The following is a 72,089-nucleotide window of genomic DNA, read 5'->3' as shown; positions in this document are numbered from 1 at the left end:
AAATTATAGTTTATCAGTGAAAAGATTCAAAAATATAAAAAAGTTCAGTGTAATAAATGAAATCTCTTCCCTGCTCCCATTCCCATCCTGGTTCTCAGGGATAATTATTTTCAAGGTTCATGTATGCCCTTCAGGACTTCTATGCATATACGTGTGAAAAGTATTATGTAATTCTTGAAGAAAATTTAAGTCATCCGCATTTTCTTTCTGAAGAATAATCACTATTAAATTCTGATTTGGGGGCACCTGGGTAGCTCAGTTCGTTAATCATCTGCCTTTGGCTCAAGTTGTGATCCCGGGGTCCTGGAATCCAGCCCCACATCAGGCTCCCTGCTCATTGGGGTGTCTGCTTCTCCCTCTCCCTCTGCTCCTTCCCACTGCTTGTGTTTTCTCTTGCTCTCAACTAAATAAATAAAAAATCTTCAAAAAATTCTGATGTGTACACTTTTAGCCTGTGTGCTGTACACAAGCCCACACATACAGACATTTTAAAACTTTTTGAAACATAAGCTCATAAAGAACTTTAAGGAGTAGGGTGCCTGGGTGGCTCAGTGGGTTAAAGCCTCTGCTTTCAGCTCAGGTCATGATCCCAGGGTCCTGGGATTGAGCCCCACATCGGGCTCTCTGACCTGCTTCCTTGTCTCTCTCCCTGCCTGCCTCTCTTGCCTACTTGTAATCTCTGATTGTCAAATAAATAAATAAAATCTTAAAAAAAAAAAAGAATTTTAAGGATTGTTGTAGCCTGGTGTCCTCATTTTAGACCTCAAAGAATTCTTGTAACTGGATATAAGAGCTAGCTAGCACTACAGATTGCTCCCATTCATTGGAATTTAGCTTTTGACTTGAGTTGCTAGAAAGGGTGGAAAGCAGCATCACCTGATACATTGCATTCAGCAGTGTTTTTAGATCAGAGAAACTGATTTTGTATGATTCATCTTGGTTGAAACTCAATTTTGGTGTCTGCCTCCCTCCCGACCTCCCTCAAGCAGTTCTTTCATTCAGAATAGCATTTAACAAAAAGCATAACTCAGAAGAAGAAAATGGAAGAGTTGCTTCAGTAAACATAAAAAGCTTATCCTCTGTTTGAAGCTAGGACCTGGAAAGTTGCAATTCTTTCTATCGAAATGAGTTGTTGTTACCAGACTATTGACTTCCGACCTTACTTTCTTGGTATTTTCTCAGCCCTAGATAGGAACATTACACATGGTAAATATTGAATTGTCATTTGAAGTATTCAAGGGTGTTTTAAAACTTTACAACATTGTGGATGTTCTTACTTTTGGAGAATTTATGCTGAATCATGGCAAACACACTAAAATGCATTCACATTAAATAGATTTTTTAGCTATTTTAGCTATTTATTGTAGCTATTTTTTTTGCTGAGTATTTTAAAAAATAATTTTGAGTTTTCTAAGTATAAGTTATTTTGCTCTGAGTCATACTTTAAAAATTTCTCATGTATTTTTTGTATTCTTAAGAAAGCTCACTGCAATGACAGTATTCAAGGTGTGAAGTAGTCCTAGAGTTATAATGTTTTTACTTCTAAGTTTCGGAAGACTCTTTCCTGTTCTCATGAGCAAGAGTTTAACGAGGTTAGAATGATTAGAATCACATTAGAACACACAGAATAATCTGTTGTTCAGGTCTTCCTCCCAGAGATTCTGATTCATTTGATGTAGGACGGTGCCAGGTACCAGGATTTTTTTGAAGCTCCCCAGACTCAGACTCAGGAGATTCTAACATGTAGTCAGGATTGAGAACCCCCGGTTTAACATTAATAAATACTTGAATATATTAATTAGTAAACAAAATTTTTAAATAAAAATAAAATATATTAAGTATTATTATTGATAATATAATATAAGAATATAATAACAATACATTAAATATTATATATGAATATATAATACATATACATAAGATAGTATAAATAACATATAACTATATCATTATAATATATAAGATAAATACAAATATATATTAAATATAAATAAAAATAAAGATAAATTCTCTAACACAAAACACGAACAATATAGCCAATTCATGGGGAATACTTTCAAAAAGTCTAAAATTCTGGTGCTTGCATTGATATGTCATGATTACCTTGCCATTAAAAAGGAAATTAATAATTTCATGAGTGAATTGAGATTGCTGGCTACTTGTACTCAAGGAACAGGCGTCTGGCACTACAGCAGAATTTGGAGTACAGAACATGGTGCAAGACCTCATGGTGTTGACATCTCAGGAAGCCTCTGTCATTGTCACATGCTGGAAGAAGTTCTGTGTTGCCAAATGTGGCTGCGGAAGATCTTTTCAATGCACATAGTCAAGATCTGTCTTTAGAAGGTAATGACTCATTGAATACAGGAGACTGGGTTGTATCATCTCTTGAGGCCCCCACAGTTCTATGAATTTCATCTCACAGGATGAACAGCTCTAAGGAGCCAACCAACACACTGTCCCGTAAGAATTATTGTCAGGAATAACTCCAAATATGACCCAGCATTAGTTCCTCGTGGGTTTATTGTCTTACGATCATGAGCTGAAAGACGTGAAGCATTTGATATTGGACATCAGATCAGGAAGAAGAAATTGAGGTCCAGAGGATAGTTTTGGGTGAAGATAGGAGATTGAATGATCCTCAAATACATCATCCCAGGAGCCTTGTCAAAACTTGGATGGTTGTTTTAATATAAGAACAAACTAGCATGGGGCACGTGGGTGGCTCAGTGGGTTAAGCCTCTGCCTTCAGCTCAGGTCATGATCTCAGAGCTGAAAGACAAGAAGTAGCTTCATGACTATTTTACCAGGAGGTATATTTTATTAAGCGATGAGCCAGCATTAAGAGTCTTCTTTCAAGTGTAACTTTGGATTCATTCTGCCCTGGCAAGGTCCTGGCTCTACCACAAGCTATATGACATTGGGCAAGTTACTTAACCTCTCTGAGCCTTAGTTTCTACATCTATGAAATAAAGACAACAATAGTACCTACCTTGTAGGTTGTTGGTGAGGATTAAAGGAGTCAACCCATGTAAAGTGCTTACAACAGGACCTGACATATGGTAATCCAATAAATGTTAGTTATTGCTATAATAATACCATTGGATGAAAGGGAAGTATTTCACAGGAAGAAGGAAAAGTCATGTCTTTAATTAATTAGAAGATTAGAGAAAATAATTATGAAAACTGTACAAAGCCTGCCCTCTATCCCCAATATTTTGGGGAAGACAGACACACATAATCCAAATAAATCTGATGTAAAGCAGAGTATCATATATGCCACAACAGATACTGAATGATGGGTTTTTGGAGTATGAGGAACATTGTGGTCATTGGTTGGTTGTCTCCTTAACAACCATCTCTCCTTGCTTTCAAGGGGCATCTGGGTGACTCAGTTGGTTAAGCATCTGACTCTTGATACAGGTGCAGGTCTTGATCTCAGACCCGCTGTTGGGCTCCAAACTGGGTGTGGAGCATACTTAAAAAAAAAATACTCCAGATTTTTCTTTGAAAAATAATCCCTTCCTCATTTCAATGATATGTTTTTGATGTTATCAACCCCACTCTGAATTGCAGGGATGGATTCTGATTGATCTAAGCCTATTGGCATCCTTCTTGCCTGCTAAATGTTTAAGTCCCCCCCTCCCCCAAATCCGTATGTTGAAATTCTTACTTCCAAAGTTGATGGTATTGGTAGGTGGCGCCTCTGGGAGGTTTATTAGTTCATGAGGGTGGAGTTCTCATGAATGGGATTGTGTTTTTATAAAAAAGACCACAGAGGACCCTCTCAACCTCTTGCACCATGTGAGGACAGAGCAGGAAGATGGCTTTCTATGAAGCAGGAAGTGGGCCCTCACTAGACACCAAACCTGCTGGCAACTTGATCTCAAACTTCCCTGACTCCAGAACTGGAAAAAGTAAGTTTCTGTTGATTATGAGTCACCCAGTCTATGGTTTCTTGTTATAATAACCTGAATGGGCTAAGACACTGTCCCTGTAATTGGTGCAGGGATGTAGGCAAATAAGATACAAAAAGTTTTTCCTGAAGACAAAGAGTCTTCTTCAATATTTCTCAAGTTCTTCCAGCAAAGAATTTTCTCTTTCTGTGGACAGTATATTATGAGGATGTACAACCATTTTTTTTTCAACTATGAAGAGATCCTGAGAGCAGAATTGAGAAGATCACAGAAAAATGGCAGGATGACACACCGAGACTCTCGACAAAACTACCTGAAGCCAGTCTATAACTTAAAGCAACATGATCCTTTACATTAAGCCAGCTCAAGTTGACTTTTCTGTTGCTTAAAACCCAAGAAATCCTGACTGTTGTAGTCAGGGAGACAGTAATTCACGTGGGCAGGGCAGGAAAGGCAGGAAGGGCAGGGATGGAAGAAACTTCCTGGAGCCTAGTTTTGAAGAGATGTTAGCCTCCTACAGGCAGATAGTAGAATAAAGTACATCCCAAGCAAAGACAACACCTTGAGCATAAGAAGCCTGGAGACAAGAAAATATGAGGCATTTTCTGGAAGAGGTCAGTGGACCCTGTCTGGCTGGACTATACAGTATGTATATGGTACATTGAAAGGTAACCTAGAAAAACAGGAAGCTGGCAAAGAATGAAGCCTTTGAACACCAGGCTTAGGATTTGGGGCTTTATGCTGTGTGTAAATGCCAACTGTCAGAGATAAAAGACAGCTGAACCTTGTGTTTTAGAAAGATAACTCTGGCAGCAGAGTGATGGATGGATTGGAATATTCCAGGGCAAAGGCAAAATGGTCATGAATCAAGGCAGTTTGATGAACAAAAATAAGGAGTGGATTAATCTAAGAGATGGAAAGAATGTAGACCAGATTGGATTTGGGTGGAAAGGAAAAGGCAAGGGAATGCCATGCCTATAAAGTATGGAGTATAGTGTCTAGAAGGACTCTGCCCTTGAGAATGCTGGAGGAGGCAGTGTGGGAGTGAAGTGATGAAGAGCTCAGTTTTTGGACATTTCAAATGTAAGACATCAATGGAACATACACACAGTGATGTGTAGGAAGGGTTGGAGATTAGAGTCTGGAGCTCCTGCAGGAAATCAGAGCTGGAAAGCACATTTTTGTAAGTGATTCCCACAAAGAGAATAATTAATGTCATGAAGGGAAATGAGTTCCCTGAGAAAGTTGTAGAAAAGCGCATAGGATGATGACCAAAGATGGATGTGGAGATTCCCTATGTTTAGAGTTGAACAAGGGAGCTCAAGGCTCTGAAAGCTGGAGATGGCTGGAGATACAGGTGTGTGCGGTATTATGAACATCAAACAAAGGCAGAGCTTCAAAAGGGGATGGACAGCAGGATGGATATTGTAGAGATGCTGAGCAGAGTCAAGACTGAGAAGAAGCTATTGTCCTTGAAGAGAGAAGGTGAAGGACAGCCTCTGCTCTTTCAAGAACCTCCATGACGAAGGAAAGGTAAAAGTCACAGACCTTAAGGGAAAAGCAAGGTCAGGATTTCTTAGGATAAGGAAATGTAAGTGTTTCTGTACACAATCCAAAGACCATTCTAACGTCTAATATTTTCGATGTGTTGCTTTGTTACTAGACTCATTTTCTCCACATCTGGAACTTCTATTTATATTATGTGGTCAGATGCATGAAATGACTCCCTTATGGCCTTTCATGTGCCTATAACCAGCCTGACCAATTTTTGGATGATTATCAGTTAGATCTGAAGTTGTATTTTTTATACTATTTAAAAATTTCCCTCTGTGTGGAGTTTCCCTTGGTGAGTAGTTTCATTTGGTGGGTTTTCTTTTCTCTCTCTTTTTAAAAAATGTGTACCAAGGTAGTGAAGTATTAGAAGTGAATGTTCAAAAATACTGCTCAGAGAGAGAGTTTTTATTTGTGCCTCAAGGGACTACTCACCAATGTTTTGGAAACTCTGAAGACTATATTTACGTACAAAGAACATAAAACTTTTCTGCTGTCATTGACTAGCTCTTAGTGCTGGTGAAGCAACGTTACTGGGAACACTCTTTATTCTGTAAAAATGTGAACAGCACTGAAATCTTGTGCAACTAACCTGGAAGTGTATGTATTTTTCCTGTGAAGGATGAGTGACTTGTAACTATTCCCTGGGAAACAAAGGCTTTTAAAAAAAATGCATTATTCAGTTCTTGACAAATTTTGATAAGCTTTTAAAAGGGGAGATGGTCTTAATTCACTGGAAAATGGTTACAATCTGCAAAAGACACCGACGCGAAATTCAAGTCACACATTTCTTGTATAGCACATGCAAATCTAATAAATGTTTTTTTCCTTTTTCTTCATTACTTAAGATAAAAAACAAAACTCCAATTGCCCCTGCTTAAGAAATTAAGAACTTTTTCATTCTGCTTGTGTCTATGTTGCCATTGCACAGTTTTCTTTATTTCAACAAGTCACTCTCTGTAAAGATAACTGTGAGGATACCCAAGAGACATGTGATTCTGGGGGAAAAAGGTGAAGGAGAAATAAAGACCAGCAGAAAGGAAAACGACAAAAATCATTTGAAATTCATCAATGTATTGAGAGGTGAGTATGCACGAATGTTAGGCACTAAGGATACAAAATGAATTTGAGCTAATATCTGCTTTTGAGGGCGAATCATTCACATAAATGTATGACTATATTATATATATTATGTATCACATATCATGTAAGTGCTGTGTGTATATAAGAAAAGGAAAGCAAATTCCTAGCTCTGTGAATAACGTAATAATTCATATTAATTTGTCTAGAATAAAGTATAAATTCAGTATAGCTCTGGATATATTTATTAAATCTATGGCTATTACTTAAATGTGAATTTAAGAATGATCATGTAAGATATGTGATACATAGCTAGCGTATATAATTTGCACCCCATGGTATCTTTGACAATAGCTCTATTTAATTAGACATGTCCCCATAAGTCTATAGCATAGAAGATACATTTTACTAAATAAGCATAATCATTATGCATTTTTCAATTCTTTTTTTTTTTAAGATTTTATTTATTTATTTAACAGACAGATCACAAGTAGGCAGAGAGGCAGGCAGAGATAGAAGGGAGGAAGCAGGCTCCCTGCTGAGCAGAGAGCCCCATGCGGGGCTCGATCCCAGGACGCTGGGATCATGACCTGAGCCGAAGGCAGCGGCTTTAACCCACTGAGCCACCCAGGCGCCCCGCATTTTTCAATTCTTATTAAAACTTAAAACCATCCTTTTAGACTCAACTACTTGCTCAGGTAAGACTTAACCCCTGATTATTTCTTCTGAGAAGATTTCAAATGAAGAAGACTTGGAACAAAAAACTAAAACATACCACTTGGGAAGGACATTTGACCTGAGTATTGGAAGTTGACTAAAATTTTTCCAGGAGACCAAAGGACAAAAAATAAATAAATAAATAAAAATCCATGATGGAAAAGAAATGTCCCGAGTCCCAAATGCACAAATAATTATGTGTATAGTACAAACTACCTTCCTTTAGAGGAAAAGATCAGTGGGACAGAGGTTGGAAGGAATGTGAGGATCCAGCCAGGGTGGGATTCCTACTGTGGGTGAAGGGGAGATCTTATTACCTGCCTTTCATTCTTTTTTTTTCCCTGTGTAGAACATATCTTTCTTTTTTATTATTATCTTATTTTATTTAAATTCAATTACTTATCGTTAGTTTCAGACATAGAGTTCATATTCATCATTTGCATATAACACCCAGTGCTCATTACATCACATGCCCTCCTTAATGCCCATCACCCAGTTACTCCATTCCCCCACCCACCTCTCCTCCAGTAACCCTCAGTTTGTTTCCTCTTTCTTGGTCATTTGTCCCAGAGTGATTCTCCTAAGTCACCCTTGGCCTTCTATCTGCTTGGGAAAATAGAAGTGATCATCATAGAGAGGCTGAGGAAGTCAGTGGCATTGACTGACTCAGTCTCATCCCTTGAAAGAGACCAACCCTCAATAAGAAACTATCTCTATGTGCTTGGAGGGGTCTCTCTTGGGTGTTTAATACCTCTCTGTCTTTCAATTCTGGCTCTACCTCTTGTTGTGGGATTTTAGAAAAGTTAAACCTAAACCTCACCCCCACAACCCCCTCCGTTGCCACAAGCCACTATGAGTATCTTCTACATTGGGTTATTGTAAACGTTAAAAGAAGATAATCCAAGGAAACTACCTGGCACATAGTAAGTGCTCCCCAAATCTCCTCCACCTCCTCCTTCTCTAAAAAAGTAAAGAGTGTCTTGGCTTCTATTATGTCATTAATTAACAGTGAGAAAACTATGCATCTGTTGTTTGCAAACAGATAAAGCACTTTTTGGGCAAGACTTTTAGGAAGGCAAAGGAATACTACTGAAGTTAAAAATAAATAATTTCTTGTCTTTACTTCTCTTCTCTACTAAGAATTGCTAATAATGCTTGCTGCCCTCATGGGAAGTTGTAAGGATAAAGGAAGGGATGAAGTGAAGTATTCAGCACAGTGCCTGCCCAAAGGAGGTACGTGATGAATGTTGGCTACTTTTATTATTTTCTAACATCCTTCTCTTGTGCTGTGTGAATTTTCAGTTGATTATTTAAATTCCCTGCTCGCTTTCCACATTAAAAAATGGTTTTATTTATATGTATGTGAGCTATAACAAGAAACTGAATGGGATAGTTTGGAGAGGGCACATAGACATAATTATTTAAAGTAACTGGGATTTTTCCTTTGTGGGTGACAAGTAATTAGATTCTGTTTCATCCGTTTCACAAAAAGGAATTTGTTTTATATTTATTAGAATGTTAGAGTTTAGGAAGAAAACCAACCACTAATAGAAACATGCAAGTCAAACCTGGCTTTGCTGGGACATAGCCTTTTTTCCCCTTGAATATACACATATATTTTGAGTTTAAGTTAAAAAAATAAATCACACAGACAGTGAAATAAATGTGCGTGTGGAAGGAAGGTGAATGAGAGATGAAGGGTGTGCTCATAATCTCCCATGACATGATAGTCATGAGTACAGATGTGCTATGAAATCAAGCCAACATCTGGCAAGTCATAAGCTCTTGTAAGTTACAACATAAACAAATATTGGAAACAAATTAAAAGAAGTAAACATGGGAAAGTGTTATGCAAATAGGTAATCAACAAATGGCAGTATTTGAAAATGTAACAGACACTAGAAGAGAGAGTTGATCTTTATATTTTTTATTTATAAAAGAAACACTTTCTTTTTTTGATGAAGTGGTATAGAACTATATGAAATAAAAAGTGCAAATTCTCATCCATCTGCCTCTTTGTCTCAACCATTTCCCAGAGGTAATGTCAAGATAGTGACTGTGGAAAAGTTAGTGATGGTATACTAGATCAGGCATCATTTGGGGTATAGTTACATTAAATTTTTTTAGCACGGAAAATTTTAAACATGTAATAGTAGAGAGAAATGAAATGAAATGAAATGAGCCCATATATACTCAGCATCCAGTCCACAATTATTAAATTTTTGCTAGTCTTCGTTTTTACTTTTTAACATATGAAGTCCAAAATGTTTATAGTGATGGAGCCAAATTTGGCATCATGGAGTATAATTTATGTAGTGTGCTTTGGTGATATGAACAATGGATATTCTGTGTGCACGAAACCCAAAGAAGTAGCTAGAATGTAGGGCACTCTGTGACTGAGTTAAAGTTGCCCTAGATGGAGCTATGTGATGACAGCTCATTTCTGTTCATATTGCCTTGATTTTCACCATTATAACTGTAGTCTCTATTATAGTGCCTAGCACATAGTAGGTGCTCAAAACCCGCTATTGAATGAGTGAGCCTTGTTTGCAGTGTAGATCTCTGTAGCACAAAGGCAGCCACACACTGTATGTAGCATGACTGATCTTCATAGAATGCTTCCCCATGTATTAGATGCTTACTATGTACTAAGAGCCTGTGCTCACCAGCTGTGGGGTCCTATTCTAAGTGACTAACGTGAAAGAATTCATTTAATTCTTACAAAAAACCCTATGAAGCAGGTACTATTATCATCTTTTGTGTCTCATACGTATGCAACCAGTAAATGGGTCAGGATAGCATGGATAGTAAGGGGGTAGATCTGAGGGTTAAGCCCAGTTAGTGTGGTCCCAGAGTCTGCGGCACTCTTTGCTGCTTCACCCCCATCTCTGGAACACTGAACACACTTGGGCACTTTGATAGGCCGTGGCTGTACCTGTACTGCAGGATTAAGTCATGAAATCACTTCAATGGTGCCAGATAATGGGAGGGTGTTGCCCATAGACCAGGCATTTTCCAAAAAAACAGACTTTGTCATTTTTCATGAACATAAGGCACTTCTAAGTACTGTGTGGGAGGGAATGTGGTAGACTGATTTCATTGAGACCCTGCCAAATTCTGGTCTTGTGGCCATCAAAGACGCATCATTTCCTCCAAGACTTCTAAAGGGGGCTATTACCATGGGCCTGCAAATTCTGGTTTGCATTCGGAGGCGACACTATCTTCCTAAGTGAGACCTGGAAGAGGAAGTGTCATGAATTGTAAATAAGCCTGAGAGAAAAGAATTGTTTGGAGATGGAAATGGAGTAAAATGGCCTTTTCCAAGCCAGGTTCCAACCCCCTTCCCCGTGTCCAGCTTTGCCAGAGCCTGTCCTGTTTTATTTGCTAAGTTTACTCGCAGGAAGAGAGGAATTTCTTTAAGGAGATCTGTGCCTCTTACCAATAAATATCTCCTGGATCAAATATTAGTACATCTCTACTGGGAAACATCATGCCACTATTAAAAAGAATAAGATGGAACCTTACGGGTTGATGTAGAATGATCTTCAAGTTATATTATATTATATTTTTTAAAAAAGATTTTATTTATTTATTTAAGAGAGAGAGAGAGAGGGAGAGAATGAGCAGGGAGTGGAACAGAGGGAGAGGGAGAAGTAGGCTCCCCTTGGGATCACGACCTGAGCCAAAGGCAGATGCTTAATGAACTGAGCCACCCAGACATCCCTCAAGTTATATTTTAAGGTAAAAAAAGCCAACACACAATACTTATACCCAGGCCACCCTTGGTGATCTTAAACATAGAAGAAAAGCAACACTTCACACTGGGTATTTCAGGAAGGAGGGTTCGGCCTGGATGCAGAAATAATAATTCTATCTCTTCATCTCCCTGAAGGATGGTCCTTTAAGACAGAGAGATCTGCAAGATCCCTATTTAAAGAAGTTAGGGGAATTTGGTGTCATTCTCTAGGTGGGGAGAAATGGAGAGAAAAGAAGGGGGAGAAAAAGCGTCGAAAGGACCTGAATTCTCCAAACAGCTCCACGAGGAGTCTACACATGCAGAGAGATAGCTGTGAGGTTTGGTACGGAGTGTTCTGTGTGCCCGGGGTCTGATCCATGAGCATTTGCTTCTTTGCATCTCCAGTGAAGCCGGCCTCTTTTGCCTCAGCCTGAGGGTATCTTGTCTGGGAGCTCTGTTCTGAAAAGGGGCCTGGTCAAAAGCCCAGGAAGAGTCAAGTAGGGGCTCCTTGTCAGGTACCAAGGTGGACAAAAGCCCCTTGTCGATGACAGAGCCTCACTCGGATGGGTGGCTCTCACAGTGCGGGTATGCCAGAGCCCTGGGTGCCTAAAGCTCCCTGCTGTAGGTTTTTGGTGAAAGTCCGGTAAAGGGTCTCAAATTTAAGTGCCTTTGGGGGCTAGGCTGGTAACCTAAAAACATTTGAAGATGCTAGGTATAAGGGGAAATAGGAGGGACTTTGGAGAACTTAGCATGTGTATATTCTGACTAAAGACATTCAGAGTCAGACTTTTAAACTATAGTTTTTTTCCAGCCAAGCAAACCAGGCTGCAGTCACCGCCGGTTTGCGATCCTGCACTCTCCTGGGCTCAGTATCTGCTTTTCCCTGTCGCTTCAACCTGCTGCTCATCCACGGTCTGTCCCCCCAGCCACTTCAGGAACGCGCGTGCGCCGAAGACGGTCGCAAATTTCGGTGCTCCTGAAGGCTCCGTGTCCCTCGACTGCGCTGGCAGCGCCGTCCCCCGCTTCGATATCACCGAGCTCCCACCCGCCTCTCGGAGGGCCCCAGCCTCCTGAAGCTTGGAGTGTCTCGGAAGCCCTTACGGGTTACATGTCACCTCTACCCGAAATGGAGTGGGTGCGCCTGGGACGTTTCGGGGCCACATGCAGTCCCAGGCCAGCGGGGAGACCGGGAGACCTAATCCGCCCGGGAAGCCGCGGGTCCCGGCCCGGTACCCGGCTGAGAGGCGGGGCCGGCGGCCGAGGGGAACCCCGCCCCGGCCCCGCCCCTCACAGTCCCGCCCACGAGCTCTAGAGTTTCGGCTTCCAGCTCTCGCACAGCACTGAGTCCCGGGACCCCGGGAGAGCTGGCGGTGGGTGGTTGTGTTTCTTCGGCCCGCGCAGAGCATCACTTGCGCGCTGCCGACAGCCCGGAGCGGTCGCGCGGCGGGGATTTCCTCTCCTCCCGGCCCCCGCAGACGCTCCTGCAAGCCGTGACCGCCGCCAGGGCACCCTCCCCTTTGCGCCCACAGTCCTGCACTACGGCGCTCGTTCCACCTCCGCGCCTTCCTCGCGGGGCAGGCCCAGGGAGAAAGAACCGGCGCCCGGGTCCTGGGCACTGCGCCCGGCACGAGGTGCGGGATGGAGAGCAAGGCGCTGCTGGCCATCGCCCTGTGGCTCTGCGTGGAGACCGGGGCTGCCTCAGTGGGTAAGGAGCCCACTCCCTAGCACGAAGGCGGAAAGGTCGGGTGCGGACGGAGAGATGGGGGGATGCGGAGAGGTCCTGGAGGCCGGATCTTACTCGGAATCAGAGAGCTGGAAAGATGAAAAGTGACTTGACACTTTGTGGTTTTTTTTTTTTTTTTCATTTACCAATGAGGAAACTGAGGCTCTTTGATTGGCTTAAGATTATCCAGAGATTTGGTGGTCTCCCGAGCCCGGTCCCTTCCCTCCCACCCCCACACCCCCCGACTCTGGTCTCCGACACGGCCTCGGCTGGAGCGAGTGCTGCGGGGCCGACACACCCTCAGGCTCTCGAGAGGCGGGGGTGGGAAGGCAGGCGCCCTGGGTTGGCAGGCAGGAGGTGTCCCCGCAGGCGGGAACCGGCCGTGGAACTTTGTCCCGCTGGTTGCACGGTCCCAGCCGGGGCGCGGGGAAGGACGCCTTGCAGGGAGCGCAAGCCGGGTTGCTCGGATCGCAAGCATCGTGCACTCAGCTCTGCTTCTGCAGGAGTCGAGCGGACCCCGGTGTGCTGTTCCCTTCTGGTCGGAACCCACAAACACACCCACCGTATGAGGTGCAGTTCAGGGACACTTTTTTCCCTTCTTTGGTGCAAGACGCTACTCCCCTTGCAGAGAGAAGGTGAAATTAGGCTCCGAGCCGGGGTTGTGACAGCCTCCCCAAGTGTCTCCACTTTCAAAGCTTTGGTCCTTGGGATAAGCGCATGGTCAGAAGTTCACGTTCTGAAGACTTACCCTGCGGGACTAGGAAGCTAGATTTAGCTCCACTCCGCGCTTTCCTTGCCACGTATATTTCAGACTCCTTCAGGACCAGGAACACACATGCTCTTGATGCAATCAATGTCTGCCTTTCTCTCTTCGCTTTGCTCGCCCGACGCCCCCTTCTCATAGCTCTTTTCCGTTGCCACAGTTTGCTGATTTCCAGATTTCCACTCTTTGGAGGGTAAGGAAGGGGAGAAGGTGGAGGGGAAAACAAGTCAAATAATTCAGAGAGAAATTCCTTATATTGAAAGGAAAGAATCACGTCTTAAAAAAAAAAAAGACACTCGTATACAGTAACAAGATCATCTGTCTATAGTTATTAAATTTTCTTAATAATGACTTAGTTCATCAGGGCCAGCTCCACCAGGGACGCTCATTTGTCCCTGACAAGACCTCTCTCTTCCCCTTTATGGTCTGGAACATGTGGTTGTTCTGTATCCCACAAAGAAGTGAGTTGCTTCTAAGCCTGGGGTGTTTCATAGCGCAGCATTAGTAACTGTAATCGGGTTGTCCTGAATATAATGATGAGGTTGCCCTTTTGGAGTGTGTGACTTGCTTAATTGGATTGGGCTGTAATTGGTGCCATCAAATTCTAGAGACAGAGGCACTGTTGTTTTTCCTTCCTGTCTTTGAGCTGGAAGGGTAATAATGCACAAATTAATTAATTGTGGTTAGGGAATTTGAACATAGAAGGGCTTTTTATTGAGTAGCAGCATATGTGCTTCTTATAGTTATTTCTTTAGAATTTTCCGAAGAGTAGAACTTAAACTTGCCGATGAAAATGAATGAAGCTTAATGGAGCAAAACAAAATTGAATGTTGGTCAGTCTACAGATAGGAATTTGAAGTTATCATTACTGATAAAGCCTTGTTGAAAAGATTTTTGTTGTATACATGTCTCTACAATAGTATGGTACTGTCTTAGCTTCCTATGAATGGAGAGCATATCTTTAATTAACTTTTTGAACATAAGAACATGTGTCCAGAGTATGAGATAATCTATGATAATCATTTATGAGAGTTCTTCAAGAACCTCTTATTTTGGTGGTAGAATGAACATGGCTTATTTAGAACTTTTTTTTTTTTAACTACCATTTTTTTTTTCTCACGTAAGTGTGCCCGAATAATTAAGTTCCTTCTCATTTGGATCATTGTACACATTGTGTTAAGTTACTGTTTTCAGTGTGTTTCTTAACCTCGTGTTTCCCAGACAGGTTTGATACTTGTACTCATCCAAGTGAGTCGTTTTCATTTTCCTTTTTTTAAAGCGAGACTACATCATTAAAAGTCTTTTCTAGTGCTTTTAAATACTTCACTATATTGTTATCTACTTTGGGTGCAGTTATTTCCTCCCATATTGAAAAGCGCTGTGCTAAGTAACTGAACATGATAAGCCAGGTCAATAGCTGTCCAAGAGTGTCCCATGACTGTGGGTGATCGAGTCATCGGAAATATTTGTGAAAATGCAGATCTGTAGGGCTAGGGATATCTTACACATCCTAAAGTTTAAGAAGTACTAGCCCAAACACAAATCAGTACCAATACAAATTCGTTTCTGAGATTTATTGATATAACTTGATTTTTAGGTTTTTTTCTTTAAAAGAAAACCTATGATATTGACCAACAAATCTACAGTTGTGTCAGCAACCTACTTTGCGCATCTGGGTGAGTGTGTAGGAATAGGTGTGAGCAGTTGTTCACTTTTCCTGCAGCTGTTCACATTGAGGTCCGCAGATTCAATATATGGGATATTTGCACTGGATATTTGCTTACTCTCTTTACTCATACTTTCTCATATTTGCTAATACTGTCTTATTTACCCACCAAGATCAGTGCCAGTTTAAGCCTTGAGAGTCAGTGGTTCTTTTTAAAAATGTTTTTATTTACTTATTTTTAAAATTCTAGTGCAATTGACATACAGTGTTCTATGAGTTTCGGGTCTACAATATAGTGATTCATTGGTTCTATACATTAGTCAGTGCTCATCACGATACGTGTGCTCTTAATCTGCATCCCCCATATCACCCATCCCCTTACCCACCTCCCCTCCGGTAACCATCAGCTTGTTCTCTATATTTAAGAGTCTGTTTTTTATTTGTTTGTTTTGTTTCTTAAATTCCACAAATGAGCGAAATCTTCAGTATTTGTCTTTCCCTGACTTACGTACTTTGTTTAGAATAATACTCTCCAACTCCATCTGCATAGTTGCAAAATGGTGAAGTTACATTCTTTTTTATGGCTGAGTAATATCCCATGACATCTACATCTTTCTTATCTACTCATCTACTGATGGACAGACACTAGGTTACTTCCATATCTTGGCTAGTGCAAATAATGCTACAATAAACACAGGGGTGCATGTATCTTTCTGAATTAGTGTTTCCATTTTCTTTGGATAGAGAGTCATTTGTTCTTAGTTGATGTGAGTTAATGATCATATGAAGCCTGCGTGCTTACCCAGCACCCATCACTTTTTAAGGTGCTGTTTTGGAGATCTTGTTATTAAGGCCCTAGCATAGCAGTTTTTCTTTCTCTGATAGATTTTCATCATTTACTAGCTCTTCTCTTGTAGTTCACAAAGAACTCTGTTTTCTTGCTGGGGAGTGATCCATGGTGAGGAATCTGTCCTGTGGTATTTTTAGGTAAAGACAGCTTCTTGTATCCTAAGCTTGGTATCAGGAAGAGCTTAGAGCTTTGATTAATATCTTGAGATTCCCCAATTTTAATTCGTTAGTATTACACTTTTTTAGTTCCATTCTCTAAGGAAAAGTGTATTAATAGGTGTATCATATGGACACTGGCAAATGTCCCTCCCCCACCCCAGTTCCTCTCACCTAGTTTTAATGTATAGTTTTCCAACTGTGGCAGTTCAGTTACCAGAGGAAGTGCACTAGAAAATTGATAAAGGAAAATGAGACAATGTCATGGGCCCTCCTCCCCCCTTCAGGGTACATAGATGAACTGTATAGAAATCTCTCTTAGTGGTATTCCTTAATCAGCAATTTAGTCAACTGTGTGCATCCTATGCTTTATAAGAAATGTCAGTGGGTCCTTTCCCAAGGGAGTGAGATCATCAGATGAAGGTTCATTTGGTTTCAATGTCCTATATCCTTTTGTAAGACCTTGAAGTTGGCAATGCAGGAAAACAGGAACTCCACCCTAGCTCCATGAATTGCAGAACTTTTGTGTTGGTTTATGACCATCTGCCCATTCTTCCTGTTATGACACAGTTTGTGAACTTTTACTGGGAATGGTGAAAAGTAAATTCACAGTTTTACACAATGAATTGCTGAAGAGGCCTTTTAGAGTATAGAGTGTGCATTGTTTATGGAAGGTGTTTCCTATTGGGTCTGACTCAGTGGCAACCATATTCATTTATTTAATTTGTTTCTAGGTTTGCCTAGTGTTTCCCCTGATCCACCCAGACTCAACATACAGAAAGACATACTTACAATTATGGCTAATACAACTCTTCAGATTACTTGCAGGTAAGGATTCATTTTACATTCAGATTTCCTATATGAAGTAACTCCTTGTTTATTGAGGGAAAAATAATCTACATAAGCAGAATTGTAGTAGAGTTATAGAAATTGTAAGTAGTGAGGTTTTTAATAAATGATTTAATAATGAAAAATGAGAAAGCTCTTCTCTCAGAAATTTTGTATGATTTTTCTGGAATTGTTTTCCTGCTCCTCTCTGCCCCCCCCCCAGAGTAAATAGTAGACATTTGATAAATATTGAATAAATAAGTGAAATTGAGGATTTTCCCTCTTACCCTTAAGGGATAGAGTTGAAGGAGTTTGGGGCCATGTTTGTTATATTCAGAATGGCTCTTGGACATTTGTTTAGCCCTTGCTGGGAATTTTACTTTATGATGAAATTATGACTGTAGTAGCAGTTTGATATTCCGCCATTAATATTAGTGAGTGCATGTTCTGCACAGGTAATGGACTTCATGCTTCAGCTTGATGTTCTGGAATTTTGCTAGCAAGATTTGCTAGCAAGAAGTCGTGCTATTGATTTTTTGCTAACTGGGGAAGCCAAGTTCTTTGAAAGGGAGAAGCATTTAGATTTTGTGTCATAGCCCCAACCCCCAAAGGAAAGGTAGAAGACTTGGGGGTTTAATGCAGTAACCTGGAGACTTCTCAGGAACCTCTCAGTGTGTCTTTGGCAGAGATGTGGGGAGGTGATATTGCCCTCTGATAACAGAGCCAGGGGTCCACAGAGAACTTTGGTCAGCTTACTGCCATTGCTTACACTTGATGAACACCAGTGGTCAACATGACACAGATCTATTTCAGACTGTAGACTGCAAAGGATACTCTCATCCCCTTATCAAGGGTAGGTAACCCATATCCAGCCCTTAGGAAAAGACATAGTAATTGTGCTATTTCTCCAGCTTTGCTATCTGAAGACACATTTCTTAGTGGATTTTCCTCTTACCCATCTTCAATAACAGAGGGTATTTAAAATCCCCAAAGATCCCATGCTTCTTTTTAAAACTCATTCAAAAGAATTTTTTAGGTCCTGGAAAAGCCATGGAGTGTGTTCAGGTAACTTTGCTTATGTAGCTGCAACTTTGTGGAAAGTTCAGATTCTTTGAAGGAAGTATCAATGATGTTGTGCTTTTTTTTTTTTTTTTTTTGATGTGGACTCTCTTTCTTAGGGCTTTGCAGGGAAATGCTGCACTGAAAGTAATCTTTGTTTGAATGCAGTCTGTATAAGGTTCTGTGAGGCTCTGAAACAATTGCACCCTCTTCCTTCTGAACCTCACTTCTTATTTTCCTGCCTGCCACTGTTTCCTGACTCCTCTGGCTTCCTTGACATTCCCCGGATCCTCCAGATACTCCTGTCCCAAGGCCCTTACATTTTCTCTTCCCTCTGCCTGGAATACTGTTCTTCCCTGTGTTTATATGGCTTCATCAAGCCCCCTCCCGCCAGAACTCGTTACTCCTTGCATAGTCTATATTTTCTCCACAGTACTTATCACCACCTTACACTTTACTTACACCATAAATTTTACTAAAAAAATTCAGCTCCTTTGAGGTTTACTTACTATTTCATGGCCCGTTTCTTTTAACTAGACTGAAGTTCCATAAAGGCATTGGGTTTTGTCTGATTTGTTCCTTGTTGTGTCCCCGGACTTTAACAACACTTGGCACATAGCTCCTGCTTAAGAAATATTTGTTGAGTGAATAAGTTAATTAATAGAAAACTCAGGAATTCTTATAAGTGGTGTCCGAAGCTGAGTTTATGGCTTTTTGTCATTTGCCCATTCAGTCTGTCATTGGTAGAAGGCTGTGAATCTATCTGTTGAGTTTATATAAGTTTGAGAAACAAACCTTCCGTTTTCTTAGAAACAGCCTCATAGTGTGGCATTACCCATGATTACTTCCCTGGAATTAATTTTTCAGTGGCGAGAGGGACTTGGACTGGCTCTGGCCCAACAATCAGAGTGGTTCTGAGAAAAGAGTGGCAGTGACTGAGTGCAAGGACAGCTCCTTCTGTAAGATGCTCACAATCCCAAAAGTGATTGGAAATGATACTGGAGCCTACAAGTGCTTCTACCGGGACACTGACAAGGCCTCAACCATTTATGTCCATGTTCAAGGTAAGCAGTTACATCAAATTCATTTCCCAAGCTGATTTACCAGGTATAAAACACCACAGGCAGAGAAGAATCGAGGACAATGGCGTGTGACAAAAGGCTCGCTCCAAAGGCTGTTTGCCAACAGGAATACACAAATTTCTTTTCTCTCAAGGTTTCCTCTGAGAATCAGATTCATTGCTTTGTTCTGGAACTTGGGCCCATTATATCTCTTGCCCAGTTAGTGTGGTGTTCTGCTCTTTGTTTCTAAGGGAAATCTGTGTTCACAATTGGCTACGGGGATTTATAAAAAGCCTTCCGAGGTTTGAGAAAAAGAACCTGAAATCCTTGAAAAGGGGGGTTCAGGGGTGCGTTACGGAGAGGTTTCTGTGGAGAGATAGGTTATCTACAACAGGGTAGGAGATTTTCTCAAGAATGCGTAGGGAAACAGCCAAGGGCTCTGGAGCTTTTATGTACATGAGAACTTTTCTTTTCCGACTTACACTTTGTGAAAAACAATTTCCATCCTCTTGTGCAAATGAAGATACTACCTCAAAGGGCTTTTTGAGGACAGTGTTTCTTTCCTTTGCTTGTGTGGTCTGAGCTATTGGATGATATACAACACATTTCTAGAGTTTGCAATTTGGGATTGACACCATGGAGGTCAATTTAACATCCATGTAGAATAAAACACAATGTTACATGTATTTAGTATGTACAATATAAATTATTTTTCTTTAGTGTTTCAAAAATCTTATACTATGTTAATTTTCATGAGGAAACGCGACCTGACTGATGATAGTTATAATTCTGTCATACAGTTTTGGGGAATGTTAGTGTTACTAACATTAGTACTAATTGACAATAATTAGTACTAATTAGTTAGTACTTTGCTTGGGTATACTAAATATTTTTCTTTTCAGTGAAAATGAGCTGTTTAGACATTTTATTTACACATTTGTATAATTTTTTTGCATCCCAGAGGATTTGAGGCAGGTGAAGATGGCTTAGACTTTTTTCCAGAAGCATCTTTTATAGAACAGGGAATTTCATTAGAATTGGGAAACGCACTTGGATATCTCCATTTACACATCGATAGTGCAATATGGCCAGTGCCATGGGAAAATGGAGACTACGTCAAAATAACGTATGTCATTCCTGGACTGCACAATATTTGAGAATTTTTTTTTTGCCCAGGGTGAGCACAGTCCAAGATAGAATTCTGTGCCCTCCTCCTTCCTCTGCAGACTTCGAAAGAGACAAGGCTCAGATCTTCGAGAATTTCTGGCTCCTTTTGATCTGGCAGTCTTGGGAGATCAGGCTTTCTCAGAAGATTGCAAGGATTTCCTGCTTTTAGCCTGTCTGGAAATACTACAAGATGAACCTCTCCCATCGTATCTCGTTATTTCCTTCTCCCCAAGTCAGGAAACCTGAAGACATGTGAAAATTCATTTCACGAGTTACAGTAAATATTTCATTTTGAGAGGATGGGTGGTTGTTTGGGTTTCTTTTGTTTATTTCCTTTTTTTGGAATACTGAAATAGAACTGATTTACTGAATAGCTTTAGTCTTACGTAAGGGGTTAACTTAGCTTCCAAGGACTTGTTCTGTAAGCAAGCTTGGTAATATTTCATAGTATGTGGATAAAAGTAGGTAATATTCAGAAGTAGCAATCCCTGGCACTGTTTATTTATGCATTGCCTGTCTTTGGGTATACCATTAAATTCTGCTTCCTGTCTAAGCCTCATGTTCTAGGAGATGAGCTGTCCAAGATTTTTGTCCTGAGGTTTAACAATGAGAAAGAAAGCACTGAAGTATTCCTTATGGACGGCCCTTTAATGTCCCTTCTGGTCCCTACCTTGCTTCCTTAGTCTTCTGACCCCATTCCCTCCAGCAATGGATGGGGCCAGGAAGTGGGTCTTGGCCTCATAAGATAATGGCTATGGCATGTGGTGGGCTGGATTGGCTGCCTTTCTGTGCTTTCCAGCTGGGAAGGAAATCAAACTTCTGCTGTTGCAGGGAATTAGCTGCCTTTCTCCCTTTGGTTTAATTAACTCTTTCTTTACTTTGACCAGACATACTGAAGAGCTCTGGAAATGCTCGATCAGGTGTGTTGGGCATAGCAGTCTGAATCATTATCTCTGTGAGATTTCAAGTACGATTTCACAGTACAGCGACTCTGTCTCTGGGGAATGGACTATTTTTCCAGAGGTGTATTCACATGTAGAACAATGTTTGAATGACATTAAAATCTCTTTTGTTTTTTTCTCACTTTTTGCCATGGGTTTTTTTTTTTTTTTTTTTTTTTAGTTTTTATCGTTGAAGATTTAATGGTTGCTGAATTTTAAACTGAACTCAAAACCACGGATCGTTATTTTATAAAGAATCTCATACCTAGTGCTCACAATCTTAAAATACCCACATCATTTTTTTTTCTTGAATAATTGAATCAAAAAGTTATTTTCTGCTTATTTTAAAGATCCTTTGGAATCCATTGCTTTATTTTCATGGCCCTTGGACATTATTTGCTTAAAAAGAGAATATGCTTTTTTTTTAAGCATCAATAAAATTCAGTAGGTAAAGTACAGATTTAACTTCAAAATTATTTTAAAATTTAAAAAATTACTTTAAATTAACATACTTGAAAAATATTTAGTGTCTATGAAGAATGTATATGTGTATATGAAAATGTATATGAAAAATGAAGTACGCTCCTTCATTTTGAAAAAAATTATAATGAAAAATGAAGTATGCTCCTTCATTTTGAAAAAAATTATAATGATCCATCTGTTTCAATGTGGAACCTATAAAATATATTCTACTTGTTGATGATCTTAATGAAAGGAGTCAATTTCATTCTAGGAGTTTCTTTCAGATTTTCACACACACACAAACACACATACACACACACCCCCTTTCCGCAGCATATCTTTGGAGCCAGAGATCTACCAGCGGACCAGTCTGTGGATTCCTTTGCCTGCTGTGAAATGTCATTCTCAATCATTTGCTTCTCTGGTTAGAGTTTATGAACTGGAAGCACAATCAACTTTTCGGTAAATGCCATTAACTAAGGGAATTAATTTTTCTTCCAGATTACAGATCTCCATTTATTGCTTCTGTTAGTGACCAACATGAAGTTGTTTACATCACTGAGAAGAAAAACAAAACTGTGGTGATTCCATGTCTTGGGTCCATCTCCAACCTCAATGTATCACTTTGTGCAGTAAGTTACATCTTTTTCAGTCATTTCTCATGTTTTCATAAGGTTAAGCTGGGTAGCCTATATGTAATATATTATCAGCCGTATGTTTTAAAGATCCTCTGGGAAGGGTCAAAAGGATAATAAAACCAGTTTATATTCTTTAGGGATGAATTCTTTAGTGATCATTTTACATGATTTTCACTTTTGGATAGGGCTCTATTCAATATTTGATATTTCTTTTCTACCCAGAGGTATCCAGAAAAGAGGTTTGTTCCTGATGGTAACAGAATTTCCTGGGACAGTAAGAAAGGCTTTACTATCCCCAGCTACATGATCAGCTATGCTGGCATGGTCTTCTGTGAAGCGAAAATTAATGATGAAAGTTACCAGTCCATTATGTACATAGTTGTGGTTGTAGGTAAGTGGACAGTTTCTTTCTGTATCGTTAAATCAGACATTAAAGACTAGCTTCCTATATTAAGATCCTGGAGATTAAGGTATTGGGTGAAGGACAAAGGATATTGAAAAATACATTAATTCAAGATCTAGTGTGGGGCAATCCATTACATCTACTCTTCTCTACTAAATAAACCTATGCACAATTGAGTTTTTCTATTTTCTTGCCAAAAGCAAGGATGGAAAAGAGTGTTATTATTGGAGCATATTTTATGGAAAATTCAATGTTAAGAACATTGCTTGGCATCAGTTCTTTTAATTATACCTATTTTATGGAAAGCTCTATAATTTACTAAGGATGGCTTTGTTGGCTATTGAGTATTCACAAATACTGCTTTTCTAGCCACTGAGCTACATCTTGGAGATGTAGTTTTGCTTTGTAAGTCTCTGTAGTTTTGCTTTGTAAGTCTCCGTAGGCCATTTTGCTGGGGGGTACCAAGTATTGGTGAGGCCCTCAGGGAAAAAAGATGTGGCACATTTTGAAGTTGCATCACTTTTGAAAAAATACATGCTAAGTTATAGATTTGTTTTCTCTTTCTCTGTGTTTTCAATTTCCTTGCTCCAGGGTATAAGATTTATGATGTGGTTGTCAGCCCCCCTCTTGAAGTTGAGCTGTCTGTTGGAGAGAGGCTTGTCTTAAACTGTACAGCAAGGACTGAACTAAATGTGGGGATTGATTTCAACTGGGAATACCCTTCTTCAAAGGTAACACTAATAATTCAAAGCCAGGCCTCTCAATACTTTGATAATAAGCCGCGATGGAGTTGGCTTGATAGATAGGGACCTCTCTGGCCAGATAAAATGTAAGGCCCTTAACTCTCTCTCTCTCTCTCTCTCTCTCTCTGTCTGTCTCTCACACACACACACACACACACACACACACACACACACACACAGTTTAAAAGAACTGAAGAACATATAGCATCCATGGAAAACGAATGCAACGCCAAGAACTTGGTCCCACTCTGCTACCATCAGGCTGTGAAGATGAATTTTCTCTAGGTTACATCTTTTCAGGTTGCATTATTTCTCTGTGGTCCAAAGTCTTTGTTCTATTTTCCCTCTAAGGGAATTTGTCTTCGAGAGAGGGCATAAAACCCACTTCTCCTTAAGCAGTGGTCATATTTGCTTGTGTTTCTGCAGTACATATCCATCTCGTCTTTAAAAACCTTAATTCAGTTGGTCCCATTTATTTCTCCTGAAACCAAATATATTGGTTGTCTAGATGTTATGAAATGTTCTGAGGTCCCTTATTTTTGGCATGAATAGTGTTCTCCAAGGGCCAAGGCTTAATCTTGTGGGTATCTAAAAGCTACCAGGTAATATTGTGCTGGACTTTGAAAGTTCAGTGAACTCTTTTTCAGCATCGGCATAAAAAAGTTGTCATCCGGGACCTAAAAACCCAGTCCGGGAGTGAGATGAAGAAATTTTTGAGCACCTTGACTATAGATGGTGTAACCCGGAGTGACCAAGGGCAGTATATCTGTGAAGCTTCCAGTGGGATGATGACCGTGAAAAGCAACACGTCAGTCAGGGTCCACGGTAAGCTAAGATCTCCTTTGGAGTTACGCAGTACCTTGAAAAGTGAGATAATTTAAATAAATTTAGGTCGGCTAGTGATTCCTATTTTGTTCATTCAGAAGACATTTTTGAGCTCCTGCTAGGGAGACCGTATGACCTAGAGGCCAAAAGCACAATTTCGGTTCAAATCCCAAGTTTAATAATGAGGTGAGCTGGTACAGTAAGCATTACTAAGTTTTACTTGTGATTGTTGTTGATGCTACGATTAGTAGTATAATAAGCAAAGTATTATGATCTAAGATAGTTTTTAAATTTTCATTTTATGACAAGGCTGAGAGGCCTGTGTTTATTCATGGGCTTTGTAATTGGGGAGGCCTGGATTTAATTACTGTCTTTGGGGCTTTGAACAAATAACCTAATTTCTCATTTATTCTCTTCCACTTATAATAATGTCACATAATAACACATAAATGTCTCAGTTTAGGTGATAATTCATGTGGCCCCCAACTTATAGGCCTCGGTAAAGATTTTGGATTTTATAATATGGGAATTCATAGAAGGGTTTGAGCAGAGACATGCTCTGGGTTTATGTTTTTGTAGGATTACTATGTATTTTTTGAGAAATACTTTAGGGAAGTAAGGGCAGAAGTAGGGACACCAGTGGGGGGCTAGTTGCAGGCATCCAGGTGAGAGATGGCAAGTGGCTTAGGGAAATGATCTGATTCTGGATATATTTTTGAAGATAGAGCCAGCTGGATCTGCCTTTTGACTCAGTGGCTGTGGGGGGTGGGGGAAGAGAAAAAGAATAGAAGATGATTTCAATTAGTGTGAGCTAGTGAGTGAATGGTGGTTTTATTTACTGAGATAGGGAAGACTGACAGGAAAGTAAGATTTGGAGAAACAGTGTTAGGTCTGTTTATTTGGACATGCCCACTAAGCACCCAAATAGAGATATTTAATATATACACCTTGAACCCAGAGAAGTCAGAGGAAGAAATACAAGTTTAGTAGTAATGTGGATGGCACTTTATGGCTGAGCCTGGAGGAAGGTGTAGCTAAAGAGAAGTGGCTGAGGACTGAGTCCTGGGACATGTGGCGGGAAGGGATAGGGTACCATGGGAATAGAGAAGGAGCTTCCTAAGGTCCCTGGAGGACTTGGAGAAGGCTTCCCAGAGGAGCAAACTCTTGAACTGAAACTTGAGCAGTCAGTAGGCTTGCACTGTGCACCTGGAGAGAGAGGAAAGCAAATGCAGAGGCCAGTTGTGTGGGAGAAGCCGGACGGCGACCAAGGAAAGGAAGTGTGGGGAAATCCCTGCCCCGTGGCAACTCAGACTCCCCAGATCTTTGACTCTTCACTCGACATGAAAAACTAAAGCAATGACCATTTATAATAAGTTGACATTTATGAGAATAATTATTTGTATTTTCTTCCAGAAAAACCTTTTATTGCTTTTGATAGTAGCATGGAATCTTTGGTGGAAGCCACAGTGGGAGACCGTGTTAAAGTCCCTGTGAAGTACCTTGCTTACCCTACCCCCGAAATAAAATGGTAAGTATTGCAGATAAATGCAAAGCGTTGTTCCCCCTGAAAGCAAACCCTTAAATTAAACTAATTCCTGGGAATTTTTTTCCTCCAAGGTATAAAAATGGAAAACCCATTGAGTCCAATCACACAATAAAAGGGGAGAAGGAACTGGTTATTACGGAAGTGAGTGAAAAAGATACAGGAAATTACACTGTCATCCTCACAAACCCCATGTCAAAGGAGAGACAGAGCCACATGGTATCTCTGGTTGTGAATGGTGAGTTTACTCAGTTTTCCTTTTCTGCCCAAAATTAATTATAAATAGTACGATTATATCTTCTAAAACAGCCAGGCCACCTTTCCTTTGTCACCTGTCACTTCATTCCCATCATGAATAGGCTCCTATTTTTAAAAATGACCTAGAGCAGTGGAGTTGAAATGGGGTGTAGGGCAGTGCGCTCTGGATATGTTTGCCTAAGAGGCCGTGTAAATGGACTGTTTGGTGTCAAGTGCGGTATTCACATAGATGATAGACTTGATGGCTATATGCTGTGAAATAAGAATGCCTACAGGGACAGTTGTTGTACTACATTTGATCTTATCTCATGAAACTGTCTCATGAAATTGCACCTGGCATGCAAATGTGCAAGAGTCTTTTTGAATTTTGTGGGAAGCTGCTAGTATGATGCAAAGACAGGTTCCAACTCAGAAGGCTTTTGCAGGTTGACATCGTTGGCTTCTTGGAACTTAATTTTTTTTTTCTTAAACAGGAGTCTAAGATCTATCTGACTCTGAGGCTATAAAGGGAAGATACTAAGTTTTCTATTTAAGGATGACTTGAACATTGTTTTTCCAAACTGAAAGTGTTCTGGGTGGGGAATAAAACAGTATCCTGGTCAAGTAAGTGTAGGAGATATTAAGTCAATGTACAACAGGTGTCTTTATAGCAGGACTTATCAGGACCTTTATTTAAATGTGTTCATGTATATTGCCATTCTCCAGGGAAAGAGACGTAGAGTATGGAGGGTTTGACAAAGATATTTGACCAGAGCATCCCCCTCCCACCCTGGAAATCCGTTAATCTCTTGCCCCAAACACAGTTTGGGACATGCTTTTCTGTTAGAATTCTTTGTTCTCCATATCGGCATGGCATATGAAAACTTCAGGATCTTCTTTTGTAAATTAAAGTGTTTCCCTATATATCCTGCCACCACTCTGTATGTCTGCTGAGCTTTGCTTCATTTCTTTTCTGGGACATCAGCTCCAGGGAGTATTTTAAAGGGAACAGGCTCCAGAAATGTCACTCAGAAGCCACTCAGGAGTAAGACACTGGGGACTGGAGAGAAGCTGGAAAGCTAACGAGTAGGGTAGAGAGAAGAAGATGAACACAAAATAAAGTTGTAAAAATGGGCATTGTATATAACCCCATCTCAAGAATTCATGAAGTCACTAAACATTTGATTCACCCTAGCATTTACCCTGCTATATAAGATAAACATAAAAAGTCAAAATTTGAGAGTATAATTTGAGGCTTTAAAGTTGATAGCGATGGGGGAATAGTTTTGCATTAATGACTTTGGAACCAAAAAAAAGAAAAAAAAAAGGAAAGAGAGAATAAAAGTGAGAAAGAGGGAGGGGGGAAGGGGGAGGGAAGGAGGGAAGGAAGTGGAAGAAGGGGAGGGAGAAGGAGAGAAGCAGGTTCCCTTGGGCAAGTCATTTAATGTTTCTGTTTCGTTTTTCTCCTTTTTGATTAAGTGAATTAATCTATGCAGCGCACTGGTAACAATGGCTAGCACTTCACGAACGTTATTTGCTGTGCTAGTCACCATGAGTTTCTCTCTTTCTGATCTTTTGCGATTGGGAGCACAAGGAGAGTCATCCCCATCACGCAGCCTGAGAAAAACTGAGGCAGAGGGTGGACGGTACTTGCACACAGTCCTCCACTTACGAGGAAGGTGGTTGTCACTAGAAGTCATATCTCCCATGTCGCAGTCTAGATGCTCTTTGAAAAAGAGACAGGGGGTGAAATCATATGCTTATAGAAACATAGGCTTCAGTTCATGAAAACTTCCACTTCCTGTTCCTCAAAGTGGATTGACAATTAAAACGTGGCTTCCCCCGTGTCCAGTCCCACCGCAGATCGGTGAGAAGTCCCTGATCTCTCTGGTGGATTCTTACCAGTACGGCACCACACAAATGCTGACGTGCACGGTCTACTCCGTCCCACCGCCGCATCACATTCGCTGGTATTGGCAGCTGGAGGAGTGCGCCTACAAGCCCGCGTGAGTAGCCCCCGTCCTCTTTTTTCCTGCTCTTGTGCATTTCTTGCAGCTACGCTGTGGTATAATGCCATTCCACCCCGAGAAGGCCCTTCCTAAGAAAGTTATGCCCCGAGTTACACTTTTACTCTCCTTCCGTCTTTCTCCATGTCTTACATTTTAGGACGTGTCTTTCCTTGGGGTGTCCCACCTTGAGATCAGCTCGCTTTCTCTTCCTAGCTTAGCCCTGGTGTGCAGACCCCTCCGAATGCAGGCTCTTTGCTCACGTTGCCAGTTGCTAATCTTTGGTGTTTTTCCTTATACCAGTCAACTGGTGGGTACCGCTCTCTCTCCTTCTTATCTGGGAGAAGGTCCATCTCAGAGGAAGAGCTGATGGATCTGAGGGAGCTGCAGACCTGGCTGCAGCCTTTGGATTCTCAGGCCCGGCTTATCAGGTCCTCACACAAGTCCCGACATCCTTAGGAAGACAAAACAACAAGCCACCCACCACCACCCCGAGCAGTTCACTTCCTGTTGTTGTTTTTGAGATGGCCACTACTAGTTTCTTCCTCAGACGCTGACCGTTTCCTACACAAAGGCCACAGTCCCAGGGAGATTACTTTAAGAAGCCCAGTGACTTCTTAGTTTCCTTGTCTTGCTTTGAACTAAATTAACTTGAATTGTCTTGTCGATTCAATTTATGAATGGAGGTTTGTTCCCAGAATAGCTGTTTCCCTCCTGTATCCTGGAAGAATCTACCTAGAACCTCTTCCTTCTTTGCTGAGGCCTATTTTTAATTGGCGCCAAATTGTGTAATGCGGTAGGGTGCGCTGAAAGTTACTTCTAAGAACATAATAACCAACCTCAGACTCCTTTCCTTGCTGTGGATTTGAACTAAAGAAAAATTAAGTCATAATAAGACCTGTTATTTCTTCCTTATAGCCACGCTGTCTTAATGACAAGCCCACATACTTGTAAAGGATGGAGAAATGTGGATGACTTCCAGGGGGGAAATAAAATTGAAGTCAACAAAAATCAATTTGCCATAATTGAAGGAAAAAACAAAGTGAGTTTGAAGTTCTTTAATTTGAAAGTCTCTCTGTCTTTCTTTTCTGGAAGGAGAGAAGGATGGCATGGAAGCACGAGGTCAATCTTATGTGAGGGATACCGGAGATTGATAGTCACATTAATTGTACGATAAAATACTAACATATTAAGTTAGTTTGAAAAGACCACTGACTTTTAGAAGTGCCATCGACTTAATAATATCTTACCAGGGGATGGTAAAACACGTGTGCCGTTAAATCTGTATGTCTGTCGTAAGGTGATTCTGATTTTACAAATACGGAAGTGAGAAAATGCATACAGTGTTAAAACACTTTATTTCCTTTTCGTTTTCCAACGTCTGTTTTGTGTAATGCATGAACCACACAAGTGTACTTATAATTGTGTGGATTTGAGAGAGGTCAGTGCAGTCGTATGAATGGAGTACGCAGGTCTCACTGGTTGAATTTTAGTCTGAATTCATGTGCATAAACACAGCCTCCATTGTTTATGGCCTGGATTTTCCTTTTTTATTTTTAAATAGACTGTAAGTACCCTTGTTATCCAAGCGGCAAATGTGTCAGCTTTGTACAAATGTGAAGCCATCAACAAAGTTGGGCGAGGAGAGAGGGTGATCTCCTTCCATGTGACCAGTAAGTACCACGCTGTGTGTGGGGTGGGGGGGTGTTGGGTCTCTCACCAGCTGGGCGCTAAGCTCTCTGATACTCTGTGGTCCTTGCCATTCCTGAGTGGCAGGGTGTTACAGGAGAGGACTTGGACTGATTCTGGCTGCTTTCGTTCGTAAATGAAGACTCCTCCGCTAGCTCTTGGGCTCATGTGAAGTCAGTGCAACTGACACTCCCATTCCCTCAGGGGAGAGAATGGTTTCACATTGTTTTTAGCCACAAGTCCTACATCATAATTATGTCTCCACCATCCAAGTGTAACACAGCACTTGGCTTCTTGGGGTTCCTTCAGGGGGGCTTGGTGCTGAACAGTTGACAGCATTGAGTTTTCTGGAGGGAATTATAATGGCATAGGGACAGTTTCCTCCCAATGCTGCTGATTCTGCCTGTTCATCTTAGTTTTATGGATAAGCTTTAGCTGACTGGACTAGGTGAAAGAGTTCAGTCTGAGCTAATTTGTTTTCATAAATACAGCTTTAATGTCATTGAGTGTGATTTGTCAATGAGGAACTAATTTTTTAAGTTCCATGTTATAATTATCTGCTTTGAATATGTTTCGGATTTTTTTGTCAACCTCAAAAACTGTGTTTAGAGCTCAAAGTGGAGATTTGATGTGTATCTGTGGACTGCATCTTGGTAAAATAATACATTTTGGGGCCAGCACTGTCTAGTTTGATTATTTCCTTGTATTACATTGCCTGGGATTGCTAGAGCTTCACTTTTCTTGATGCTTTATAGCAGTCTGAAGACAACAAGGAGAGAATCGTGTGTTGCCCAAATTAAATCATCATTTTCTAACCATGGGTTTTATATTTCAGGGGGCCCTACAGTTACTTTGCAACCTCACGCCCAGCCAACTGAGCAGGAGAGTGTGTCTTTGAGCTGCTCTGCAGACAGAACTATGTTTGAGGACCTCACGTGGTATAAGATTAGCTCACAGGCTCTGCCAAGCCATGCGGGAGAGTTGCCCACACCTGTTTGCAAGAACTTGGATGCTCTTTGGAAAATGAATGCCACCAAGTTCTCTAATGGCACACGTGACATTTTGATCATGAAGCTCCAGAATGCATCCTTGCAGGACCAAGGAGACTATGTGTGCTTTGCCCAGGACAGGAAGACCAAGAAAAGACATTGCGTGGTCCGACAGCTCACAGTATTAGGTAGGGAGGCAATTCGGGGTCATCAAAGACAGTTGGAATGCCTTCAATGTAGTGCTCTCAGGGACTATAAGAAGATTACTGTCCTATAGGAGCTTCTGAAGTAGACTGGTGCACACTTACCTATTCACTGAAGGTTCTTGAGGCAGAAAGAGGCGGATAGTGGTGAAATGATGTACTAAAGAGAGAAAATAACATGTTTCTTTCCAGCTCTGATGATAGGATTTCACTACTGTCTACAAGGGATTAGCTTAAACTGGGAAAATTCCTGCTTCACTCTGGACATTCGTATATTTCAGTAGACACATATTCATGGAATGCCTACTGTGAGCTAAGAAGTTTTCAGAAGTTCACAGTGGTGAGTAGGTAGACGAGGTGAGAACGTAGGCAACCACTGGGCAGTCGTGGCACACTGAGGTCTCTGTGTCCATGAGGACAGGAATTGTTTTCTGTCTTACTCCTTGCTGTAGCTCACATCATAGAACATAGTGACACATACTAGGTGCTCAGTAAGGTGTCTGCCACATGAAGAGTATGATTATGGGGTTGTTTAGGACATGTGAGAGTCCATGGGAGTGCTGTTACATTCACTGCCTGTCCCTCTGGGTCATCCTATGTAGTCCAGCATAGAGATCTAGGGGATGATCATTTTAATGAGCAGGGAGCTTTGTAAATTCCCCAGGGAGCCACTCTCCACACCTCATCTAACCTGTGTCTTGCACAAAAGCTATGTAGTCATGCCTCTGTCTCTGGGGAAATCGGACAAATTTAGGAAGATCACTTTGGGTCCACTCTCTCCATTTTCTCCTCTCTTTAGTGTGCCTTCCCAGGAGACATGTGTTGTCTGATTTTACTCGTAAGAAGGGAAACAAACTGCCCAAGTGAATGAATCTATACCAAGGTTTTAGAGGAATAGTATCTTCCTCAGAGGGCTTGGCATATTTTAAGAGGCATCTTCAGACAGACTGTAGGATAGTGTTTGCTAGTGTTAAGACTCAGATGTTAAAAGAAGGAAAATTTTGGAGTGAAGTCATTCCCAGGGCCCTTCTTATCATATCACATATATGACCATGTGTTTTCTGTTCACCTTGGTGACCAGTGTGGTCTCAAAGTAATAGAAGAATTCAGAGAGAGACGCGAAGGAAGACATGCCCGGGAAATTAGTGCTCACATTGAACTGGTGTGCTTCTCTAATGACTCCCAAGTTATTTTCCTAAAATTATTCTTAGAATAGACTAGAGCCCAGGACATTTGCTTAAACCCCAATGTGGTTCACCACTGGGGTAATCTCATTTTGTTAAATGTTAAAGTGGATCCTTTCAGCAAGATTCCTTTTGATTGCTTTAGACAAGATATTTCTATAAACCTTTGATGGAAGGGCAAATCTCAAGTTTTGCTGTACATTGAAAGAAATACCCATGGGCTTAATTTTCTTGAAACCTTTGACTTTCTTTAGGGATGGTTGTCTTGCTCATTTGTGTTTTAGTGGAAATGGCACTGGACTAGTCCTTTAGGTTTGCCAGATTCTATTATTAGTTCAAACACTTATTTAGTTACAGGGACTTGGACAAGTTGTTTACCCCCTGAACCGCAGTTTTTTTTTCATCTGTGAAATACGATTAATATTCTTGTCCATTCTAAGATTGATAGGGAGCAACAGAAATAGTATAAGTGAGTTTTGTAAAAAGTGCCAAATAAATATAAGGCATTCTTTGTTGAATTACACTGAAGTTTCACACTTTCCAAGAGAAACATGGTGGAATTCAGGGGTGTCACTGGCTAGAACTTTCATGGGAGGGAAAGTTTCTCCTTGGGGAAGCTGTGTCTAATTAGAGGGAAAAAACCATAAAAGTGACAACCTTTATTTTGTGATGTGACAACCAGTTAGAATCACTAATAGGAATGTTCAAAGGGAGGTAGTGATCCTATCTCAACCATCCTGACTTGTTCCGTTTCACTTTACTCAGTGACCAATGGTACTGTCATCAACTTCTGTGTATTTGCAGTTTAGTAAATCAACAGCCTACTGTTTATGAAGTTTACACTGTTTATTAGTTTACCATTTCAAAAGTTATAACTAAACATGTGATTTTGTGTGTGTGTGCATAGAGCGTGTGGCACCCATGATCACTGGAAACCTGGAGAATCAGACTACAAGCATTGGTGAAACCATCGAAGTTTCATGCACCACGTCTGGGAATCCCCCTCCACAAGTTACATGGTTTAAAGATAATGAGACACTTGTAGAAGACTCAGGTGAATAAAATATGTCTGTCTCTCACTGGTTGCAGAATTCTCCTGGAGACATGCCCTAAACCCCATATTATGTCTTGATTTGTTTTAGATAGTTAAAAAAAAAAAAAAGCAAATTAGTGTCCATTGTCTGGCTCATTTTCTAGACTCCGAATTAAAGTATTTAGAGCCTTGTTGAATTCTCAGGGAAGCCGGGGGTGATGAGTCAACAATGTATCCTATACCACTCCTTGGAATTAGACACTAGTCCAAGGAAAGGGCACCATTTTATATTTTTAGATTTTTTTTCCTGAAAAACTCCACCAGATAACATCACAAATAGAAACAATCATTTTTTTCTTATCTCTTAGGTATTGTACTGAAGGATGGGAACCGGAACCTAACCATCCGCAGGGTCAGGAAGGAGGACGAAGGCCTCTATACCTGCCAGGCATGCAGTGTTCTTGGGTGTGCAAAAGTGGAGGCATTTTTCATAGTAGAAGGTCAGTGGAGTTGCATGGACACGTCAGGTGGTTTTAAAAACTCAGCTTGTATTGTATATATACTCACACACTTTGGGTGATTTTTGATAATCTTTGTACTTTGTATATGTTCTCCTCTAAGTACATATTATTTTAACCAGAAGCCATAATCAATGTTATTTTAATTCTGCTCGGATCACATTTCTTATCCTTGCAGTTCTCACTTTGGAAAAATTCTTAGCCTGACAGGTGGAATACCTACCTTGCCTTTATTTTTTTCTTCATTGAATGGCTCGGTTACCTTGTTGTGGAAGCAATACCCCTATATTTACTTGGAAAAACATTGGAATTACTGCTCAACCATCAAAATCAATGCTATCCAGATAATCACAAGGGTTCACGGTTTTCCTTGGACTACAGACAATTAAAATTTATCTGTGAACAATAGACCCTTGCTTCTGTGACGTGGAATTTTAGTGTGTCTAAATGTGAAAGGAAACTCCTGTGTGTATGGGGGAGGGAGGTGAAATCTGGCGTTTTCCCAGATGGGAAAGGTAATTTGTGACAGGATATTTTCTCTTCAGAAATGTATTCCTATTTTAAAAAATAATCTATCAGGGGAGCAATGAAACTCTATTATGTGGGTGAAAGGAACGGTATGCAAGGGGAAGAAAGAAGGACGGTACCAGAAGGAATAACTGATGAATTTTTATGAACGCATCCTAACTTGTCTCTCAAAGTCTAGATTTTAGTTCCCGTCATCTGTCAAATCTGTTACATCTTGATGACTTGTTTTCCAATTTGTAGGCTTATTACCATTTCATGAACTGCACTTGCAAAAAAGATTTCAAGTGAGTGAAATAAATAAAAATTTCAAGTGTCATGGTGCTTTTGTCACTTCCCAAGGGGCTTCATGTTGAGGGCAGATCCTAGTGGGGACTTCTAGCTCTCTCCCATGCTCTGCCTCACCTCTGTTGGCTGTTTGCAGTGGGCCACCCGCAGAGCTTACATTTACTTCGTACCCAAAACGGAATACTAAGAAGGAGGGAGAGAGATGTTTAATTCTTCTGTTAAGTTCCCAAAGGTTAACATGGGAATATTAACACACTAATTTATATAGACAATTGAATCTTTGAACTTTTTATATGTATAATGGACTTTTAGAACTCTGTGTATAAAAAGGAAATTATTTCAATAGGACCACCGGGGAAACAGAATCGACTTCCAAGCCATGTTTGGTCCTTGGTTCTCACTGCTAACTCTTACTTGGCTAACTAGTTCATTTCTTGTCCTTCTGCCATTTGAGGCTGCCTTGGGCCACTTGAACAGCTTATTTGATTCACACTGCACTCATCCAATGGGAGGCCCTAGGTGATAATTGCTTCCTTATCACCTCTTTGCTAATCACTCCTAGTTGAAAGCCTCCTCTGGCATTTAATTTCTTCCACTCAGAGCTGTCCTCTGGAGCCCTGAGCATCTGCAGCTTTCCTTGCCGACCTCTGCCTTACCTTTCATGGGTGGTTTCAACTCATTTTATCACCAGGCCACGAGGGATGCTCTCTTCTCAGCTTTCTCTCTTTTCTTAACTCAGGCTCCTGCCACACAAGTGCAGGGTAGTGTGATGGCTAACTGGTGTTGGACGGACTTTGTTTAACTCTTGACCATTCCCCCCAACTTTCTGTGTGCCCTTAATGAAGGAGCTTAACCTCTCTGAGCTTGTTTCTCCATCTGAAAGCTGAGTGTTGTTGAGAAGATTAAGTGGGATGGTGTATTTCAAGTGATGAGCACCTAGGGGTTGCATGGCAACCTATCACTCACTGGCCACTTGTCTTCTCACGTTATCCTTTCTCAGACTCTATACAGATGAAAACAGACTATCTGTGTAAAACCAGACTTTCATTTTCCCCAGAAAGAGGTCACTATAAATTATTCTAGAACTTACTGTGAATTAAAACATACTTCTTTTCTTCCCTGTAGAATGTGATCTGTTTTCTTTCCATTAAAGTCTTCTCTCCCTCCAAACACTTCATATATTTTTCTTGTAAGACATCAAACATTTCAATCCTTGATGTCCTTAATTTCTATCCTTAACTTTGGAATTTTATCGTTGGAAGTTTTCATGGGCAGTGCTTTGCAAACTTTAATTATCCATTAAGAATGTTATAGACTCCCTCCAACTTAGAGACTTGTGACTATTATTGTCTAGGATTTTTTTCCAAGTTGGTAAACTTGAGATCTTGCTTTAGTGTAGAACTTTGTCATCTTATATCAAAAGGTATGAGTTTTCAACTGTTGATGCTCATTCAATTTCATCTTTCCAGGTGCCCAGGAGAAGACGAACTTGGAAGTCATTATTCTAGTAGGCACAGCAGTGATTGCCATGTTCTTTTGGTTATTACTTGTCATCGTTCTACGGACCGTTAAGCGGGTAACAAAATCATTTCCCTTCCATCCCGTGTACGTTGGTTTTCATGATTAATGAAAGCTGACTGGGGCTCTTTGAGTTGTTTCTTCCCATTGTTATTGGCTCAATGGGCACAATTTTATTTCAATACAATAACATTCTTTCCCACTTTCTTTTGGCTGGACCACTGGGCTTTAATTGATAGAAGCCACTAGAGGAGACAAAGGCTTGGACTGTCTAGTGTAATTAAGATTTAAGTACTTCATTCTGAGCTCATTTGGGGTTGAGAGGACACTGGGTACAGGATTATAATAGGACTTACTCTCAAACTTCATGAGTTTTATTTGAGAATGAGACATCAGGAATGGGGCTTCTATAAACAACAATAATAAGCACACAAAAACAACAGCCAGACAACAGAGCGTATGTGACTGGAAGGAATAATGCTTTCCAGGCCAATGGAGGGGAACTGAAGACAGGCTACTTGTCCATCGTCATGGATCCAGATGAACTCCCCTTGGATGAGCACTGTGAACGCCTGCCTTATGATGCCAGCAAGTGGGAGTTCCCCAGAGACCGGCTGAAACTAGGTGTGTTTTCAAGTGGTGTTAATTTGATGTTGGGTGTACCAGGATTTCTCTTCCTCCTTTAGGATGATGACAAATCTAGTCTCTTCACATGTTGGATCCAGGTTCAGAATATCCATTCTGTCTTTTGAATTGGAGTAATCATCCTTTTAGTCACTTAGAAGTAGGATCCCTGTACAATTATCCAAAGCAGGACATTTGGAGAGCAAAGGGGGAGGTATTAAATAATGAAGCCAATATAAGGGAGTTGAGCTGGATTCTTCCAAGTTAAACTGGGATGTGTGGTGACCCAATCTAGTCAGAATCTCTGCATGCCACTTTGGTCCTGTAGTAGTCCAAGTCTGTTTTGTTTCCTGTCATCACTGACTGTAGGTAAACCTCTTGGCCGTGGTGCCTTTGGCCAAGTGATCGAAGCAGATGCCTTTGGAATCGACAAGACAGCAACTTGCAAGACAGTGGCCGTCAAAATGTTAAAAGGTAAAGGCAAAATTATATGGTGATATATCCCTCTCTCTGTTTCGTCTGGTCTGTAAACATGATGAAAGCCTTGTATCAGCACCTTTGTGGTTAGGTGAGCCCACTAGCCAAGTGTGCAGCTGGCTTAGGTGATACCTTTGTACAGATTGGGGAAAAGTTCCTCTTTTATAGCCTCCTGTCACGGTGCATGGCCTTGCAGGCAGAGTTGAGGATGGGCTGCAGCTTCACCCACTTTCCCAATTTGCCTGAGAGCCCTTGTGCAGGGCATAGCTTATACAACTGTACTCAGTGTCCTGACTATAGGAAAATAATACCTTGGTTATGTAAAGATTGTTTCTTAATTTATTATGATGCACTAGTGAGATAATCATAGACCATGTAGAGACATGGAAAGAAATTTAATATAATAAGTAAAAATAGTAGAGCACAAAAACAACATGTTTCCTAGAATTGGAATATGTGGAAGATTTTCTCCTATAAAGATAATGGTTGCACTAGGAAAAAAAAGGACCACAGGTGACATGTTAAGAACTAAAAGCTTTACGAACAATGGTTAATCCTAACAGTAATGGAATTCTGGTCTTGTCATTTCAATTTGGGGAGGTGATGCATCTATAGCTGTTGGCTCCAGTTGTGATGTGCTTTCATGATGAGGGCAGTGCCACAGACCCTTGGCCAGTAGGTCGTGTGCATTTCAAAGCCATCTCTCTCCTTTTGCCTATTCTCCCTTGTGGCTAAGGGGGTGTGCAGTTTTGAGGTGGCTCATCAGGGTCTGAGGTGTGGACCGCGTGTGTGAATTAGAGGGAAGTCTACCGGTCTGTGCAGAATCACACTTGCAGTTCTAGCCTCATCAGGCTCTTGTGCCAACTGGCCTTGCCAGCTGGCCCCTGTTAAGTTTCCTGCTTGGCACTGATTGGCGGGAACTTCAGCATAGCCCCTAACACATAAGGGTATTTAATACATGGTGTTGCTTCCTTACCAGGAAGGACTGAAATAATCAGGCCCTAAGAAGCATAGTCAACCTGATATACGAAAATCCAATTTTGTAAGAGAGGAAAATCTGGGCATGATTCCCTTTGCAGATGTATTCCCCACTTTGCAAAAGACTTCACAATGGATTCCTTTAAATATCAAACATTCTGGGTGCACTTAAAGTAAGAATTGGATTTAGAAATGGAAAATATAATTTATACTTGACTTTCAATGTACCTAGGCTGTAAATTTGGTTACAGTTTATTATCCCTAGAGGATAAGTTGCACACATGCGTGCAGTGGGGCACTGATCCTCCTAAGCTAATGCCCACATTTATGATTTCACTCTTTGCCATATATTTGTAGAAGGAGCAACACACAGTGAACATCGAGCGCTCATGTCTGAACTCAAGATCCTCATTCATATTGGCCATCATCTCAATGTGGTCAATCTTCTAGGTGCCTGTACCAAGCCAGGGGGTGAGTATCTGTGGATGGTTCTGGTTGCCCGATGATTTTGGCATATAATTTTCTGCTGGTGTTTCAGGGAAACCACTCAGCTCCCATGGCCTTGATTTCTTTAACTTAGGATACTTTCCCAGATCCCTAGATATAAATATATTTCATGGAGGTTTAATGGGCACTGTAAATTATTCTAGAATTTCCTGTGAATTAAAAAATGCCATCTCACTATACCGCAGTTTGCTCCTTGTGTAAGAGGTTCAGATCAGAAAAGTAAGCTTCTCAAAAAACTTGAAAGCAAAGACCTTAAGAGTAGTTCCCTCTAAAAGGAAATCCTCTTAAGTGATTGTGTTGAAAAGCGAGTGGTTGGATTTTCTTCTGAAATTTTGGTTCATCTTGCTGCGGAATTGCCAGTTAGTAAAAGAAAAGCTACATTATAAGGGCACTGCGACCAGCTGATTTTGATGATCCTGTCCCGGTGAACGTTTGTAGTGTCCTTCTATGATTTTTCTGGTTCATCCATGTGTTAAACACTTGATGAGATACATGAGCAGAAACATTTTCCTTTCTTGACATGCTGTGCTGTCTGCAGGGCCACTCATGGTGATAGTGGAATTTTGCAAGTTTGGAAACCTGTCAACTTACTTAAGGAACAAGAGAAGTGAATTTGTCCCCTACAAGGTATGTCACTGAACTCAGCTCTGACCACATTTGTAAAATGGAGGAAAATACAGGTTAATCTTTCTCTGTTAAAATGCTGTGAAGAACTTGTGAGGAGTTTTAATTTCCTCTTTTACCTGCTGGGGCACATATCTTCTCATGGTTGGTTTTTTGTTTTTGTTTTTGTTTTTGTGACTCTAATCTATTGACCCATTAGAGATGGTGCCTAAGGAGGGGAGAGGGTGGGCACGATTAAGGAAAGGGAAGGATGTCTCTGGATTATTTTCTCTCTCTTCTAGCAGTATTTGGTCCCCTGGAGCGTCAGTCCCTTGGTAAAGAGCACCCTAATGTCCTAATGCCAGAAGCGTGTCTGAAATAGACCTGAAACAAGGTGTTTATCTCTTTAAGCTAAAGAAGAAACTAGGCTTTATGGAAGAAAATCTATTATGTAGAACTCTTTCCCCAAATTCTAGCCCAAAGATTCCATATTCCTGAAACCGATGTCCTTCTTATCTGCTTTTAATAGCTATAATTGTTTTCTAGAGATCTCTTTTGTATTCAAGGAGTGTGTCCATTTGCTTCTTTATAGACCAAAGGGGCACGATTCCGTCAAGGGAAAGAATATGTTGGGGAAATCACTATGGATCCCAAACGCCGCTTGGACAGTATCACCAGTAGTCAGAGCTCAGCTAGCTCTGGATTTGTGGAGGAGAAATCCCTCAGTGACGTGGAGGAAGAGGAAGGTATCTGCCATCGCTTTCTCCACCCTTAACGCGTGCTCTTGCAGGAAAGAGAAGGTGATAGAGTGTTACGAGGAATTCTGTCCTGGGAAAAGTTCAATACTCCCTAATATTTGGAAGAAACCTACATTTCTAGACTGCTTCCATTCAATTTTCCCAAAAGTGAGTTGTGGAGGCCCTCACTAAGCAGCTGTCTAGGTTGCGAGGCAAAGTACGGGGCAAGCCTGAGAAATCCCGGTACCCCAGGCGGGCTCAACAGTCAGCAACAACCAAACTAATGCTTTGAGACTATTGGTTCAGCATCTAGTAGCAGGAGAGGCTCAGTGCTTTGTTCCTTAAGGACAAAGGAGGCTCTCTGACGGTGGAGTAGCCTCCACATTGCCCTAAGCAGTGCAGCTCCACTCTGCCTAAGTCACCCAAACTCTTCAAGGCAGTATAGGGGTTACCTGCTGTTTCTACCCCATTCCAAGGGGCTTATCAAGTCTTTCTTGCAACCGTACTTCCTCAGAGGAGTCCTGGTAAGCATATTTTTCTATATCCAGTTATGCTTCCAGTGATATTTTAGTGTTCTCTGAGTAGAGCTGTGTTCGCAGTCTAATTTCCAGGATTTCTTCCAGCTCCTGGATACACTGTCGATCTGCTTCCCTTAGAAGGAGCAGAGACAGCCCCATGGATATAGAGATGGGGCTTCCTGACATCTGGCTCCTCTTGAGGCATGATCTTAGCAGAACCCAGTCATGCAATAGTGAAAGAAACCTGTCTCCCTTTCCCTAGACATGAGGCTACAGATAGAACTTAAATCTGGCTTCTTTCTCTTAGAAGCCGAGCAGGGTGTACGATGCTGGAACTCAGTCTAGAAGAGTGTGGAGAGGCCATCTAGACCTCATGGAACTGGGTCCGTGCCAAGTGGGGCCCTCTCTGTCTCATCCTTCTCTCTCACAAAATGGTGGCCAGTGGGCTAGAAACCCAAAGGATTGGGGTACTCAACTGGAGAAGAAAGGGTGTGGCCTGGAATTTGTCCTCCATTTCTTCATTTGGAAAATGAAAGGGTTTCACTAATCGTTCACTGAGAGCCCTCTAACCCTAAGCTTAAAAAAATCATTGAGAAAAAGGTTCTCAGTCTTTTTAATACTTACAAGGTTATTATTACAAGTGACTTTTCATTTACTCTGGTATTTGTCTCTAGGAGAGAATCCATGTCTTATCTTATCTGAGTAAGATAGATAATAAGAGTTAAGTGATCATGTTGAAACACCCATTAATGTCTCAGTGTTTATTTGTACCAGTTGCATGGAAATAAATACCACCAATTTACGTAAAACCATCTTTCCCTCGATGTTCCTGTCACCTCTCATTCATATCCTTGAAGGGAAAAGAGCATCCTCGCAGGCCTGTTTCAATGTGTTTACAGCACTTTCTCGGCTTGAAAGTGAGAGAAGTGAATATATTTCTGATATTTTTAGTTATCTGTTGTAGATTATAATTTGACCTTTGGCCTTTGTCCCAGGACAAAGCCTGGAGAGAAAAGATTCAATGACCCTGAATATTGTTGTTTTATTTTTAGAGTTCTTGATATGAAACTATTGTTTATCCCTCTGGGTACATGAAAAAAAAAACCAGTTTAAAACAGCAAACTTAAAAAAGTCCTCTTTCGCTCTCTGCCATCTCTGCCAAATGCACCTCCCTTCTGCCTCCTGGATTTGCTGGTCCAATTTGACTAAGATGGAAAAACCAACATGTTTTGGCTAAGGGGTATGATGAAAGCTAATAATACGAGGATTCAGCAAATTTACAGAAGATACAGGCATTTTTCTCTCTGCTTTTATTTCCAGAAGTCTAACTCCCAAGTGTTAAAATGAAGCTTACTCTAACAAACTTAGAAACAAATAGTTTCTGGGGGCAATACTGATCTCTGTCCTCCTGCATCTTCTGACAGTTTCTGAGGATCTGTACAAGAACTTCCTGACCTTGGAGCATCTCATCTGTTACAGCTTCCAAGTGGCTAAGGGCATGGAGTTTTTGGCATCACGGAAGGTAAGACAGCTCAGAGGGGACCCCAAGTATCTCTTCGGATCACAGATCTGGAAGTAAGATGTCCAGTGCCAGCCACCGGTGTTTGTTTGGGACTGTAATCCGTTCTCTACTGCTGGGACTACTTAAAGAGCTCTGTTGGAAAGGCCCCGTTCCTGCTAATTTAAGGAGGTGTAAGGATTTCATGACATTGATTAATTCATGTGGTAAATATTTAATGATCATCTATTAAATGCAGGCAGTGCTAAGGATACTGTGTGAACGGACAGGCAAAGCTCTCCATCGTCATGGAGTTTACATCCTACTGGGCGGAACAGGCAGTGAACGATATAAACAAGTCAAATACGTAGTAGGTAGGATGGGGATAAGCCGTATGGGGAAAAATAAGCAGGAAAGGGTTAGGGTTAGAGAGTATACAGGAATAGTATGTTTGTGTGTGCATGCGCTTCTGTGTTTGTGTACACCGATTTTAAACAGAATGGACAAGGAAGGCTTTATAAGAATGTGACATCTGAGCAGGGACCTGGGAAAGGTGAGGGACCGAGACTTGCAGATATCTTGGTGTGAGAGAGCCTATTTTTAATTTATTTTACATTCATCCCCGTCCATCAAAAAGTATTTGTTAGTGGTATAATTAGAAAGCAGGAAGGACAGGCTTCAGATGAGAGCGATTATAAAAGCTAAAATTAGAAAAGTAGGCCAAACAAAGGCTGTGGTGGGGACGTGACAAGTTACAAATATTCCAGAGGCTGTAAACACCGCTGCGGGAGCGGGGTCGGTTGAAGTCACCCCTCTGGGAAGGGCAGGACGGATGGTTTTATATTAAACAAGGAAAATTCAAATTAAGCTTCAGGAAAAATGATCAGTTGACAGAATGCATTGGCTGCACCCTCCTGGAGGGGAGGAAAGATTTACCGTTTTTGTTTTTCTAAATTAGAGTGAAATCTCTAACCCATTTCTTTTTCCGAAGCTTAAAGCTTGTCGTAGCTTTCAGAACCTCAGGATCTCGGAAGTTTCTGCCTGAGAGCTCTTGTCTCCTTTCTCCCAAGGGCAAAGGAGAGCAGTGTGGTCTTAGGGGATTTTCCCACAGAGAAAGGCGCTTCGCCTTTCTTGGAGATTCTGATTTTATTTTATTATTATTTTTAAAGACCAGAGCCTGCGTTTAGTCAGGGCATCTTTCAACGGGGAAGGGAATGGGGTGGGGACGGTTAACTTCCCTTGCATCTACCAGCTGGTTTCTTGAAAACCACCTGTTTGTTGGTCTGAAAAAAGAAGCTTTGGTTGGGAGAAAAGTAGAGAGGACTTTCTGGTTTTTGGAATCTCCTGTCTTGCTCAGTCATGCTTGACCGAAGACTTTTGAATATGCCTCTTTCAGAGGGGAGTGCTACACGGAGACAAGGGTGTGGGGTGGTCGGCTATGCCTGGCTCCTGTGATCACTCCACCGGCTTCAGAATTCTCCTCTGAGCCTTTCATTCATTTACAAATATTCCCTGAGACTCTTGTTCCCCCAACAAATCTACCAGGTGAAGCTAAAGCTGCTCAGTAGTAAGAAGTTAGATGAGGACGGGGGATATCAAGCAGAGCGACACCGAGGACCGGAAAAGAGTGGGGAGAAAGCGGGATGAATTTGGTTTTCCTTTTTTAGTGCACCAGAGAATCAACTTGACCCATGAGAAGCTGAAATCTCTTTCATAGACCTTTACGATAATCCAACGCTTTGAAACAGAATGAGCCCCACAGGGGACGGTTTATCAGAGCCGGTCAGTTTCAGTTCCGTATGGAACTGAGAAACCAACAAAGGGCACCAAATGAAGGAGAATCCCATGTTCCTGATTTCTGAGCATTCATTCCAAGTAGGAGGGCATTCTAGGGCCTCCTTAGAATAACAGGTTTTAACTGTATATGGTGCCAAGCAAAAGGGATATGTGGATGTGACCAGAAACACATTCGTAACTGTGTCCAAGAGAAGTCTATTTATGACTCCATCATCATACTATAACTTAATTATTTAACTCCGAAGTCTGGGACTCTATGCGATAAGCAGATGTGTGCCTCCACAAAAGTCAGACTTCTTTCTTGAAGGGTTGATGAAAGAGATTAGCCTAGTGCTTGTTAATCAGTTGGTTTTCTAAAGTGGGGCTTTTTTGAGCATGAGATCACAACAGGTGCAGAAGACATCAGCTGTGCCGAGACCTAATGCACACACGATTCTTTTTGCAGTGTATCCACAGGGACCTGGCTGCACGCAACATCCTCTTGTCGGAGAAGAACGTGGTTAAAATCTGTGACTTTGGCTTGGCCCGGGATATTTATAAAGACCCAGATTATGTCAGAAAAGGAGATGTAAGTTTCAAAGATGAACCCAGTGCTCTGTTAAATTGCAGGATCCAAATTCGTCTTTGCAAGCTTCAGGACCTGCGTGCGTTGGGAACAAAGGAAGGTTTCTCTACAGTTGTGTGCTAAGTTGGGTTCTGATTCCTTGTCTTCTACCCTCTTAGGCTCGCCTCCCTTTGAAATGGATGGCCCCAGAAACAATTTTTGACAGAGTGTACACAATTCAGAGTGATGTGTGGTCTTTTGGTGTCTTGCTCTGGGAAATATTTTCGCTAGGTAAGTCACTTGTTTTTTGTCCCTCCATCCGTACTCCCAAGAGAACGATACAAGTCAGTGGCCCCAGTGCACCTTTTCCTCTCCTGCATTCCACCTTTATCTGGTGAAGGTTACTTGGAAGCTTTGGATAGTTAAAAAAAAAAAAAAAAAAAATATATATATATATATATATATATGTGTGTGTGTGTGTGTGTGTGTGTGTGTGTATATATATGTATGTATATATTTGGGATGATGTTCAAGAATCAGGGTTTTTTATAAGAAAAAAATAAAATCATATAATGTCCCATTCCTGTTTTATTCTAGGTGCTTCTCCGTATCCTGGAGTAAAGATTGATGAGGAATTTTGTAGGCGATTGAAAGAAGGCACTCGAATGAGGGCCCCTGATTATGCCACACCAGAAATGTAAGACTTTGAAAATATCTTTCTATCCTTTCTTCATGCATAAAAACTTGCCTTGCCCGGGAGACTTTTCATGATACAGACCTGTTTCCTGGCCCCGTCTGTGTCCTTCCTCTCTCTGGAAGTCTTCCTTGATAATCTCAAGCAGAGAGTCATCTCTTTTTGAAACAACAGCACTTTATCTATACCCACCAGTTAGTTTGTATGAGATGTCGATTTATAACATTTCCTATACATACTTGATGCTCCAAGTATGGGGTTCTGTGTTTTATATGGTGTTATATTACTATTTAGTGTCTGGGCTCATGGTGGACTTTTCATAAATGTTTTCTCATTCAAGTGCTTATTCTCAGCACCAGATGAGGAAGAAGGAGACTGTTAATGACATTAGTGTTTTGCTTCTCTAGATACCAGACCATGCTTGACTGCTGGCACGGGGAGCCCAATCAGAGACCCACGTTTTCCGAGCTGGTGGAACACTTGGGAAATCTGTTACAAGCTAATGCTCAGCAGGTTTGTGACCTCCATCCGAGAAGTGTGTCCAAGAGCTCCTCTCCTCCCTAGACATTCTCACGGCCACCATATTCTTGCAGATCTGAGCAATAATGCTTTTTTTTAAAAGCTGTAACTCTCCTTTTAGACAGATGAGATCCTAACCACTCACTCCTCCTGATGTATCTTTTTGTTGTCTTCAGATGCTCTCCTAAAGTAAAATCAACCAGTCACTTAATTAATAAAAATTAGCTGATCCACAGACTATCAACAATGGACAGAATTTCAAGGAATTTTTACTACACTGCACAGGCAGCGCGACATCTGAAGCCTGCAAAATAGATGGCTTTTCCTCAGTAAAATCCCAGACTCCCGGAACTTCCACGGGAGGATTTAGAATTGTAATTTTACCATTACCAAGTTATTTAATCTCCAGTCAGTGGCCTCTTACTACCCTGAATGGAAGCCAATTTCCTCCTGCTTTTCTTTTGAACAGGTGGGGGACAATGGGTCAAATCTGTTTTTATCAATAAGCTTTCCAAACGTTTAAAGGTATCACATTGCCCTTTCTTTCTTTCTCTTGATGATATAGTGTTAAATTGCGCAACCTTTTCTCAGAAGACCCATTTTCCTGCACATTTATTGCTTTTCTCTAGACTGTCATCAGATTTTTCCATTGCCTTGAAATGTGGAGGCTAAAATGGGATGACATGCCTTTTAAAAGACCTGGCTCCTGCAGGTAGAGCTTTGTGAAGAAATGATTTCTGAGCCCTCTGCGTTCTGTTGCCACATCTCTGGCCACAGCCTGCTTTGTCTTCCTCCTGACCACAGTTGTTCGTGGTCCCCTTACTCCTCTTGTTTTTATATTAACTCTTTTAACATACTTTCATATATACACATCGCTTTCAAGTGCCCTTTTGTTTTTGACAAACCATCTTTAATGTTGTCTTTAAGTTCAGATGTGAAAGCGACAGACCTCATCACCGAGGAGCCCCTATGGCCTTTGTTTCCCATGAAAAGGTTCTTGAGGGGCAGGAGCCATAACAATAGCGCTCTGTGTTTGTTGTTTCAGGATGGCAAAGACTACATTGTTCTCCCAATATCAGAGACTTTAAGCATGGAAGAGGATTCTGGACTCTCTCTGCCTACCTCACCTGTTTCCTGTATGGAGGAAGAGGAAGTGTGTGACCCCAAATTCCATTATGACAACACAGCAGGAATCAGGTACTGTATATGGTCAACATCCCCCTGGGGGGAGGGATAGGGGCACTTCAAGGTCATTTGGGGAGGGGATGGAAGGAAGATTGCCTCTCATCTCCACATTTAACCTTAGCCCTGAGACTGCTATCAGGGGAAGTGCTCCTTGAAGAGGGCCGGGGTAGGTGAGTTGCTCCCCATCTGCGGTCCACATTGCTGCCATAGCTGTTTCTTTCAAATTCTAAGCCCTGCAGCTGCAAATAGCTGGAATGCCACAGTATGTTAATCTCCAGAAAAAGAGACCAATTTTATATAGACATCTGTATTTAAATTATCCCCATGTACTCTTTTATTAACGTGAATTAAATGGCTTAGGAAAGATTCTGGAAGGAAGGGTTTTATGCATATATGAGGACACACTTATGTCTCTCTGGCTGGGATGCAGGGTGCCATGGGGATGTGTCCTGAATTGGACTGGACAGCCCATCTTCGGAAGCCCCTCCCTAGTCTGATTTTCAGCATTTTATTTGCATAATGGGAATGCTGGACTTATTTAAAACACATGCACTGCTGTCCTCTCCTGATCTGTAAAGGGGTTCTGAAGGCAGCTTTCTGTTTTCTCTCTTCCAGCACCTGTGTCTAAGGAAAGAGTTGATACAGTGTCTACGCTATGATATTAAAATTGCCTTTTACGAAGGCTGGGACTTCTTTGTTTCCCACCCCCTCTCCCCATTGGGTGTTTTCCTCCTGTAACCGGCTCCCCTGATCGCAGGGTCCAGCCCGCACTCGTGAAAGTGCTGTGGCTGCAGGAGAGGCTTGGAGCTCTAGGCTAGCCAGGCCGCCTGGTCATGGGCGAGGAGGCCCCCTGGACAGTCTGTTCTGTGGAATCACGTAGGATGGCAGGAACACTGCCAGAGTGGGTAGAAGCCAACACGTGAGCCGCTGGTTACATTTGTGTTGGGAATTTTCAGCATTTTTTTCGAAGAACTTTTCCTTCTGTTACCAGATTTTGCCTACATGATAACTCGTAGAGTTACGCAAGGGAGAAACTATTATCTTTCTTGATGAAGATGTTGCATGTGAGGCAACCCTCTGGTGGGCATAACCAATTGTGGTTAAAGATCCAGATTTTAGAGTCAGATAGAACTGGTTGGACAGCTAATTCTGCCTCTTAGTGACCTGATGCTCCTCTTCGCTGTGACCCAGGTGAAGGCGCTGGTGTTCAGAAATGATTTTTTTGAGAATTGCATGGTATAACATACTTCTATGTGCTTGGCACTTAGAGAGCACTCGATAGGTGATAGTTATTCATCAAGCTGCTGAAAATCACATCTCTAGGATGAATCCAGGTTCTCCAATCTTTCTCTTTGTCCTGTTTTCTGCCCCGAGAAGGAGGTACCCTCAAAGAGAAAGGTGAATGAACTGGAAGCCAATAGTTCCACTCTCATGTTTAAAAACCTCTAGTTCAAGCTCCACTGGTCTTCTCGTGTGTTAATTACTTCTTTATCAGGAAGCCGTTTGATCATGAACTCTGTTCCTTGGGTTTTGTGTGACCAGGTGGAGTGGAGACCCGAGCGGCAGTCTCTTGGCTCGCATGGATGCTTTGCATATGGTGCCGAGAGTCGATGAAGTCATGTTTGTGTAATGGGAGTGCCAAATTCAATGCTGGATCTAAATCAGGGCTGCTAACATTTATCCCCAGAAGCATGGACAAATGTGACACCAGGCCTGGCTCCTATTTTCTGTCTGTGATTTTCGAATGGGTCTTTCCAGTCCAGTTTCTCTTTTATCCAGCCATAATTTGAAAAATAAAATGGAAATTGGAATCTTTTGTCGGCAGCCCCCTCTTCACCCCTGCAACCCTTTCTCCTTTTATAAAAACAAGACTCCACAGTCACATTTTAATCATCTGGATTAAAAGAAACGCAGCATTGAGGCATCTGCACCTGGCACACCTCGTTTTGAGGCTCTCTTTTGGTTCTGCTTCCCTGGGGAGGCCAGGGATGAGGCTGGGGTACTTCTCAATGGACTTGTTCTGTTCTTTTTCCCATTTCCGGTTAAGTAGAAGAGCTGAGGATTCTTTCTCATTTGCTTCGTCTTGATAGTTTTCAATCCCATCGCATTAAACATGGAGCTGAATAGAGGCATCACTGTGGGGACCTCATCATTTGCTGTCCCTTCAAATTAATTAAAAATACTTGTTCAACATTTATTTAGCAAAGAGGCCGAGAGGTGTGTGGGGGAAGGGTGAACAGGACAGATCACTAGTGTCTAGACTTCGCTTTGTCTCTAATTTCCCCTGTGGATCAGCTCTGGCCCCAAGTTTGCATGCTTTCTGCAAGAAAACACATATTAATTGGACTCATCTTTCTTTGAGGGCAGTTTGGGGACCATCTGTGGTTGCTCCATCATTTCCCCCTGGGAGTTTCACCTCCCACTCCAAGCAGCTTATCAAAGATTTCTTTTCTCTCCCAGAGAAAGGTTTTGGCACAAACCATTTTTCTTCATTTTGGTTAATTGCTGGTGATGATTAAGTGCTCCTTGTGGATTGATGTCTGGGACAGCCTCCTGGCTAGACGTTCCTGAATTTGGCTGTGATCTCAGACTGCTTGCAGTGAAACCGTCCTTTCTCCACCTCTGTCTGTCTTCTCCCCTGTGCTGGTCCCACCACACGGTCAGTGCCTGCGGGGGAGAGAGCAGTGCGGTGCACGTAGTAGGTACTTTGTAAAGACTTGAACTGTCATATCCATTGTTCTCTTCTAGTTTTTCCTTCCTGTCGCTTTTCTAAGGGAGTCAGTGTAGAGTAGGGTAGCAAAACAAAACAAGACAATGGGCTTTAAAATCTGAAGGCCAATTTCGAATCCCAGTCCTAGCCGTTTCCTCCCTAAGTCTTAGCTTCCTCAACTGTTTTTTTCTAAGGCAACTGTATTATGGCCCAAACTCACCCCCTCTAGTTGATTCTATATGCCACATATCTCTGGAATCTTATCTACTTTTCCAAACCCTGTGGGCATCCTCTCTCCTGTGCAGGCTGCCCTTCTTTCTTCTAGAGACATGGAAAAGAGCCCCTAATTGGTCTCACTGCCTGTTTTCACCTTCCTCTACCAGAGTCAGCTTTCTAAAGGGTGCATCTGACTTTGTCAGTTTCATGCTTCAAGTCCTTCAATGGAAACTCATAACTCAAACAGTCTAGTTATGTGATTTTGGACAAGTTCCTTAACCTTTCTGTGCCTCGGTTTCCCCTTCTGAAGCTGGGATACTGATACCCACCCCTAACAGATACCATTTATGAAGATGCTATGAGACAGCAGTTGAGGACCATTTAGCACAGTGTCCGGCATGTGGGAGATTCTCGGTAAAGGATTCCTGAGTGAGTGAATCAATGAATGATTAACTGTGGTATCAGTAGTTTTTAGCAACAACCACTTTCAGGGATTGGACTCAGGAGAAGTGGGCTTTTCTCTGTCTCCTTATATATTACGTCCTCTTTTTTTGTGGAATTTCCTGAATGAGGATGTCACTAGTGACATCCTCATTCTCTCCTTTCTGTAAGGGGAGGAACCAGCCTCCTGGTTCCGGGGGGTGGAGACTCAATTTCCATTCTCCTTGTTTGGCTCAAGTGTGTCCTCATTCCACTTGGTCACAGAAAACACAGGAATATGTAATATGTCCAGAAGCCTGCCAAGGGGAGGAATTATGCTGGGATAAGCGTGGAGAGTGAATTTGCTGTCTCTTGTTGTAAAAAGGACTTCCCTTCTTTCCACTGGACTGTTGGTGCTTTTAAAAAGAATCAGACTCACCCAAAGCCACATAGCAGGGAAGGAGCACCCCCAGGAAACAGGTGATATGTTGTCTGATAAGCCCTATTCTTTGAACCCCTGAAGGAAACTGGTCCCCTTTGGAACTCAAAGGAGGAAAACAGGCTTGGGTTGATAGAGCATCATCCTTTCTAGGAACACTTGCCACCCACCTCATTCATCCTTCAGATATCTCTGTGAGTGAGGGCGGGAAAGCTATTGCCAACACATTTTAAAGATGGGGCAGTACAGGCATGGACATATTCATGTCTTTCCCAAGTTTGTGTGGTCAGTAGTAGACTTTGAAACAGATGAAACATCTCATGACTCTTGAACCACTGCCTTTTCCCAAGACCAGCCATTCTGTGGGCTGAAAATGGGGGATTGTGAGATTCAGCAGCCCCCCTCCCCACCCAACACACACACACTAAGCCTCCATTACACGCAGAAAGAAGAGGTTGTCTCCAGATCCTGGTGGGTTCAGTGTCTTTTACAGAACCCGGGTGAGATCTGTAGGTGTTTCCTCTGCCCATCTTTCCCTGAATGGTTGCTTTGTGGGCATTGTCTAGAAAAACTTTTCTAGAGGTAGCCAGAAAGATGTTCAATGCTCTGTAATATGTCGAGAGCCCAGTGGAGGAATCTCAGGCAATCAGGAAACCGTGCAGAAGGCGGTTGATCACTTAGTTTGCTGTTGTTGTCTGTAGTCCAGCCCCGGCCCTCAGAAGTAGGATTCAAAGGAACAGGAGCTCATCTAGGCCCCTCACTTAGATTATACTTTTAAATAGGCCCTCACAGGAAATGAAGCCTTCACTGTGTGCTAGCAGAGAAAGATTTTTATTTTGTTTTGTTTTTCTTTTTCCAAAGGATGTTTTGAAGGTTGCTATTAAACTTGTGGCTGAAAGATAATGAACTTAGGTATCACTTTTGGTCTCTGCAGCCAAATATACCACCACCCAAATATAAATATTGGTTCTTTTGCAGCCAGTATCTGCAGAACAGTAAGCGAAAGAGCCGGCCCGTGAGTGTAAAAACATTTGAAGATATCCCGTTGGAAGAACCAGAAGTAAAAGTAATCCCAGATGTAAGTACATCTTTTAAAAATAGTCTTAAAAATAACACGAAGGATGAAATATTAGCTAGATAAATATTAGCCTAAGCATTAGAGTCTTGGAGCCTCATTATAAAGGTATGTGTCATGGGGTCACTATGGAGATGAAACTGATCAGTAACCCCCGCCATTGGGTTTTCCATAAGGACAGCCCCTAGTCCAAGGTTCTAGATAGTCTAGCCTCATGCCCAGTTCCACTCAAGTGTAAATAGTATCACTGTGAAAAGTGGGATGGCATTAGGTCTCCTCAGCTGCTGCTGCTTGAATTCTTTTCTTCCAGACCTGAGTTTACTACTAGGAAGCAGTTGTTTCTTCTTGTAGCTGGTTCCTTTTCTGGCTCTGATATCTTTATCTCCCCCTGGAGAACACTGGAGCATATTGTCTGATAGATGAGTTAAGAAATCGATTTAATTAAGTAGTTGGTCAGTGTGCACACTCAGTCAACTGTGCCATCTCCTTGTCTCTTAAAAAGGACAACCAGACGGACAGTGGTATGGTCCTTGCATCAGAAGAGCTGAAAACCTTGGAAGACAGAACCAAATTATCTCCATCTTTTAGGTAAGGCTCAGTCAAATAGAAAAGACAAATCTCAACAGGAATTTTTAGAAGGAACTTAGGACTTTCAATGTAGATGCAGTTTCCCCTTTTTGTGTCTTTGTTGGTTAGGCAAATTTGCATCAACTGAACTAATAAAGAACTGAAACTAATCAAACAAACAATTACATGCCATGTTTGAAAAAGAATCTGAAATTAATTAGGGGATTTGGTCAGGTTTTATAGAGAATTTATGAATACCAGGGAATTTTTATGTTTATGTAGTACCGGCTAAGTAACAAAGGTCATTGGAGGTAATCCCTTAAATTGAGATGATTAAAATCTTTGTGGACTCTGAAGAATTTTCAAACCTGTCCATAAATGAGTGCATCTGTCTTTAGAAGTATAATGTATAAATAAGCCAGTATCCATTTGTTTGAGATACTTAAATATTATTGGCTGAATTATTTGGCTTATTATTATCGTTGGCTTAATTGTGGAAAAAATATTAAGTTTGGTTTTTAATATGATTTCTCCCATGTGGTTCTGTAGGAACTTATCGTTGTTTTGAATAGATGTACCTGTTTTTAACCTACTACATAAATGAAAATCTCTATAAAAATGCTAAGATAAAGAGCAGTCATTTATTTGCTAGTGAACTCACTCTAGGTGAGAATTGAAGACTTTGATGTACTTATAACCTAAACATTATATAAAATGGGAACACCCATGGGTTATTGAGGGATGTTCGCATAAAGAAAAGGTAAATTAAAATGAGCCATTGTGCAATTGTATTATTTGCTTTAGGCCCAGGGTGAGAACTTGTTAGAGCCAATGATATGTTTCATTCATTGATTTAAAATATATTTATTCAGCGGTGGCTATGTGCCCGGTACCATGCCAATGTTTGAGATACTAACCTCAATTTCTTGAGGTTAAATTGAAAGAAAAATTGTGTTTCTAGTTATTTGAAATACCTTTTAAACCATAAATGAACATAGAGTTAATGAAATCCTTTTTGTAGTTTTTAACACGAATAATTTGGTAAAACATGTATTAAGGGGAAAAACCCACACCTCAGAATGGCTTGAGAAAAATGTAAATCCTGACGTTTTTAGATCAGCACAGCCGACACTTTTAGGCTTTGACATGATTATGGTCTGTCACGATTCCACACCGTTGAAAACATTCTCTAGTCGCTGCTGAGTGACCCATTGCTCAAGAACTTTATTAACACTGTACATAGGCCTTGTAATCCGTAATCAACACTGCGAGGAAAGCAGAAATCGACTCTCAGAACATCCCAATTTCCTTTTACATGGTCAAAGAGTCCCCTTGGCTCCTATCATTGTATACAAACCTGTCAGTCTTCAACGCCATAAAAATGCTCCATTGGTTGGAGCCTTTGCATAACTCAGGAGAACTGCCTTTCATCTTGTCACAGCCTTGAAAGACTTGGACCTGAATAAGAGGACTTATCTGAAACTACTAGCTCATGCTAGTACCTGAAAATAGACATTGTCTGAGTAAACCTGATACGTTGATTAACAAGCGGGGGGAGATAGGGGCTGGTGTCTCCAGGGAGATTACAGCCCACACGGGGTCGGGAACAAGGTTAGGGTAAAACAGGAAAGAACTGTCTTCTTTTCACCAACTCATTCGGTTGTCATTTCTTCCACAGTGGACTGATGCCCAGCAAAAGCAAGGAGTCTGTGGCATCCGAAGGCTCTAACCAAACAAGTGGCTACCAGTCTGGGTATCACTCCGATGACACAGACACCACTGTGTACTCCAGCGAGGAGGCTGAACTGTTAAAGCTGGTGGAGATTGGACCACCCGCTAGCAGTGCGGCCCAGATTCTCCAGCCTGACTCTGGGCCCATATTGAGCTCTCCTCCTGTTTAAAAGGAGGCACCCACGTCCCCCACTCCTGGAAATCGCATGAGAGGTGCTGCTCAGATTTTCAAGTGTTGTTCTTTCCATCGCTAGGAAGTAGCCACATTTGATTTTCATTTCAAAAAAAAAAAGGACCTCAGACTGCAGGGAGCCAGTCCTGTAGGCATTTCCTGAGAAGATGTTTGTGACTCAAGAATGTGTTTGTGTTTTCTCCCGGTGTTGACCTTCTGTTTATGCATTTAGAAAGCATGTATGATGCCCCTTACTGTGGGTCTCCCCATGGGTTCTAACAAAAGAAGTTCAAGGAACGGCTGCATCCTCCGTGAAGTGGCAGCACCTGGGAAGTTGACACCTCTCTGTAGAACCAGAAGATAAACCAAGCAATGCAAGTGCTTTAGGTGTTGAAGATGGGAAAGACCTTTAGGGCTGAGTCCATCCAAGAAGCTTTGTTCAGGATACGGGTTCTGAGCCAAGTCGTGCGTGTGGGGTTTGGATTGACAGAAAGGAAGATGTTGGCTTGCTTTGAGAGTGTACCGGAGCCTGCAGATGCGTTGTGTTGGCTCTGGTGGAGGTGGGCCTGGGGTCTGTTGGGAAAGGTAAAGGCTTCAGATGAGGTTACCGGTTTTAGAAGATTGCGTGCTCTTCCCAGTTGGGCTAAATGAGAGCTCCTTGAGCTGTTTCCGACTCCTAATGAGAGTTCCTTCCGGACTCTTACGTGTCTCTTGGCCAAGCCCCAGGAAGGAAATGATGCAGCTCTGGCTCCTTGTCTCCCAGGCCGATCCTTTATTCGGAACACCATAAAGAATGGACATTCAGACGGAGACTCCCTGTCGTGTTGAAGAGTTCTGACTGTATAAACCAGCTTCTGGTTTCTTCTGGATGAATACCCACATATCTGTCCTGATGTGATATATGTCTGAGCCTGAATGCAGTAGGTTCCGTAGCAAGCTGTGGTGTCAAAGTTTCAGGAAGGATTTTACTCTTTTGTTCCTTCTCCCCTCCCTGAACTTGCCCTCTTTCACCCCAATCAGTCAGTATTTTAGTAATTTGGCCTCTGCACTCTAGTAAGAACTGATTTGGTTTGTTCACTCTCTGAATGACTGACTATTAGCCAGATTTCAAAATTATTTTATAGCCAAAGTTTTAACAACATCTATTGTATTGTTTAGACTTTTAACATGCCAAGCTATTTCTACTGGTTTCTGCCCTTGTTCTTTCCTTTTTAAAAAAGAATATGTATTTTTCATTTGGTACCATAGTGTGAGATGCTGGGAACCATGACTGTAAAACATGCTATGGCACATATATTTATAGTCTGTTTATGTAGAAACAAATGTAATATATTAAAACCTTATATTATATATGATGAACTTTGTACTATTCACATTTTATACCAGTATTATGTAGCATAACAAAGGCCATAATGCTTTCAGCAATTGATGCCATTTTATTAAAAAAAAAATTGAAAAAACTTAAATGAGTCCCTTTGCAAGTTTGCATTTCTGTTCTTATCATTTCTCTCACTCCTAAAGGGGAGGAGGGGGAATCAGACAAATTGCCATGTGGTTTTTCATTTTTAATCGTTTCCTTCTTCTTACAAAGGATATTTTCATAAAGTAGTTTATACTTTTTAAACCAGTACATGTTTGCTTAGTAAAAAAAAAAAAAAAAAAAAATACCACGCGATAATATTGCATGACTATTTTGAGGCAAAGTACTTCTGGCTTGAGGTGTAGTTGCTTCTCCCCTTCTTTTTTGTTACACAAATAATTCATGCACATGTGAACTCTCATTATATTCTGAGCACTTTTGAGATTCTTAAAACGTGGACTGAGAGATAAAATTACTCTAACAGTATTTGTGCCTGTTACTATTGCCAACCATGAAAATCAGAGGGTGAGAGATTCCCAGACAGGTGGCCAGACCAAGGCACCCCAGGGAAGTGTGAAGCGTACTTGTAGTTCTCAATGATGACTCTATACTTACAGCGTCAGAAGTCAGACCCAGCATTGCCATTTTGAGTGATTACTTTTACCTGAATTCAGTGATTACTAAAAATAATTGGCACCCATGAGTGGCCCTACTCTTTGTGGTATTCTTTTATACAAGTGTTGCAATATTTATACAGTGAAATATACATTTAAAAAGAAGTTTTTATTTACTTATTTATTTTAGAGCTTGTGAGTGGGGGAGAGGAAGGGAGGGAGAGAGAGAATCTCCATGCTGAGTGCAGAGTCCAAAATGGGGTCTGATCCCATGACCCCAAGATCATTACCTGAGCCAAAATCAAGAGTCAGATGCTCAACTAAGCCACCCCAGTACCCCTCAAATGTACCTATCATTTTTGATGGCTTCTGGGTTTTTCAATCTTTGTGCAGAAGGTTGTCTCAGTTCTAAAATAAGTTCTAAATGTTCTTCTACTACACTGAAATCTATATGGAGTGAGGTAGGAATCTGGCTTTGTTTTCTTCAACTAGCTGTCGATCACAGCAGTACTCTGGATTAAATATACCTCTTTGCCTCCATGGCTGGGGAAATGCACATTGCACTATTTTCAAGCCCTGTCATCTCATTGAGACATTCTGTACAATTTTATGGTGGAGAGGAGGGTCGCCATGGGCGTGTGTGATTCCTGGGGCAGCGCTTGGAGATGTGGGCTATTGGCCAGAATTAGTGGGTTAGGGTCTCTGACAGACGTTGTTATACTTTCTGTCAGGCCTGACCTTGTCTTTTCCTGTTATGATGATGGAATCCAGTAAATGAATGGAAGAAGAGACCAGGACACCCTCACAGAAAAACAGAATTTTCTTCAGTTTAGGAAAAAGAGATTTTGTTTCTCATAAGCACCCCTTGGCGCTGTCTCCAATGCTGGGAATTTGGATTCAGCTGAAACTTCACACTTTATAAAGAAATGCTTTCAGCACCTCAGGCAGAATGATTAGGAGGTGAGGTTTGGCTCTCTCCTTCCTCTCTCTTCGGTCTTCCATGCTCCTTGTTCTTAGCTCCTTTTCTCTCTTCATTTGCCCTTGAATTGAAGAGAACTTTGTGGCTTTTGAAAGTGCTTCCTGCATGCTCTTATTTTCAGAGCCTTAATTGGAGACATTTGGTTTGTTTTAGGTGTGGCCACCCCCTCCCCTTGGCTCCTGGCCTCCTTCCTTCTCTCCCTTTACTTGCTTTGTTCTTCTGCCTCCTTTCAAACTCCTCTGGCCCTTCACCTTCCATTACTCTGTTTCCACTAACCTTCCTCTGTCCCGCACCCTCGGACCCTGCCCACTGCAGCCTTCCTCCTCCATCATCACAGGACAGAGAGAGAGCTGTGGGGGGATTTAAGCTCATTACCCCACTAAGTTTTCTTAACAAGGCACATTCCTTTGTCCTCTTCAATGAAAGAAAAGTAGAAAAGTGAAAATCTCAAACCCACAACTTTGTAGTTAACCCTATTTTCCTATGTCCCCCTAGCATGTTTTTCTACCTCTCACTCACGCATTAACCTCCAAGATGGTAAAATGTAGGCAAACAGGAGGCTAAAGCTTTTGAGACACTGGGTTTCCATATACACCTTTGCACACTTGCATGCTCTTTCCCTGTAGGGGCAGTAGGCATAACATGGCTACTTTACATAACAGGCTTTCTCAGGTCTGTAGTGCCTTATAAAGCAAGATGAAGTTCTGATAGTACTCCAGAATTCCAAGTTGGCAGGTATAGTATGGCAACACAGAAGGAATCTTTGGTTTTATTGTAAATAACATTGTGTTGTCCTTTATACTACTGATCTACATTATAAACTTTTCCAGAGGGTGAAAATCCAAAGTGCAGAAAGAAGAAATTCCGTCATTGTTACTAGTTTTACTAGGAATTCTTCAGTAGGGATTATTTTATACAATGACTTCTTGGGTATTTCAGAATATTATCAGGTACCATGCAACATTTCATAAGTACATCTGTTCCACAGATCAAAGTGTACTCCTGTATAAACTACCCTGAGCACCTTTTAAGTAGCCTGTGCTTGAAGTCGGTCAAAGGGAACTTTCTTTTATTCAATCATCGTGAATAGATCATGGTATATTGCTGTGCCTTTCCCCCCTCTCTCCTATGTAGTGTGGTTGGCAAATTGCCCTGAGGATCTGTCATGAAGAGAGAAAAAAAAGATCCCCATTCTTCTCTTATCACCTTTATTCATCAGGGAATTTCAGTGTTCTGCCCAGCTTTCGTTCTCGAAGTCATTTGTACCTGAGGATGTCATGCCAGAAAACATTCCTGAGTCTGATCTTACAGAATTAGATAGTAATGTAAACATTAAGTACCAGTGGGTATTAATTTTGGATGACATGTATCTTAGAGCAAGCTTAATCATAACAGAATAGAATTTTTAGATAAATATATATTATGGATTTAACTTTCACTCTGTTTCTCTATTTCGTGGTGATAGGTGTTTCAAGTAGCTCTACAGTCCCTCACACCTGAGTAGTTAGAAGAGCAGAGAACTAACCTTGGTCATCTACTCTATGCCAGGCATTGAGCTATGCACTCCTCAGATATTGGATCACCGAATCCTTGCCATGGACCCTTGTATTAGGTGCCGTATCACCACGTCACAGTTGAAGATCAGCAGTTAAGATTTGAAGCCCAGCAGGTAAGGTCATGCCAGGATTAAATCCAGTCTGATTTCACCTTGGGGACACGTTCATATTTGAGATAAGAACCAGGACGGAATCTTCTGCCTTGATGGAAGACAGTGAGCTGACTCATCCTCTGATAAATCAACTAAGCAAATGAGAGGTACATATTAGGGTGGCCCAGTACCTTTATGTGTCTTAGTTAGTATGTGTTGGCTCCAGTATTCTCATCTTTCAGGCAGCTTTATCTATAAGATAAATCCACTGGACAATGGCTAAACATAAAACTTAATGTTGCAATAAACATCTAACTGCCAGAAGAGAGTGTGTTATTTACTAGCTATATGGTCTTGGGTGAGTTACTTAACCTCTTTAGTCTTCCTTTTCTCATCTGGGTGAGAATTAAAAGAGATGTGTGAAAAGTACCTGCCATACTACCCAATAGGCAGAAAGCCTTCAATAAAGGTTAGTCATTATTATATTCTTATGATGATGTTGGTGTTAGGTAAGTTAGACAGATTTACAACTTGTTGAATGACATTTCTCAAAGATTTTAAATTTACTATTGACAAACTGGATGCAGGTCCAATGGAACTTACTGATCATCCTGGTGCTTTAGATTTTAAAACTTGCATAAAGACTCTCATAGCATGAGGAACAAATTGCTAGTTGCCATGTACCTCGGGAGACCCTTATGTGGGAAGAGTCAGGATTAAGAAAGACCTCACTGGTTAGAATTCAAAGGCTGAGTTGAATAAATCAATTTGATTTTTCTGCACAATTTTGGGATGAGGCATTGTGGCTGAGCAATAGCTTTAAATTGGTTAGTAAGTAACATTTTGCCAAAATCAGTTAGACAACGACTGATTTGCTAAAAATCAGTTTTCCCAATGATTAACTCACCAAGTTAAATGTACCAATAAATACAAATCCTTAAGTATTGTTTATAAAGTTTACAACAATTCGTATTGAAGATTTATATAGATGATTTCTTTGAAGTTGTAAAAGACTGGTTTTTTTACTCTGTCTTCGTAGCCGAATTTTATAGAATGCTCAATTTTTCAAAAGTTAATGGACAGAGGCTTAAATTTTCCATGAATATTTTTATTGTTTTCAAGGATTCATCTATATTTATCAATTACAGCATAAGATTATATTATATATTGCCATTAATTTGAAAATTCTGTGGGGGCGCCTGGGTGGCTTAGTGGGTTAAAGCCTCTGCCTTCGGCTCAGGTCATGATCTCAGGGGCCTGGGATCGAGCCCCACATCGGGCTGTCTGCTTGGCAGTGAGCCTGCTTCCTCCTCTCTCTCTGCCTGCCTCTCTGCCTACTTGTGATCTCTGTCTGTCAAAATAAATAAATAAAATCTTTAAAAAAAAAAAAAAAGAAAGAAAATTCTGTGAAGGGATCTGAGCTAATCACATCAACATGAAATGATGAATTTTTCTTACCAATTGCTAGAAATGCCAGATTTAGGCTTAAATGCCAGTTGAGGCATTGTTGAGATGACATTCAAAAGGAGCCAGAAGAATTCAAAAGTGGCTGGCACAGTTCCATTATATTAAGAATGTGAGCTCCATCAAGACAGACATTTTTGTCTCTTTGGTTCACTGCTTTATCTCTAGCACCTACAACAGTGCCTGACAGTAGTAGTTTCACTATTTGGAATGCAACAATAAAATCAGTCATTTGGTAAATAGAATTTCAGTCAATTGGCTCTTAACGAATTGAGTTTTGGGGTTTTGGCTGCTCTGCTAGGCACCAGCAGGGGCCAAAAAATGTAGGGTTTTTTGTTGACTGTGTTTTCAGCGTATGTCGGGGTTTCCAAAGAGGTGAGGAAAATTTTAAGCTGCGAAACCAAGTAAACACGTAGAGACCAAAGGGTGCTCTCTCCAGGCTGGTCAGAATCACTTGGATTCTGATGCTCCATTCTTATAACCACAGTTAAGAGGTTACTTGACAGGTAGTAGCATGCCCAGCAGAAGGTTACCAGGATAATCTTACATGAAGAATGGTTGGGAAACTGAAAATAGTTAGACTGGAGAAGATTTAAGGAATATGCAAGGGCTCTCTTTTAATATATGAAGGGGCTTCCATGGAAAGTACTCTGACTTTCTTTTGTCTTCCCAAAGGGCAAATTCAATCATTGGACAGAAACCATGAGAGTGGCCCACTCTGTGTTATCTGACTCCCAATCACATGCCCTTTTCTTTGTGCCTCGTGGATTCTCCCTTCCCTGGAGTCAGTAGAGAGTGTTCTGTGCTCTAGGTTGTTGGAGAGGAGTTGTAAGGAGTTAAGGCATCAGAGCACCAGTTGAACAGGGTGACCTCCAAGGTCCTTTTCAGCCCAGCACATCAGAGACCAAGAGGCTGTGCTCTGGAGTAATACAGTCTTCGTTTCTTCATTCATAAAACAGAGATAATGACACTGCATATCTCATACGGTTACTGTAAGGACTGACTAAAGTAATGAATGTAAAACACTTAGTTCAGTGTCTGGCACATAATAAGCACTAGACCAATGCCTCCCCTATTATTCTGAGTCAATGAAAAGGAACGTACTGTCTCTACCTTTCTTTTTTCAAGGGGTGATCATCAAGGTTTCAGGCTCAAATGGTGAAGGTAGACACTTCTAGGAGCTCACTAAGTTTTCCGGATGGCAGGGAAGTTATTTTTTGTTTTCAAAATAGCTGCTTCCACAGATGACGCCCACATATATACACAACACTTTAGTCTTTGCCGTGGACTCCAGACTTCTGCTTTGTTCGGTGGTCTGGGCGGGAGGGAGACAGGAAGGGGCACTGAGACACGGTGGCCGAGGCGCTGCGGTCCAGGCCGGGAGAAGCAGGGAAGTGGTCCCGTGAGTCACAGGCTGGAAAGGCCCCTCCGGCTCCTGGGCTCCTCACGCTGGGAGACATTTCCTGCTCTTTGCGCTCCCCGCACCTCCCCCCACCCCCCTGCCACCAAGAGTTCCTTAAAACAAGGTTATACGCCGAGGGAAAGAGCGTTTTTAGTGTCCGCCAAGGCTGGGAATCTCCCAAGCCTTGGGAAAATTGTGTGTGAGGCCAGTTGGTTCTCTTGCTGGGGCTTACCTTGCCATCTTGGCCAAAGGAAGACAGTAGTATCCTTTCCTTGGGGGTTGGAGGGGCTTAGCTCCCTTGTGAGTTAAAAAGCCGAGTGTTGCTGCCAAAATGGTCCTTGCACAGCACCCCCGGAAAGGGCAAAGACTTCACTTTGGCTTTGGGTTAGGGAGCCCATAATCCCCTGGGATTTGCACACTCAAGCTCCCCATTGCATGAAGATCAACATAGGAAGCCCATGTCACTTGGGGAGAGGAGCTGATGTGGGTCAACTCAGTCCAGACTCAGCCTTTGACAGGTTTATGGACGATGGAAGGCTCTGGCCTCCCAGCTGGCTCAGGTGGGGACTCTGTTCGGTCCCCACTTTGGGCCCGCAGATGGATTAGGCCCCAGACGTTCCTGGGTCATTTGGAAACTGCACAGGACCTCTGACATATGGCCCTGATAAGAATCTCTCTCTCAGAGATAAGGAGCTGTTTCAGGGAATGTGAGGAAGCCTGGGGGTTTGTTTCCATAAAGCTGGACAATGTAAAGTGTAATCCCTACACAGATGTAATTAGCTGTTAAGCATAGTAAGTAGCAAGGAAGGGGGGCTTTTCTGGTTCACAAATGCATGCGAGACCCCACTAGGGGAACTGAGAGGGGGTACCTTTTCCTGCCAGATCATTAGAATCACAACTTGCTGACGGACCAAGAGGCTGAGCTTATGGTAGCTGCAGCCACCGGGAGACTCCACAGGACCTGGGGGAGCGGCGGCCATGAACAACCCAAGGCTCACGGGCCTCTTGTTTCTCTGATATTGGGAGGGTCAGAGAGTTATCTTTGAGGGAGGCTTTGAATAAATCACATCAAGGCTCACTGTGGAGCCAGCTCACTTAGCGCTTTCTGCTAACGTAGGGTTTGCCACTGTGGTTAGTTTGCCGGGTGGTCTCGGTGAAGGCTGAGAGCCAGGACTGCCCGCTGGGTTGAGGCTGCAGCCTGTCAGACAGAAGGCTCACTTGTGGCCGAGTAGCTACTACGTGGCCCTCACTGAGGGTACCAATGGCACCTCCATGGCACTTCCATTGACTCAATATACTAATAATGGCAAATTATTAAGAGCTTACTCTGTGCTAGGCAGAGGACGAAGCAGTTAGAGAACTATCACCTGATGTATTTCCCATAACGACCCTATGAGTTAGGTAGTAATATCATCACCAATTCACAGATGAGGAAACTGAGGTTTAGGCAGGTTACATTTTGTGCAAAGTTATACAGTTAGCAAGTAGTGGATACAGGTTTTAATCCCAGAAGCGGATTTAGAGTTAAAATTTATAACAAATACTTTAAGGCTCATAAGAAATCTCTCTCCACAAGCCTTGTGGAGAAATCTACCATTTCTCAGACTCCAGTTGGTATCAAGATCAACCCCAAATAAAATGTATTTCAAAAATATGTTCATAGAGTCTGTAACAATACACTCTTCTATAACTCCTCTTCATCTGCCTGATCTAGCCTGATCTTTGGAAAGTCATTTGGGGCTTTTTTTTTTTTTTTTTGGTCGTAGTTGACTTTATGTTGTTTGGGAACTTTTCCAGATGATGAAGGAACAAAGTGATCTGTGAAAAGCAATTGTAATCATGGCTTTTGAGTGTCTTCAAATTCTATAGATACCAGGTTTTCTAGGCAAATAACCAACAGTCAGGGGAGGATGCCGGGGAGATCACTGCAAGTTAAAATTTGGGATTAATAAGCGAAATCTAGAGACAGTGTTTTTCCTTTGACACGGCCGGCTATCACTCCAGCAGTCAGGCTGTCGGGAGCTGGTATGCCTGAAGACGGTTAAGATGCTCAAGGGTGATGACTGGCATGCTACCTTTTTTGAGGTGATGTTCTCTTTCTCTTCCAGCCTCCTTTACGCATCTTCCAATCAGAAACCGTTGAACGCTAAAAATGTCTGATCTGAGAATCCAATTTGCACTCACTGCAGGGGCAGATTGTGATGTGACTGCTCCGGGACACAAGGGCTCTCTTTATGATGCTGGCTGGATCTTTGATCCACTGACCTGTGATGGGAACTCCCTAGGGACCGAATCACTCTAAGAGGAAGCTTTAATGATTTCTCTGAAAGGACAGAAGATTTTCCCACCAGGCACTTGATTAAAAGTCAGTCTCAGGCTACTACTGACCTCCACCACAAGCTGCTGTGGTTCCTAGTCCGTGGCCCTGCTCGGGCCCCCGCGCTGTAAAGCACCGATCCACACAAGGGGACAGGGTGACGGTCTGAGAGTTTGGCGCACCAGATAACAGAGTATGTCCACCAGGCTTAGGACGGCAAGGAAGTAAGTGGCTTTGTGGACAGCAAGAACCAGGTGGGCCTGGAGTAGAGGTGATCGAGTCCGCCAGGCTATGCTGAGACGAAAACACAGCTGACTCCGTATCTTATCAATTGCCGTTTTGCGTGATTTAAGACAGCCCAGTATTAAATGGAAAAAGTGTGTGTGTTGGCGGGGGGAGTGGGGCGGGCATGGAGGGAAATCTAAATGCCGAGGTACTGACTTCCAGAGCCTTCGGGAGATAACGTCCCACCAGGCGCTGTGTGGGGCATTGAGGACAGCCTTGCCCTAAGGTGAACTAAGAATCTCAAAGCGATCTTTACATTTTCTGATAAAGCTCTCCCTCTGGCCTCCTGGCAGCAGCTGATGAACATTACATTTGAATTAAGCGCTTAGAGCAGCAGGGAGCGTTGAGATAAACCTCCGCAATTATGAACCCCCTCGCTGTTTAATGGCACGGAAACCATCAGTCGTGTGGTAGGCCTGAGCGGATTCCCACAGTGATCCCGCCGTCTTGTGGGCCTGGCTTATTATGTTTTATTGGCAACCCACAGCTGTGTTAATTGTGTGGCTATCCCCACGAGCAGCTGGTCCCTGAGAGGTGCAGTGTTGTCTCTCCCTAGACCAGCTTGCTTCCTGGTTAGAGAGGGCTGTGGGTCAGTGTGAAAGCTGCCATTCTTATTTGTGGCTCTCTGATTTTTTCCCCCCTGTTTACCTCAAAAGATACCTAAGTCACCACCCCCTGGCCCCCACTGTACCCACCAACTGTTCAGACACACACAGTGCTTTTGATAATCTGTGGTGAGATTGGATCCTGTGGCAGATTTTATTTCTGAGAGTTTGTGGAACTCCTCTTTTAAGCAGGTACCATTTGTAGCAGCCTCCTCGCTAAGAGTGATTTCACCAATGTTCTCGCATGAAAAAAGCTTTCTGAAGCTTGTTGGGAATTTATAAAAACGGAGTGTGTGAAGATTCCAGAGCCCCGTACCCTTCCACAACACACCAACCAAACACATACAATTGTTAAATATTGTATTCACTTCGTAGTTAAAACTAAACTCGGTAATTACTGAAGTACAGTGAAAATGTTGTTAAAGGTAATGCTTGACAAAGTGTTTTTTTGAAAACAAAAAATTAATGCTTTCATAGAATGATTGAACAGATTATCTACACCCTTGATCCTTAAGGTGTTACAATTACACAGTCACGTGAAACAGGCTTGGGGTGGGTTCTATTAGGCTCCCAAGAACTAGACATCAGTCATAATGTATTTTAGAAGCAAAGACCTCAGTCCTAGTGAAACTTATATAGCAAACCCCAAAGCAAATCCCCGTTTTGAAGGTTTAAGGAAAACAAGGCTGGAGATGTCTGCGAAGGTGTCTTTATCAGTGAAAATGCAATCAGGTGAAACCAACAGGAAACCCTGACTTGTGGGTTTATCCCTGAAGACCCTGACTTTACCTTAGAATAATCTGGTAGCTTTCGAATAATTAGTAGCTTTTAAAATCTCCCTGGAGATTCTGACACAGAGTGAAAGTTAAGAACCACTGGTTTAAGCAATAAGAGATGTATTACCTCACATGATAGTAAGTCTGGAGAAAGAGGGGCTTCAGCAGCACTACCATGCCCCCGAAAGACCCAGGTTATTTCCATTTCTATGTCTCCCCATCTTCAGTGGCAAGTTGAGTGCTTCACAGGAAGCAAGATGGCTGCAGTTGGCCCAGACTAGGAGAAACCATCTCATCCTGGTCTCCCTCTCAGCAGCAAGCCAAGGGTCCCCAGCAGTTCACCATCGCCAACGAAACTTCACCTGACAGCTCAGTGGCCAGAGCTGGCCCATTTCTGAATCAATCACTGGGAAGGACCAGTCAGGTACCCCCTTGGAACTGGAGGTGGGACTGTGAAGCCTGGAGCTTTGTTGGGAAGCCTTGTGTCCCTGTAGACCCCGGTCGGTCACCAAAGGAAAATGAAGCGTGAATGAGGTAGGCAATTTGAACGCTCGCTGGAGTATAGTTCTCTACGAGTGATGATGTGAACTGGAGTGACGTTTGGCTTTATTTTTCTTTGGCTTTTCCTACTTTGTTTTCAGGTCACAAAAGTGATATATGTTCTTAGTGCAAAATTCAGGAAATTAAAACCATATTTCTTTTGACCTGATAACATTATTAAATTGTGGTTTCTACCCACATATATATTCTACATATAGATTTATATGTATATATTCGTATAAATATGTATACTTAGAATATATCCATCTAGCATTGTATATATAGTATATTGATATGTATATGGAATACATAAACAGAAAACATGATTAGAAGCCAAATATATATATAGTTACAAGTCAAATATTAATATTAAAAACACACATGTATATATTTTGTGTATATATGTATATAAGTGTATTCCATATGTATACATACAAATGCATACATATATGGGGATATGATGGAATTATAATAAACGCGGTGTTTTGTACATCTGCTTTTTCACTAAAAATATCCTGTGAGCATTTCCTGATTTTATTAAATACTCTTCTAAATTCTAATTTTTGATGGTCACAGTATTCCATTGTTAATAGCCTGTTATGATAGTTGTTATTGGACATTTGCTTCCTTTCCACATTTTCTATATTATAAATAGTAATTTGTTAAACATGGTGGTATTGCTCTTTCTTTTGGGGATCTATTCCTAGAGGCAGAGTGGCAGATTTAAGAATAAGAACATTGTTTAAAGCCTTTAATAACTATTGCCGGTTTATCAACTGACATGATTGGTACGGTCTAGGAAAGCAATTTAGGGAATGTATTTGGTCAATTGTATCAAAAGCCTTTAATATGTGTGTATCTATTAAACCTGTTCCTCGGAATTTATGCTGAAGAATTAATCTGAATTAAACAAAAGTAGGAGAGGGCTATCTGTACAAAGGTGTTACTGGCTGCATCCTTTATAACATTAAACTCTTGGAAACAATCCAAGTGCATTAGAAACACATGACTTGAGGATTCGTGGAAATCCTGTAACTCTTATTTTTCAGATGTGGAAAAGTAACGTTCAGCGAGTTAAAGTAGTTTCCTAGCATCACACAGAAAGTTGAGTTGCTCTGACTCCCATTGTGGATTGTAGGAGTTGACTTCTAAAACGTATCGCTTTCAAATTGTTACAATCTTTTTCATAATGAATACTCAGCTTTACCAAAATTTGCCAATTTTTTTTTCCGCCATTACTTTATACATTCATTTCTGATTTCTGGTTTCAGTTTCTTTTTGCATCCATTATTTTCTGTGAGGATTTATGCATTAAAAGTTTCCTTGGGTGCCTGGATGGTGCAGTGTGTCAAGCACTTGACTCTTGATCTCAGCTCAGATCATTATCTCAAGGTTGTGAGACAGCCTGGTGCTGGGTGTGGAGCCGGCTTAAGATTCTCTCTCTCCCTCTCCCTCACCTGCTTTCTCTCTCTCTCAGAAAAAACTTCCTCAACCTTTGTTAATCTGATATCTATCTCATCTTCAGTCTTGAATGATAATTTAACCAGTTATACAATTCTTTCTTAACAGTTTTTCAGAACTATGAATATATTATTCAATTATCATCATCATCATCTTCTTCTTCTTCTTTTTTTTTTTTTTGGATTGTACTTATTTATTTAACAGAGACAGACACAGTGAGAGAAGGAACACAAGTGGGAGTCAGAGAGGGAGAAGCAGGCTTCCCGCTGAGCAGGGAGCCCGACACAGGGCTTGATCCCAGGATCCCAGGATCATGACTGGAGCCCAAGGCAGACGCCTAACGGCTGAGCCACCCAGGCACCCCTATTCCATTATCTTCTGGTAATTATTACTGCTGATGAGGATTTACTGTCTAATAGCCATTTCTTTGGAGATAATTGTTTTTTCTCCCTTCCAGCTTTAACACTTTTGTTTTTGAATTTAGTATTTGCAGTTCTACTATAATGACTCTAGGTATAGATTTATTTCTATCTATATTGTTTGGGATGTAGAGTACCCCTTCAATCTGAAGTCTCACTTATTTCCTCATTTCCAGAAAATTCTCAGCTATAATCTCTTTGAATATTGTCTCTTTTCCACTCTTTCTGTTCTTTCTGGAATTTCTAGAGGTGCATTGGAGATTGGAGATTTTCATTCTGTCTTCCAGGTTTCCTTGATTTTTGCTTCACATCTCTCATTTCTTGGCTCTCTATTGCATTAAGGTAATTAACATTTCTGTGCTTTGGTTTCTTTGTGACTTGTGGATCAAACGGTTCTCACATAGGGTGGGTTTGTGGGAAGGTAAATGAATTGCAGTAGGCAGCCTAGAAAATGGTCTCCAGTGATATTTAAGGAGGAAAGGGAGGAGAAGGAGATGAAGGAGAAAAAGGAGAAGAGAGAGAGAATGAAGTTATTATCCCCAACATTTTCTTTTTCAAGACACTGCTGCAAGTCAAAAATACAACAAAGCTGTTCAAGGCAGTGTGTAGCAAGAAAGAATACCCATGCTTACTTACTATTTGGAGTTTTACCCAGATGAGGTCTTCAGTCCACCTAGGCCAATATAGGAAGAAAAATTTATGAAGGTGAACATTTACAAAATAGCTTAGCATTAACATTTTAAAACATGACTTGAGCAACAACGAGGATGAATCCCATCCGTAGATGTAATGAGAGGCAGGTGCAAGTGATAAAAAGATACCTAGAGTTAGAATTCTTTTGGTTGAAGTCCATTCGTATAGAGTTCAAAATTAGGCAAACCCACGGGGGTGCCTGGGTGGCTCAGTGGGTTAAAGCCTCTTCCTTTGGCTCAGGTCAGGATCCCAGGGTCCTGGGATCGAGCCCCGCATCGGGCTCTCTGCTCAGCAGGGAGCCTGCTTCCTCCTCTCTCTCTGCCGGCCTCTCTGCCTGCTTGTGATCTCTGTCTGTCAAATAAATAAATAAAATCTTTAAAAAAAAATTAGACAAACCCAAATTACATTGTTTTGGGACACATACATACTAAAACTGTGAAGAACAACCAGGAATTTTTATCACTAAAGATTACATAGTGATTATCTCTGATGAGGAAACAGGAGAATGTAACTGGGGAGAGCCATAACATAGGCCTTCAGGGGCACTGGTTATATTCAATTTCTTAAATTAGGTAATTGTCCTCTGGGGTGGATCTCTTGGGATTTTGGTCTTAAGATGGGTATTAACTTTATAATTATTTTAACTGCATCTAAGTCTTACGCACTATTCTGGACTATGATAGATCTCATATTAAGAAGAAAATATATAGGGAGATTATTTTATTTTTTGATCAATTTTTATATCTAGTGATATGATGTATGTTTTCAGAAGTAGAACCATGATTTATAATATGAAATCTGTACTTGTAACAGCTTGACAGCATTTGCACTGTGGCCTAGAAATCGCTTGTTCTAACTCAGATCCATGTAGGTATTAATTTCTAAATAAGGTCCACTCTGAAAGGAAGGTTTTTCAATAGTGACTGTGATACGGAATGGAGGATTGCACTAAAGACCTATTTTAGCTACTTCCTGATTCTCTGCAGAATGAGCTTCTTCATCTGATCTGTGGTTCTCAAGTCCCCATAGGGTGCTATTCTTATGCTATTGTTCAGGGCTGCATATGAGCAGAGCAGGAACATTTATACGTGTCTAGTGTTCAAAGTGACCTTCAGTGGGGAGAGGAACAGGGCTCTGGAGTGTTCATCAAGGGCACGGAGAAACAGCAAACCCCAGGAGCAGTCCTCTCATGGGGACACATATCCAAAACAAAACAACAAAAACAAAAGACATTAAACTGTGCTGTGTGGGGAATGATAATGCTGGGGCAACTATTTCTATGCGAGGTAGGAAGAGCTTTCTGGTTCGGACAGGCTTGTATTTACTAGAGGGTGAGGAAGGGAGAGGCCAAAGGTCAGGGAGGATGTGCTTCCTTCCTCCTTTTAATTGTTCAAGCAGTTACTAACACACACACACACACACACACACACACACGCACGCGCGCGCGCGCGCACACACACAGTGGTCTACAGTCTGTGCTTGCCAAGAGTAGATTCTCCATATATGCACATGCAGAAAAGCAAGCTGACTAGATACTAGCCTTCTTACCTTTACTTATATGTTTTATTGTAGAGAACACATTTACCTCATACTGTGCTAGGTGTTGCGGCTGATAAGCTTTGATGTTAGGCAGCTTATATTTGTATGCTTTGGGTCTTACTAGCAGTGTACCATTTAGTAAATTATTTATCCTGGCTAGGCACTGGTTTTCTTATCTCATTCTTACCTTTCAGGATTATTGCAAAGATGGGCTAATAAGGTAAGGTGCTTAACATAGTCCCTAGCTTTACAGTACTTGCTCAATGAATGGTAGTAGCCGTAGTAATTGTTTTGGTTGTTCTCTTATTGGGAGAACATACTAGGCATTTAGACAAAGACATAAAGTTGTGTATTTAATCAAGATCTTGCTGGGAAGTTTTTTTCTGCTAGAGCTGAGCAGAGAAGGTTGTTGAAATGTGTGGACCATTTATTTTGAAAGTTACTCCAAGATTTCCAATGGGAGGAATCATTAGTCATTCATTTGTTCAACAAATATTCAACAGGGCTTGAAGACTTTGTGCTAGACAGTATACTAAGTGCTAAAAATAAAATGGTGGGCTAGACAGATGCATTTCTGCCTTTGTGGGGCTTACAGTGTAGGTGAATTTTTTTTTTTCTTCTTGTTTCCTTTTTAGGGCTATATAAGAAATATTCTATGGCTTATAGTAGAATAACAAGATCTTTTGAGATGCCCATTTATAGACCTCATCCTCTCAATAGATCTTAGTCTGAGTGTTTTGGGAAGCGAATGCTTGCTACATTTGGGGATTCCTAGCTCAATCCCAAACAGGACAACAGCCATGAACTGGCCATGGCAAATTCAGGCAAGGAAATCTACAACTTCAGGAACCTGAACATTTCCGACCTATTCTGGAAGGATTTGAAAACCACTTAATATAGATATCCTGTAAAATTCTGTTCTCCTGGGATCCTTTAGTTAGTTTTTATAGAAGTATTTTCTTCTATCTGTAAAGTAAGAATCACAGCAAAGAAGGAGCAACTCACCAACTACTCTCTCCCTGCCTGCCTACCCCTTTCCCCTTTCCTAAAGAATTCGTGGGCTTTTTTACTTTTTTAAATTTCCAGGATTTGAACTATGAATACTTCATGCTACAGCATAGTTGAGGGAATTTTACAGCATATACCTGAATGTTGTCTACCTACAGTCTGCCATTGACATTTAACTACATTTGCTTTATGTGTATCTGTCCATCTATTTATTTCCCTATCTAACCATTGACCCATTTTCTTCTTTACTGTAAACTAAATTACAGCATCATTATGCTTCCCTATAAATATTTCAGTTGCATCACATTAAGTAGATTTCGGTATTTATTTATAGTTTTTCCCTTGATGTAAAATATACAAATGAATAAATCTTCATAAATATTAAGTATATATTTGCTGATTTTGACAACTCATAAAACTGTATATAACACAAACCTCTTTCAGGAAAAAAGGGCAGTAGCATTAGACCCAGGAAATTTTTTTATGCCCTTTCCTTCTCAATTTCTGCCAACTCCTGTCCCCACCAACGTCAACCACAGTTCTGATTTTTTCTGCCAGAGAATACCTTTTTCCTTGTTCTAGAATTTTGGATAAGTGGATTTGCACAGAATATGCTCTTTGTGTAAGGCTTTTTCCACTCAACATAAAATTTGTAAGATTATTCACATTGTGTGTATCAGTAGTTCACTCCTTTGTATTACTGAGTAGTATTCATTTTATCAATATGCCAGAGTCTGTCTATTTTCCTATTGATGACACCTGGACTGTTTCCAGTTTGGGGCTATTTTAAATAAAGCCACTGTGAACATCCTTTTTTTTTTTTTTTTTTTAAGATTTCATTTATTTGACAGAGAGAGGACGTGCACAAGCAGGGGGAGTGGGAGAAAGAGAAGTAGGCTCCCCATTGAGCAGGGAGCCCAATGCGGGGCTTGATCCCAGGACACTGGGAT

At 41.4% G+C, this 72,089-nt stretch overlaps 1 protein-coding gene across 2 annotated transcripts; it reads left to right on the top strand.

Annotated features, from left to right (window-relative positions):
• Positions 1–12,620: 12,620 nt before the first annotated feature.
• KDR (kinase insert domain receptor) lies at positions 12,621–55,470 on the top strand (the record flags this gene model as incomplete). 2 transcript variants are annotated; one of them, XM_080795209.1, is made up of 30 exons in its annotated part: positions 12,621–12,706; positions 16,893–16,986; positions 18,913–19,109; positions 22,178–22,308; positions 22,537–22,705; positions 23,309–23,448; positions 24,108–24,285; positions 25,699–25,813; positions 25,903–26,066; positions 27,918–28,071; positions 28,990–29,113; positions 29,636–29,744; positions 30,596–30,937; positions 33,044–33,190; positions 33,538–33,669; positions 35,970–36,076; positions 36,507–36,642; positions 37,012–37,116; positions 38,455–38,568; positions 39,143–39,231; positions 39,800–39,953; positions 41,887–41,984; positions 44,203–44,325; positions 44,481–44,592; positions 44,899–44,998; positions 45,403–45,508; positions 46,560–46,711; positions 51,463–51,562; positions 52,062–52,147; positions 53,805–55,470. In XM_080795209.1, the coding sequence occupies 30 exons, from the start codon at positions 12,640–12,642 to the stop codon at positions 54,025–54,027; spliced, it is 4,068 nt and encodes a 1,355-aa protein (XP_080651335.1). The 2 variants fall into 2 exon arrangements, with proteins under 2 accessions (XP_080651335.1, XP_080651336.1); XM_080795210.1 differs by lacking the exon at positions 53,805–55,470 and having other exon boundaries at positions 12,640–12,706; positions 51,463–51,566; positions 52,071–52,147.
• Positions 55,471–72,089: the final 16,619 nt, after the last annotated feature.

This window comes from Martes martes (genome assembly GCF_963455335.1).
Source record: "Martes martes genome assembly, chromosome: 2".
Classification (NCBI taxonomy): domain Eukaryota; kingdom Metazoa; phylum Chordata; class Mammalia; order Carnivora; family Mustelidae; genus Martes; species Martes martes.
This window is presented reverse-complemented; position numbering and strand designations above follow the sequence as displayed.